This window comes from Capsicum annuum, chromosome 7, assembly GCF_002878395.1.
Source record: "Capsicum annuum cultivar UCD-10X-F1 chromosome 7, UCD10Xv1.1, whole genome shotgun sequence".
NCBI lineage: Eukaryota > Viridiplantae > Streptophyta > Magnoliopsida > Solanales > Solanaceae > Capsicum > Capsicum annuum.
The window spans coordinates 56,048,743-56,112,312 of NC_061117.1; the positions used below are offsets into that span (position 1 = coordinate 56,048,743).

The window sequence follows — 63,570 nt, forward strand, 5'->3', positions numbered from 1 at the left end:
TTGATGTTGTGGAAGATTAAAATGTTTTGATCTAAAATATGCTGAGTTAGGAATCCACAAATTGATATGATTTGATCAATGAGAAAGACATTTGATTTGGTCTTTGTGATAGACCCTTGTGATGTTATGGTGGATTTCCTAACGCGTTCTAAGCTTGTCGAGGAGTAGTACTTAGCATCGAGAGGGAAATTTGATATTTCTCCAAACCTATGTGCCACCATAGGGTTGTTTGATGATGATATTATTGGCCAAAGAGCACCATTGTTATTATTATAGTTTTAAGGTGGTACTCCCTGGCAAAGAGTATGACGCTTCAGCCAATGGGGGTTTCAAACGTTGGTATTCCATGTAGCTCACGTGGGGTTGTCGGTTATAAAAAACTCCCATGTCCATAATATTAAGTTTTTTGAATTACTGAGTCACTCTAAGATTTGAATCAAAGAGTTGAAATGTTTATGATGTTTTATAGTGATTTATGATGATTTATAATTACCTATGATGATTTTTGATGATATGATAATTTATGATGATTTAGGATGATTTATCATAATTTATGATTTATGTTGATTACGAGATTTTATCATATAAATTGTTTATTATGAAAATACGAAAAGTAAAATTTGAATTAACTCAAGCCAAGTGAGTCATCATTGTCTGTATGCATGTTTTCATGAAATTGATTATACTATTTATATTATTGCATGCACCCCCACATACTCAGTACATTTTAAAGTGCTAACCCACATACTTCCATGGGCTACATTCTTACCAAAATATAGGTACAAGTTGTAGCGCACATATCATGTTCAACTGGGTCGCAACTCTCCATCGGCAGGTGATTAGTCCTTTAGATTCAGGGACTTGAGTTGTTCAGATTTGAGGTGTATTGTATTTGTTGTATTCACTCGTATTGAGTAGGGGTAGTTGGGAGTCATGTCCCGGATATCTTTGGTCAATGCTAGTAGAGGCTTCATAGATAGTCACTAGTAGTCAGTGTATTCAGTTTCAAATTTGTATATATATGAGCAAAATTGTGACCATTTAAATTTACTTTCATGTTGGTCAAATTAAGTTATGGGTTGTTTCCACATTATTCCTTCTATTTTATGTATTTTATTCAGTTGCTTTCATTTTTGCCAGATGAAGGGTTAGCTTGGGGTCACTTGTGACCTTAAGCACCGTGTGACGTCTCAGGATCTGATTTTGGGGCGTTACAAGCATGGTATCAGAGTATATAGTTCAAGTGTTCTAGGGTGTCTATGAAGTCGTGTCTCATAGAGTCTTGCAGACTGGTACGGAGACGTCTGTAATTTTCTTCGAAAGGCTATGAGGTATTTAGGAAAATATTCCCTTTCTTTCAAGTCGTAGATCGTGATATGGGAAGGTTCCTTAAGAAATTCATATGGGTTCATATCTTGCATAAATTGGGCCATTTTGTGTTGTTCTAAAATGCCGAATATAGTCAAGCGTAAATCCTTATAGATTGTGCTTTCTTATATAATCTACTCTGATATTATGGTCTTGTAAGTGAGCTAGAAAAAAAAATGATTTCATTAGTGCTCTTGAGTTCCAAAAAATTGAGCTGTCATATGTACGTTCTTGGATGTTGTGCATAAAGCCTATGGCAGAAGTGTTTTTGGATTTCTCCCTAGAATTCCTGATGTGATTTCATATTTTCCTTATCCGTGTACTAATGTTGAGACAGGGTGATTACCTAGTTCCAATTTTCTCTCTTGATTATATTCCTAGGCTTACTAGCAAAGGTTCCATAGCTTTCAAGATGTACCCTCATCCCTCTTGAGTTGTTCAGTTGAGGTAAAGAGAGACACATATTCTTGAATCCTTGATTATGGTGTACCAGGCTTTTATTTCTTGAAAATATTTTCTTATCATTTTTTGATGAAAACTTGAAGTCTTGTGAAGCCGTGTGGGGCTTATTTCGATTCATTCGCATAATTGTTTTGATATTTATTTCCTTTTTCAAAATACAAAACCAAAGTCTAGTGAAGCCGTGTGAGGCCTATTTTGATTCACTAGCAGCTGGCTGTTTACTCTGTTGTTCTTGCATTGGTTGGAATTGGGAGGTTTGAAACATGGTGGAAGGCGGTGTTAATAAATTATTATGGCATAGGCCATGGAATTTTGGATGATTATTGTCGTTATGAGATTTTGGTGGACTAGAATATTTGGGGTGTTTGATAGATGGAAATGGTTTTTGAGATTGTTGTTAATCGTAGTCAGAGTGAGTTTTTAAGTTTGTATAGCAGGTGACGAGAAAAATGAATTTAATGATTGAATTGCTACAATGTTAGTGATAGGAAGGAGATTTAGTAGGTTTGAACCGTATGTACAGGAGCTTAAGTCTATCTTTTTGTGATCAAGTCTGATATTATGTGTTGAGGTAGTATTATGCTCAAGGTGTTATGGGGATTTTCTTAAAGTTTTAAATGTTAAGCAGTTAGTGTTATCCTTAATCGGGTAATTATGAATGATGATATGTGGTATACGATGTAATTGTGAGTTAACTTGGGCATTAGAGGTTGACGAGGGTGTTAGTTTGAGATGTGATGTTAGTAAAGCACGAAGAAGTTAGTATGGTTTAGCGAAGGTTTGATGTATCCATGGTAAGTGCTAGAATCTAAGCTGCGGAGTGCATGAACTATTGTATGATAACTTTTGAAGTTGTCTAAGTTAGTGGGTATTTGAGAGTTATGTTAAGATTGGGGTTTGCGCTCGCGGGTATAGTTATGCGGGTTAAGTTATGGATCTTGTTTATAGGTATATCCGGGGACCCTGGAGTAAAGCGAATGCCATAGACTAGAGTTTGTATGGTGATTCGTTGACTCGGAGTGTTGGCTTAAGTCTAAGGGGGAGATAGTAGCAAAAAAAATAACTAAGTTATGATTGCGGGATTTAGGTAGGCGTATCGGTGGGTTGAAAGTTGGTGGTGAGAAGTAGTGGTGTTGATCCTATTTTACCCCATCCTTTTCAATGACTTTGATATTTTCTCATTCCTTATGTCTCATTCCCCCAATCATAATACATGTTCATGCATATCATGGGAAATCATGTATTCTCCTAACTATCGAAATATGGAGTCCCAATTTTTCTAGCAGGCAAAATCGACATTCCATAAGCTATAAACTCCAAACTCAAGTTGCGCGGTTCATAAAGCATGTGCTTAAGTTTTATTGTATGTTCAAGTTCAGTCCACCGGCAACATCCTTAGTGACCAATAAGATTCAATGGTGTCCTTAATCTATAATCTTGATTCTGGTTGAATTCATGCATTTGATGCCCTAGTTCTCTGGCCTCAATAACCACACCAAGTCATACATAATATCCCTTCATATTCTACCATTTCATGACTTTCCATTTGTCGAGGGAGTATGGATGAACAGTGGTGAAGATAGGAGAGAGTGAGTGGGTTTTTATTGATAAAGATTGTGGCATGTTTATTTTAGCTAAGGTGGCAAGTGTTGAGTAAGCTTGAGGCTAGGCTTTTGATGGATGTCATGGTTATTTGAAGCATTTCATGTTGTGTTTGTGAAAGTGGTTGTGTGATGGTTTATCTAGGTTTGTAGGTGGGGAATTATATAAGTGAAGTCCTGTGCATGGCTTAGTTAATTAGAAAAGTTAGTGAGTGTTTTCTTAAGAATAGTGCCCGAAATTTGTCTTAATAAAGGATTGTAGAATTTGAAAAAGGTGTTTTATGGGTGTTGATTAGGAGTGTATATGTAATTATAAAGATAGGCTTGAACATCATGTGTGTATATATGGACGGAGATTAAAGTTTATATTATCGATAAGTTTAGGTGTCTATGTTGATTTAGAAGTCTAAGCTAAAAGCTCTTGTAAATTGATCTTGCATAGCACTCATGTATTGTGAATATATCTCTTTTCTGAGGATATTAGTTGCAAGCTTTGGCCTTGCTATAAGTTGAATTGCGTATATGCCTATGAATAGTTCCCTAAGCTTCAAGACTTGTTGATATGAATATGATGGTTGAAAATAGTGAGTATTAAGTGGATTAGAGTTGATTGAGAGGTAATAAGAATTATCTGTGAGATGAGGAATTGTAATAATATGGATGTGTGTAAATTTATAATTCGGAATGGTGCTAAGTTATGGTGTTAGGTGGAGGAATTGGTGACTCCAAATTAAGCTTGAAAATGAGTAGAGAGAGTTTGGCTTAGTTAGATTTGAATAGCCAAGATTGCAAATACCTTGTGAGAATTATGAATTGAATCAAGTATGGTATTTGGGGAAAATAGTATTGCGGAGAAAGGGTGTACGAAGTGTATTGATAAGCTTGAAAGTAAGGAGTTGTACTGCATGGGGTGTAGTACTTTTATTTTGATATAAGACTAATCAACCTACGCCTTCTTACTTAAAATTGTGGTCGAGTTATAAATCATTATTTCAATATATATATATATATATATATATATATTGTTCGGACCATATCCCAAACCCAATTACTTCCTAGTAGCATTGAAAGTTCCTTGGAAAGATTTTGAATCATGTCCTAATTGAATGAGAGCGTGCCTTGATTCGGTCCGTGCACCTAGAAATTCAACTTGATAGTTATTCTAACTGATTCATATGTTTCTTCCATCTTCCGATGTGGTCCAATCTCACTACTTGAAGTTTCATGAGCATAACCATTTCAAGAATGATTTATTTACGTCGAAGCAAGTTACAAAATTCTATTTATCTTTTGCTTTTGTTCCCGAATTAAGTATTAAGCCATGGGTCGATCATAAAGTATCCTGTGTATCAATTAGTATTATTCAGGGAGAACCGATCCCAAAAGGGAGATATTGTGATATCCCGAGTTTTCATATCCTAGATCTTTCATCTCTTTCTTTGTGAATGCGGATTTAAATCGAAGTTAATAATTTTTCCTTCATCCAACTCTTTTAGTAATAGACTCAACTATGTCGTTGGGATTATCATGAGCTATGCATTGGAAAGTACTCCAAAGCTTAGAAAAATATAAACTTGTTCATCAAGCTATTTGAGTTGCGTATCCTCAATTTTCCTTGTCTTCTTAACCCAACGAGCGACATTCGAGGATGAATTTTTCCAAGGGGGAGATGATGTGATACCCCGAGTTTTCCCGTTAAATATTTCTCTCCCAAATGTGTCGAGTTGTTAAAGCCTTTTTTATCTTTCCAAGAGTCTGTTAAGATCTCGGACGAAAATATGTTGCATTTTGTACTTTATCGTGATTAATAATTTTTATGTGTGGAATTTTTGGATATGCGACCTGTCATCGCGTAGAGCATCGAATATGATTTCCAATGGTATGTGGATCATCCAAAACGGACACTCGAGCGATGAGTTATGAACATTCCGATCTAACCATGAATAGTGGTGAACAGTAACTGTGCAGGAAAAAAAACTGAGGCCAGGCAAATTTTAGGGTCAACTTCAAACAATCATAACTCTTTGTACATAATGATCTGGGTGAGATACTATATATCAACAGAAATCTCTGAAAGTCCTCTTTCATCCAATTTGGCCATCAGAGCAAAAAGTTATGGTCGATCTACTTCAGCCTATCAAAACAGTCCACCAAAGGACAGGTTTGACATTATTTGAGTTTTAAGGGTATTTTGGTCATTCCCACTCCAATCCATCCGGGTAAACCATGGAATTAAGTCTATTAAGAGCATTCAATAGCTTATTTTTCTCCAAAATTTCCTAAGGCTCAAAACCCAACCCTACTACAAATTTCATCCTTCTATGTCTCTTGATTGAACCATAGAAATTTCAAATTGATTTGGTATTCAAGTTGATCATGTTAAGGGCTTCGAGAAGCACCCTTTATTTTCATGAATAAAGTTCCGGAGTTGGAAGTTCATATTCATCTTCCATTTTTAGATATGTGGGGCTTTGAACAAGAATAATTATTCTGTTCTTGTTCCCGTATTTTTAATTTTTATTATGGATTATTATGAGTTTGGTAAATGAATTTATTTCCAAGATATCCTACCATGAGATTTTGATTATGTATATATGTAAATTGTTCAAGCTTGCAAATTAAGATTATTTAATGGATTCATATGGTTCTGTAAGTTGAATTATGTCTAAATAATTCGATTATGAACTTATAAATATTTGAATTGTAAGTTTTGAATCACATGAGTATTTGACTATTTTCATTCTATGAATTGAGATTTAATATTGGGATTCTCAGTATTTCTATCAAGAATTGATATATTTTGAACATGTATCCACCTTTTAAGTTCAAGAATGAAATATTGGTATTTCCAAGTGTTTTCGAGTGATGTGTCAAATTTTGAGCTTCCTTATGACTATTTGAGTTATTGGGTATATTGATATCGAAGTTACAATGAGTCTTGGTATTTTTCAGATGGTTTTGATGAGTTAAGTTGTTAAAAATATTACGTATTGAGTCTTCATATCCTTGTCCAAATGTTGAGTCGGTTATGGTTCAATGCATTGATACCTTGTTGATGTTGAGAAAGATTAAAATATTTTAAGTTAAAATGTGTTAAGTTAGGAATCCACAAATTGATATGATTTGATAAATGAGAAAGGGATTTAAATTTGTCTTTATGATAGACCCTTGTGATGTTGTGGTGGATTTCCTAATGCATTCTGAGCTTGTCGGGGAGTAGCACCGAGAGGGAAATTTGGTATTTCCCCAAACCTATGTGCCACCGTAGGGTTGTTTGATGATCATATTATTGGCCAGAGAGCCCAATTGTTATTATTGTTGTTTTAAGGTCGTACTCCCTGGCAAAGAGTATGACGCTCTCGTCAAAAGGGGTTTCAGACGTTGGTATTCCAGGTAGCTCACGTGGGGTTGTCGGTTATAGAAAACTCTCGTGTCCATAATATTAAGTCTATTGAATTACTGAGTCACTCTGAGATTTGAGTCAAAGAGTTGAGATGTTTATTGATGTTTTATGATCATTTATGATGATTTATAATTACCTATGATGATTTTTGACAATATGATAATTTATGATAATTTAGGATGATTTATCATAATTTATGATTTATAATGATTTATGTGGATTGCGAGATTTTATCTTTTGAACCGTTTATTATGAAATTACGAAAAGTATTATTTGATATAACTCATGCCAAGTGAGTCATCATTGTTCGTATGCATGTTTTTATGAAATTAATTATACTATTTATATTGTTGCATACAGCCCCACATACTTAGTACATTTTAAAGTGCTGACCTATATACTTCCATGGGCTACATTCTTACCAAAATGGAGGTACAAGTTGTAGCGCACATATCATGTTCAGTCGGGTCGTAGCTCTCGATCGGTAGGTGATTAGTCCTTTTGATTTAGGGACTTTAGTTGTTCAGATTGAGGTATATTATATTTTTTGTATTCAGTCATATTGAGTAGGGGTAGTTGGGAGTCATGACCCGGTTATCTTTGGTCAATGCTAGTAGAGGATTTATAGACAGTCACTAGTAGTCAGTGTATTCTGTTTCAGATTTGTATATATATGAGCAGAATTGTGACCGTCTAAATTTACTTTCATGTTGGTCAGACCAAGTTATGGGTTATTTCTGCATTATTCGTTTTATTTTATGTATTTTATTTAGTTGCTTTGGGTTATGCCAGATGAAGGGTTAGCTTGGGGTCACTTGTGACCTTAACCACCATGTGACGTCTCGGGATCCGATTTTAGGGCGTTACACTAACGTATTAGCATCTTTCAGTGCATCTTGTTGTGGATCCAACTCTGCATCTACCTCCTTATTTTAATTTGGAGGTTTATCATTAAGCTCCTTACCACTCCTTAAATTGATTTCCATAACTTGATTTAGTTGTTCATTATCACTTTGCAAACCACCTTGAGGACTAGTATTTCATGCCTGCGATAATTGCCCTAACTGCTGCTCTAGCGTCTTCTGAACTGCTTGCTAGTTTTTGATTTCAGCAGCCATTTGTTCTTGGTTGGCCAGGATCATTTTTTATTTCTTCATTCTTACTGGCCTATGTATTATGCTATTGCTGCTGAAACTACTACTGCTGGTTGTTACCCCATGAATAATTATGTCACTGAGTATGCCACTTTTGGTTGTTCGCATTTTCATATATTGGCTTGTGTGAACTTCCCAAAAAATTTACGAATTTAAGATTTGCACCGCACATATCTGCAAAGTATTCACTTTTGCCACAAATATCACACCAACCTAGGTTTGCTTCACTGTATTAACTTGAGCTGGAGTTTGATTCATGCCCAATTTGCTGAATTGGGTCATTATCTGATTCTGCTAGCTAACAATTGAGCGACTAAAGCTATGATACTATCAACATTAATCATACCCGTAACCTTTTCACTAAGCTCCTGGACATGTCACTATGCCAATTAGAATTCCTTAGAGCTAAGTGGTTCAACAAAGTATACAACTCATTATAAGTCTTTTCCATAGCTTGGCCACCTGTAGCTGAATGTAGCAAAATTTTCATGTTATGGTCAAGAACTTCAACAAAAGTGTGAGCTAATAACTCATTGGACTGCTAATTATGTGGATAGTCCTAAAGAAGATACATTAATTTCTCCTACGCATGATAAAGACTCTCATCCGTCTTCTATTTAAAGCTCAAAATCTCACTGCATAGTCTCGCATTCTTGACGGATAGAAAGAAATAGATGAAGAACTTCAAAGCTATGTCATTCCATGTTATGATTGAATTTGTTGCCTCTGCGTTCAACCATTTCTTTGCTTCTCCCAAAATGTGAAGGGAAGAGTGTCTTCCCCACGTAATTAGTTGCGCACCCGTCGGGATAAATGTGTCACTAATTTCTAGAATTTCTACAAGTGGACCTGTGGATCTTCAGGTGATAGCACGGTAAACTATCCATTATTGTGCAGCAGCTGCATCATTTTCTACTTTAATTCAAATCTACCTCCAGTAGCAAGTTTGTGAATAACCGAGTTCAGATTAGTCGCAAGTGGGATTGCTACTTTTCTAACTATCCAGCGGGCTGGTGGATCCTTGTCACGACCCAATTTATAAGTCATGATGGCACCTACTCGATCCCTCCAGTAAGTAATCCAAATCATATCATAGAGCTAAATATGATGGGTTAACTTGGTGAAAAATGCCCAATCGTAGAAAGAAATGAACAACAAACTTATAAATATGTAAAGGGTTCTAAATAGATAAAACAGTCATTATAAGATACCATCCCACGACCAGGTAGCTCTAGTAAAAGAAGATCTAATAGTACTACAACTTAAATTCTTAAAATAGTAAACAATATTTGGCTCGATAATTAAAGACTAAATATAAAAAGTTAGAAGGAAATAGGTGACTTTGACTCTAACAGCTCACCCTATCCCTTGAAATATTAACATAACATGATCAATGGTCAACGACGACAACTAGTACTCAGATCTGCACCAAAAAGGTACAGAAGTGTAGTATGAGTACCAAAACAATGGGTACTCAGTAGGCATCATCGGTCGACAGAGGTTAATCATGATATAAATATGATAAAATGCAATATAACATAGCTAAGTTAAGGTAAAGACAAACATGAAATAACTATGACATCGCTGTTCATAGATAAGTAAATGAATTAGAATAATAACCTAACATAAAGCATCAACACATACAGTCATAACTAATAAATTTGCTCTTATATACCAATTAGTGCGGAAAATAAATAACTCAACATAGACTCGTATACACCTAGAGAGTACACTCAAAGATAAAATAAAGAAACTCATCACTTATTAATAACCAACACAGTATTTATGCATTATTTCACAATTTACCAACATATAGAAACCTTATCATCATTTATACACTAGTCTATTAATCAACTATGCATCTCTTATCACTAATCCTATTATCGGCTAGTCATCATATATCTAATAGTCATTATTTATCAATTAACAATCATTTGTCAACTAGTCATTTTACTACTTGAGTATATTTATGTCATGCCACATTATAACTATTTCCTCATTTTTTAACCTAGCCAAATTTCTAAATTCATTCTCACATCCCGATATCGTTAATCATTAGAAGTATGTTATCATAGCATAATATGCATATCCGAAATCAACGCAGTAAGTATAATCAATAGCCAAACTTGAACCGATAAATAATCAATAGTATCATGATCATTCTCCAAACTCATACTAGTTATATACTCAATAGCATAATCATCTTTCGAACTCGAGTCGGGTAAATAATCAATAATATAATCATTTTTTAAACATGAACTAGGTATATGTATATATAATAAACATCATGAATAGCATCATTAATAGCATAAATAATAGCAAAATCAATAGGCGTCAACCCTTATATTAACAAAAATTACCATCAAGTTCAAAGTTTCTCAAGTTTGTCCCAAAAAGGCATTCTCTAGGTATTCAACAACTGTATAAGGATTTCAATAGAAATAACATCGATCTTGGCATAAGGTCGGTCAAAGAGCCCACTTATAAAACCAAAAAATACATTTTAAGACAATTTCTACGTCGGACTAGGATAAGTTATCTAAATCCACTCTTTGATGATAGGCAAGCCACAAATATCCCTAAGGTAAAGATTCTTGTCAAGCACTTTAACTATGTCAAATGGAACTGAACCTTCATTAGTGTAAGCAACTAAGGCCAACCTACCCTAAGTATGAGTCACTAGAGAATTTTTTACTTAATCTCTAGTGATCCAAGTCATTCTCACGCTAAACATGAGAAATAAAGTCCAGTTCACCTAAAGCATAAGAAAATGAGCTAAGTGTTCAACTCTATTATTTCAAAATGGCATAAACGGTCCAACTAACCCAAGTCCTACATTTCATTAAACCAACACCTAAAATCTATCCAAAATAAACACAATATAATAAGAATAATATGAAATAGCTTGGTTTGACAAGGGATAAGCCTAGCCTACCTCAACGCTGAAAAAAGCTCAACGAATCGCTAAACCACCTCTTTTCCCTTTTAAGAAACCTCCACAATACGCCAAGCTATCAAATACACATTCCAATCATCAGTATAAGAACAGTGATACCCATATTGTACTTTTGTACACCATCATACGACACAACACTAAATATCCCTAAAAGTTGAACAAACCCATCTCTAAGTACTAAAAAGAAATAAACTATGATGGAGCCTAGGATGGTCTCTGGCCCACTACTGGCTGGGATAAGATAATCTCTAGATCAGTAGCGGGAATAGGACTTGGGGAAGGTGGGCTATCCTTACCCCTGGATGGGGACACATCTCGCAAATGTCTATGACCTGTAGGTTGTCTATGAATAAAAGTAGGATCCCTAGGCTCGATCTCAGAACCCTTGTCTCGTGTTGCGATAGCACGTGTCCTGGCCTTCTACAAAAGAGTGAAGTCAACGGAATACTCTACATTCCAACTTAGAATTTTAGCACGATATAAGTGAAAGAAGTGATGAACTCTTAAAAATTTCCCATAGCCTGTCGAAGATAAAAAATGGATGCCATCATTCTAATCCACATGACTCTGCTAGACACTTGCTTTTGTATCAACAATATCTGTGTAACCTAGGCTCTGATGCCAATTTATCATGGCCCAATTTACAAATCTTGATGGCACCTACTCTATCCTACTAGGTGGTAAGTAAAACCATAACCCTGTGCTAAATGTAATAGTTTAAGTTGGTGGACAATGCTCAATCATAGAAAGAAATGAACAACATACTTATAAATACGTAAAGGGTTCTAAATTTATAAAACTGTCAATACTTGATACCATCCCATAACCTGGTAGAGCTAGTGCAAGAGAATCTAGTAGTATTACAGCTTTAAGACTTAGAATAGTCAACATCGGTCTTGATAACAAATAATAGAAGGAAATAGGTAACTCTAACTCTAAAAGCTCACCTTATCTCTGGAAATATTAACACAATATGAACACTGATAGACAATAACAACTAGCACTCGGATCTGCACCAAAAAGGTATAGAAGTATAGTATGAGTACCAAAAAATGGGTACTCACTAGGCATATTTGTCTAACTGAGCTAAATCATGATATAAGTTTGATAAAGTTCAAGACAACATAACTAAGTCAAGGTATAGACAAAGCTAAAATAGCTCTAACATCACTGTGCATAAATAAGTAACTTAATTAAAATAATAACACAGCATAAAACGTCAACACATACAGTCATAACAACAAAATTGGCATCCATATGCCAATTGGAGCGGAAAGTAATAACTCAATCGAGACTCCCATATGCCTAGAGAATACACTCAAAGATAGAATAATGCAACCACTTATCTCTTATAAAAAAATAACTTATTATTTAACCATCATTTCACAATTTACCAACATATAGTAATCTTATCATCATTAATACCCTAGTCTGTTAATCAACTATCCATCTTTTATAACTATTTCAATTATTATCTAGTCATTATATATCCAGTAGTCATCAATTATCAATTAACCATCATTTGTCAACTAATCATTTTATTACTAAAGTCCATTTATGTCATACCACTTTATAAACATTTCCTCATTTTCCAACTTAGCCAAAGTGCTACTTTTAATCTCACACCCCGATATCATTAATTATATAAAGTATGTTATCATAGCATAATATGCATATCCAGACAAACTGGTAAGTAGTATAAATAATTGACTTGAATTGTTAAATAATCAATAGTATCATGATCATTCTCCAAACTTGAACTAGGTATATAATCAATAGCATAATCATCTTCTAGACTCGAATTGGGTATACAATAAATAACATAATCATTTTCAAAATTGAACTAGGTATATGTATATATAATCAATATCATAAAAATCATTATCAATAGCATAAATAATAGCATAATCAATAGGCGTCAACCCTCATATTAACCAACAAGTATCAAATTTTCTCAATATTGCCCCAAAAGGGTATTCTTTAGTTATTCAACAAGCGTATAAGAATTTTAATAGAACTATCATCTATCTTGGCTTAAGGTGGGTCAAAGAGCCCACTTCTAAATCCTCAAAATATATTAATTCATCAAAGAGCCCACTTCTAAATCCTCAAAATATATTAATTCAACTTCTACCCCATACTCAGCTAAGGTATCTAAATCCACTCTTAGATGTAGCATGCCACAAATAGCTTTAAGGTAGAGATTATTCTAAAGAACTTTAACTAAATCAAATAAAACTAAGGCAAGCTTCATTAGTGTAAGAAACTAAGGCTAACCTACCTTACGAATGAGTAACTAGAGAATTTTATTTACTTAATATTACATAATGTAAGGCATTCTTATGCTAAACATGAGAAATATAGTCTAATTCACCTAAAGCATAAGGAAACGAGCTAACTATTCAACTCTATGGTTTCAAAATGGCCTAAGCGGTTCAACAAATTGAAGTTTTTCATTTCATTAATCAAATACCTAAAATTTATCCCAAATTAAACAAAATATCATTAAAATATTATGAAATAACTCAATCTGGAAAGGGATAAACCTAGCCTACCTCGACGCCGAAGAAAGCTCAAAGAACCACTAAACCAACATTTTTTACTTTTGAAAAGTATCCTTAGATGCCAAGATATCCAAAAAACATTCTTCTTATCTAAATGATAAAAAAGATACTTATATTACACAATTGTGCTTTGGTTCCAAAATCACATCAAAACTGCATGTGGGTCCTACTTATAAAAATTGAATTTCCAAAACCCAACCAACATTATTAAAAGATCAAGAAATCCTTACCCTAAAAAATAAGTAAAAACCAGGCTACATTGGTTCTACAGTCAACCCTTAAAGGTTTTGGGGTTTTGAGCAAGAAATCACTAAAATCCACCACGAATAGCTTGAATTCTTACCTCAAATCGGAAGATAATCGTGAAAATAAATGTGAATCTAACTTTCAATCACCAACAAGCCAAAATTGTAAGTTCTCAGACTATTTAGAGTTTTTATCTCTTAAGGAAATGATGAATATTTGTCAAAATGGTGGAAATGGGGTCCTTCTATACCCAGTCCAGGTATCTAGGTGTAATTCCCCAAATTTTTGGTCCATACAATTATTCTTGACCTTTGAAATCACTACCTAGATTACAACTCTCTCTACGAGCTGTAGGGTGTATATACGGGTCGTTGGACCCTAATCGTAGCCTGACCAGTGTGGATTGGCCAAGTTTCTATTATGATTATGATTTGCTCCTAATAAGTCATAAAGACTCTATATGAATCATATAGTCCCATCCACAGCCAAACTAGTATGATGCCCAAATATTCTGTCTTGCTTATGATTTGATGAAACTAGTTGTAATATCTAAGTACGTGTCGTATGGTATGAATCATAGATAGAACAGTATGGGTTCCCATGCATGTTGTCAAGACTACAACTGGAGTTTATAGGTCATAAGGTTTCCCTACGAGTCATAAGGTCATTCTTAATAATGGGGCACTAATTTTTTAGTATTTTACTAAGGGTACATTGGATATTCCCCCACTTCCGCAATCGTGACCCCTGAATGAAAAGCCTTTTAGGATATCATTATCACTTTGAAATAAATAAAAATAAATGCTCAAAATTTATTAAATCCCCAAGGTCAATAACACTTAGTGTTTCCAAGAATTTAGTCAATTAGGATTGTCAAAGGTGATTTCATCTAGAATTGTGATACTTTCAGGCATGTTACTCTTCCCCAAACCATATTTTGTGAAAATCATGTGTTTTAAATATTTTAAATATATGGATTTGAATATGGGCTTTTACATGGGTTGAGGGTTTTGGAATAGTTGATCTTTGAATGGATTTCCCATGGTTTTTATGAGTTCTTCATGCATTAAATTGAATGTTTTTGAACTAATAGGATACATGGGTGTGGGAATTAGAATAGGGGTTGAGGTAATCCCCTATTTTTATGTTTTGAACTTTGAAATTGATTTTGAAAAATTGTATCCCCTCAACCCACTGTGTAAATGGCTTTGAAGTATGAAAGTTTCACTTGGTTTGATTTACTCACCTATACTAATACATTGTATAAATTTTAACAAAATGAACATATATTTTGAAAATCTTGTTGACTATGTTTTGATTTAATCAACAAATGGGATTGGGGCATTCCCCTAAGTTAATGAAATTGTACTGGCACAATTATGAGCTTGCAAGCTAAATGGTATAACGATACCATAGTATACCTTAATGTGTAATTCCTTAGTTAATAAATATATTATGTGAAACTTATTTTAATTGGGCTTAATGGGGGTTATGTATCTACATCATAAAGGTGTGGGTCTTGAATGACTTATACTGGAAACTCACGTTTGCCGACGTGAGGGTTGGTCTTGATGATTGTGTCCATGGTTCACACAATTAATGTAATTTGTATCTAAGATTGACATCAGGTTGGGAAATTCTGCTATATAGAGTTTTGATGATGAGCAGTTAACTGCAAGGGACAGGCCCCTGGATGTTCATGGTACAATACAACTGGAACGCGTGACTACACAGTTTTGTCCTCTTGGGTAACAAACTTGCATGTGCTTCTTGTACTGATTTGGACAACTGGTCCAATGATATTTCATCCCTAATCATCACTCATCTATGAAATAAAAAAATATGCTTCTTCATCAATTATTTTTTTGCAAATTACAAAGCATGAAAAGAGGCAGCAAAAACCCTATTTCAACACTGCTCAAGTTCTTAGCTGATTATGTGTTCTTAAATAGAAATTTTTCTTGAGTTAATACATATTTCTAACTAAACTATTCATGCTATAAGAGTACTGTTTTCATTTATTGAGGGAAGTGCTTAGGTGAGTTGCCTAAATTTGATACTGATTAGTGTTAATTAGTGAAGAGAGTCCATTGCAGAGTTGCCAAGATGAGCTTGTAGTAGAGTTATTACAAGCAAAATGAACTTGGAGTTAGGTTCATTGAAGGATGTAATCAAGAGTTTGATTATAGTTGATTTGGAGGTGCTTGTGAGGGAAAGCCGTGGTTTTTCCCTTCTTTGAGCAAGGGGGTTTCTACATTAAATTTTTTATGTTGTTACTTTCCTAAACTTCCTTAATTTTCTAGCACCTCATAGATTCTGTATTGTTCTATTTCTTGTAATTAACATTGAGGGACCTGGTCCCTGACAGTGTGATACAACCCCCAATGGTTCAAACAATTGGTATCAGAGTAAGTTCACTCTAAAACGTTCATAGCTAAAGTGTTCTAGTCATCATGTCTATATAACTGAACTAGGGGTGGAAATAAAGGAAGCAAAAAAAGAAATATTCCTGACCCTGAAGGATTTAGTGTCTGATCCAAGTGAAAAAGACACTGATATTGCACTTTTGGCAATAAGAATTATTAGAGCTATAAAAAGGGGTGGTCAGCTTAGCAAAATAAATGATAAGATTAAAGGTTATCACAAAGATAGAAGCTCTAAGGCATTCATAAGAAAGTACAGAACACAAAAGAATGATCAAAATCTAGAAAATTCAAGAAGAAAGGACGCAACTAACTATATAATAAAGAAGGTGTTTGATGTATGGGAAGATTTTGGAAACAAATTTGGGAAAGACAAGGAGCATGGATATCATTTCATGCTGAAACATGGTGAGAAGAAAATAATTTCCTGTAGCTCTCTAATGTCCATTACTAAAGAAAGAGAAGAAAATATGGTAGAAAAGGGGGATGACAACCAAAACACATAACTGAGAGGGTTGATTATTTTCATTCTCTCAAGGCACATCAAGGGGGAGGTGAGTCTTTTGGAAATGTAAAAAAAGTGTTACATCCAAGGTGTTGGAAAGATTGAGAAATCACCTCATCATGCAATAGAAGATGTGTATTATGTGAATGGGCTAAAGTACAGTATTCTAAGTATATCTCAAATATATGACAAAGGAAATAAGGTGAAATTCTTATCTGATGGATGCACTGTATCAAGCATAAAATCTAGAAAGATTATTCTCAAAGCCAAAATGATCGAGAACATATATATAGTTGATCTGGAGATTGTGGATGATGGGAAATTAACTTGTTTAAGTGAACAAGGTGAAGATGCTAATTTGTGGCATAGAAGATTATGGCATATGAGTTCCTCACTGTTAATCAAGATAATTTCAATGGACTTGGTCCATGGCATGCCAAAACTAAAATTTACAGACAACAAAGTCAGCGATGCTTATGTTAAAGGTAAACATACTAGCTCTTCCTTTAAATTAAAGAAACAAGTAAGTACTTTCATACCTCTTGAATTACAACACATGGATTTATGTGGACCTATTAAAGTCCAAAGTAGAGTAGGGAAAAAATATGTGCTAATTATTGTAGATGATTACTCCAGGTTCACTTGGATAATATTTATCAGAACCAAGGATGAAGCATATGGGGTTCTTGTGGCTTTTTCCAAGAAAATACAAATGAAGCTAAATTACAAAATTATTTAATTTAGGTCTGACCATGGTACAGAATTTGAGAATTATCAAGTGGATGAATTTTGTGCTGAAATGGAATAAGTCATAACTTATTTTATCCCAGAACTCCACAACAAAATAGAGTTTTTGAAAGGAAAAATAGAGCATTGATAAAGATGTCTAGGACAATGCTAATTGATAGTGGACTTCGAAAGAGTTTCTGTGTTGAATTAGTAAATATTACTTCTTATGTGACTAATAGGTGTGTGAGTAGATCACTTCTAAATAAGACTCCATATAAGATGGGATTCAATAGAAATCCTAAGCTATATTATTTCAGACCATTTGAATACAAATGCTTTGTGCTTAACAATGGGAAGTGAGAGTTGGGGAAATTTGATTCCAAGAGTGATGAAGCAGTGTTTGTAGGCTACTCTTTAACAAATAAGGCTTATAGAGTCTTTAATAAAAGAACGTTATGTGTTAAAGAAAGTATTCATATGATCATTGATGATTCTGGAAATCAATTGAACCCAGGTGATTGTGAAGATTCAGAAGTTGAAGAACTTATTCCTGTTCAAAGGGATGATATTGCTGAAGATAATAATCAAGGGATAAATGATGTAAATAAGAGTGATGAAACTGATGGTGATCCAAAAACTCAGGGACAAATCCCAGATCCAGTAGAAGAACAACTAGAGAAAGCTAGTCAAAATTCACAGGGACCTGGTCCCAGTGGTATCAATCTCAAAAGACAAAATTAAAGACACAAGTCCTCTTATCTCCTTGAGAATATGACTACAACCTTGCAAACAGGAGTCCAAACAAGAGCTCAAGCCAAGAATGCTATAAAATTTTTAGCCTTTTTATCCCAAATTGAGCCTAAGAATGTAAAATAGCCCCTTAAAGATGCTTATTGGATTAATGCAATGCAAGAAGAACTTCATCAATTTGAAAGAAGAAAAGTCTGGCATCTAGTCCCTAGGCCTATTGGCATAACAATTTTTTGGACCAAATAGGTGCACAAAAATAAGCAATATGAAAATGGAACTATCAACAGGAATAAGACAAGGTTGGTTGTTTAAGGTTATAACCAGGAAGAAGGGATTTACTATGATGAGAATTTTTCCCCTATAACAAGAATAGAGATAATCAAAATTGTTGTTACATTTGCAGCATATATGGGATTCAAACTATTTCAAATGGATGTCAAAAGTACCTTCTTGAATGGAAACTTGAAAGAAAATGTCTATGTTAAACAACCTCTAGGTTTTGAAGATCCAAATTTTCCTCAATATATGCTTATATTGGGTAAAGATCTTTATGGTTTATAGAAAGTACCAAGAGATTGGTATGAGAGACTCTTAAAGTTCCTCATGGTAAATGGCTTCAAAAGAGGGAAAATAAATAATACTCAATTCTTAAAGACCAGATGTAGCAGCGTATTAATTGTCCAAACATATATTGATGACATAATATTTGGAGCTACTTTTAAATCACTATCTGAAGAATTTTCTAAGATAATGGGGAGTGAATTTGCGATGTGTATGACGGGTGAATTAAGATTTTTCTTAGGCTTGCAGATCAAGCAAACTTCTCAAGGGACAATGATTTTTCAAGAGAAGTACTTCAAGGAGCTACTGAAAAAGTATAATATGGGAGATACGAAGCCAATTGATACTCCAATTAAAACTAGTTCAATAATAAATAATGATGATTTGGTGTAGGAATGTGTGCCATATTTCAAGCATGCACGAAGGAGTCCGATTTGAAAGTCGAAAAAAGAATTCTTAGGTATCTGAAAAGGACAAGGGACCTGGTCTTATACTATCCATCCGTAGATAGTTTTGACTTGGTGGGCTATGCTGATGCTGACTATGCTGGATATTTGGTGGAAAGAAAAAGAACTTCAAGAATGGCTTTTCTTGGCTAATCCTTAATCTCTTGGGGGTATAAGAAGAAAAACTCAATTGCTCTATTTGCTAAATATGTTATTGTGCACAACTGTTATGGATCATGCAACAATTTAAAGATTTTTCTGCATTTTCTCAGACAATATCCTTATAATGTGTGAAAACTAAAGTGCTCTAAACATGGCTAGGAAACTATTGCAACACAATAGGACTAACCATATTGATGTGAGGCATCACTTTCTAAGTAACAATCAAATAACTGATATCTTTACTAAGGAACTTCACAAGGAACAATTTTAAATAGCAGATATATTTACTAAGGCACTTCACAAGGAATAATTTATGAATAACTGGCTGAAGTTAGGCCTAATCAAAATGATCTAACTACCATGTGAATCAGTATCTCTCCATAAAATTGGCTATTATAAGAAGATAGGTATCCTTGGTAAAGTATATATTTATTAGTCTAACTCAGTATCATATCTTTACAGATATACACCTATGGGAAAATGTTTAGAAGAAAATAGATGAAGTATGTACAAATTTAAAAAATTACTTAAATAAAGAGATGGGTTTGGTCCTAGATCTCAGGTTAGTATCATGAATGTCTATGTTTCTGTTCTTGCTCTAATAGAAAAGGCCACATTCTTTCTCTTTATGTTAGTAAACCTGTTTAAGGCTAAATTGAAATCAAATTCACCTTTGGAGTAACTCCATGGACCATGCCCTACTCAACTACCTAATTATCCTAAGACAAATCCTTTCTTCAATTACCGCTCTAACAAAGATCCAGCTCTAAAAATACATTATCCCTTTGACAGTGTGAAAGAAAGTCTAGATAGTCCATGAATCAATTTATTAAGCCTGAAAACAAAATCCATCTAAGTGAATTCTGGAAATCCTATTATAAGGAACCAGATTTTTTAGGGTCCTGATCCAAAAAAAGAGAGAATATATGATGATAAACCAGTAGCACTTTTAACAGAAGTGAAATAAGACTAATGCTTGAAAAATTCAGAACTTTGATGAGTGTTGAAGTAAAATTAGAAAATGTAAAACTTGGGAATTTAGAAATGATGAACTCAAGATGAAGAGTATCATTATAATCAATAAGGCCACTGAGCTTGAATTGTTACACAATCCTATGATGACCTTACTTCTCCAAACCTTCTCCCAAAATCCATTTCATATTTTTCTCCAACTTCTGTGGCTATTTCTAATGGAACTTGAATTGTAATCATTGCGGTGAAATGATATATAATTTGTTGAACATGAATGAGTCCTTTCTTTTGTGTTCTTTATCTGATTTTACTTTTAAAATGTTCTTCATGGTACTGTTGCCCCAGTCGCCATGGGTTAACTAATTTATCCTTATGATAACTCTTAGGTTACTTTGTTAATCCTTTTTAATAATGCAAAAATGGGAAATACATTACTGGACTCTTATGGAGGAAAGGATCTCAAGGGAGTAACTGGAACTGAAAAAGTGCTAGTAAAGTTATTATAGATGTTAAAGATATATAGACATGGTGACAGAGGAAAGTGATGATGTGATGAGGTACAGTATATATATCACATACTGGGGTAAGGAACAAGGCTTAGCATAATCAAGGCACTCACTGGCTATATGGGCACAACTCCCCCCAACTAGAAGGGCCCCAGTATGTGTAGCTGCATGAACCAGAGGATAATCATACGTGGATAGGCCTTATAGGGGATTTAAACCTCCATGCATATATCAAGGTGACTTAAGCACCAAATCATGTGATATGGGGGACTGAAACCTCCAAATCATATAATAAGAGGGACTCAAACCTTCTGATAATTTAGACACCTATGTCGGCAATCACAGTTTCCAGTATTGATCTGTCGAGACCTCTACTTTCATAATCCGATCACACAACCATATTTTAAGACCAATTTATAAAACATTTAGCATATATCCCCATTAATTAAACCAGTTATGCATTAAGGCATCCCGTTGGTATATTCATACCAACCCTACTTGCAAGTACATTATCACGTCGTATCAATCATCCTTCACATGGGGATATTCATGACCCCTTAGGTTTAAATTATCCATTCTAACGGGAAATCCATGTACCTAAAAGTTAAGTGGAATCAATCTATTGTTCATTAACCTTTTAAGCCAATGCAATAGTATAAGTAAGAAAGTCAAACCATATGAAAAAACCGTATTCATTATCAATTTTACAGTTTGAGTTGAGGGAAACATAATATCTGAAACCATATATCAATGCAAAATCAGCAAACTATGAATAACCATGACCATTTAGTTTGTTTACCATTCCCATATACCCAATGAGTGTATATATCAACAATGTAAATAATAATTGTTCAGTAGTGATAAGGAGAAAAAAATCAAACAATTTATATCCAAGACCCTCAACCCAACATCAAAACCATGAATAATAAACCAATTCTCATTATATTAAGAAAATACAAGTATAGCATAAAGAGGTACGGTACCTTAGACATATAACAATTTGAAAGAAATTTATTGATTGAAACCCAAAAGATGAAGGTATAATGAAATCCTTAGGCTACCTAGGGGTTTTTGAGTTTAAGAGTAGAATTGGGGATTTTTAATTTCTTAAAACTGAAAGGAATAGGCTATATGATACTCAAGGGTCTTGTATAGGTGAAAAGACCTGAATACCCCCTCATTCCAAGTAAATAAAAAAATACAATAGATTTTAAATAACGGTGTGGAATAGACCCTATCGCAGAGTCTAACCTTTGTGACTCACTGCTAACTGGGAAGATTATCCTTCGTGTCATGTTTGCCATCACGGAGTGTATCCTTTGTGAAATGGTAATATCGCGGAAGCTCAACTGAGAGTCTGAACAACTACAAGTCTTTCACTGAATACAAAATAAGACAAAATCTAGATAAGATGAGGTGAAATTCAACTCCAAAAGCATAGAGTTGCTACTACCTAGATCGGTACTAAAAAGGCATAGTAGAAATGAGTATGGTCCACTTGTACTCAGTAGGTACCATAGGCCAACTAAGTAAAGTATAAAATAATGTACACAAATACATACTATAAGCACATCACCTACAAATAGAAAATGTCCCAAATGGTAGCTCACACCGTCTCTACTAATATTTCTATAAATAAAACTTTAGTAGGAAATATAGTGGTAAAGAAATGAAAATAGACAATGCAATGGAGGAAATACTTAAACATAATACTAAAGTTGCATAATGATGAGGTTGTATGAGGATAATAATGATGATGATGTGATATGACTGAGGTTATCACATAACCTCCGTATACACTGATAGAGGATCATGCTTCTAGGTAGGACCCATGAGGGGTTTACAACCCATAAATTATCTCAATACTCAATAACAATCTTAATGTCCATATCTCTTATTTGACTCGTGGCTTACGACAGAGGGTTTTGTAAAAATGTCTCATTTTTGTCAAAAACTAGTATTTCACAGTGGTACCAATATTCTTATGAATGTATTTATGATATGAGGATGTTATTCTCACAAAAAACCAGTACAAAGATAATAAATCCAGCTAATCTACTCGCACATGAGCTCAAAATGTATTCAATATGTCAACCATACATGATTCAGTATAAGTTATATACCATTAGATTGAAATATGTGAGTAAGACATCAATAATACAAAAATAACCCCAACTTAGGCATTTCTGACATAATGAAAACAATTTACCGTGTACATAAGGCCAACAATATTAGATAAGAACTCTACACGGTCCACTCATAGTAAATATCATCTCAAATCACCAATAATATCAACTTAAGCCCCCACACATGCACAAAATATTAATAATATTATTTTTATTATTATGACCCGTACCCATAATAGGATTTCTACAAATATTAACTACCCAGCCTAGTCTGAAGAAAGTTAAGACATAACTTACCCCGTGACATCAAAATCCTAGACAAAAGCCATTTACTTAGATCATTTCCCCTCTTGAATGACCCCAACATCAACTAAAACATGCAAATATAGAATATTAGTGTCAAAATAAATCCAACGATTTCTATTTTGTCTATTTTCAAATTGGGGTCAAAATGGACCCCTAAAATGGATTTTAAAAAATAAAGGGGAAAACAAAAATTTTAGGTCATAAACAAATTACTCATGATTAAAGGAAGTCATAAAAGAAAATCAAAGTGGAAAAAGGTTTAAAATGAGGTTTACATTGAAGAAAACCCATTTTTTAGGCTTTCCAAGAAAAAATCCCAAAATTTTACTTTTGAAATCACAAATTAACGTGTTAAGATAGAGAGAATCAAAGAAAAATAATTGAAATAGTAATTTGGAGCTTACAAAAGCTTGAAAATTGTAGGAATAATTGAAAAACTTTAAAACTCATAGCTCTAAGTCTAAAAAATAAAAGAAAATGGAGAAAATTATTTTTTTTATTCGGGAGCCCTACTGTGATCCCTTAAGTAACAAAATGGTAGTGTAAGTGACCATCGCATAAGCGACCATAGGGTCACTTACGCGAATGCTTCAGATAGTGCTGGACTAGCAAACTTGGACCTATTTTTTCCCATATTTTCAATGGGACCATCAAGATTCATTCAGAATCCTGAGAATACAAACAAGATATGATTCTAAAATCAATTCAGTTTTTCAAACTCAAAAGGCTATATCAAATTTTCATAAAAGATGTTGTTTTCATACATTTGACCCTTAAGACCGAATTTCACAATCTTTTAATCTGAGGGTCAAAATGAGATATAAAAGCCATAAAATAAAACCAACCACGCTACTAACAAAAAAATAACATTCTTGATCTATTGGTGTAGTTCATTTTGACATTGGTAAACATTTGTTGTTTTGTGTGTCGGATGGCAAAATGAACTGCACTAGCAGATCCAAAATATAAAACGCAAGGAATAAGGTTGAGGCCTCTATTTTAGCCTTTTTGACCAGATGATAAAATGAAAAAATCCTTCAAAGGAGAAGATAAATGTCAGAAAATAGATATTCAATCTTGGTAGAATTTCCATCTCTACCAAAACCTACCATCCCCTTACCACTAAAAGAATCCATAACTAGTGTACCCAAATTTCAATCATTTAAAAAATATAAAGAAGATTCCTCAACATTATCCAATAAAAATAATTTAATCCAAACAAAATATAGTTATGCGATGAGACCACTAGAGACACTTACAAGAAACCTCTCTAGCTATCCTGCAAAAAAGAAAGATCAGATTATTCCTGATAAAACAAAATTTAAAATAATGGATTTTTAGGTACTGCCAAATCATGGCACTTGATAAAAAATATTAAGGTTTTTGAGTGTCAAAATTATTATAACCATGCGATAAATATTGGCATTATGTGGAGGATCAAAACCCAAAGGTATTATTAGGTTATTTTAATAGATATTGATTTGCTATAAATTATGCATAAATTGGCAGATATAAGTGATCCCAATAGTATCCAATATTCATAGTTTACAACTAAAAGGATATTAATCCCTTTCTGTATAGATATTATACACACAACCATTGCTCTATGAAGACCTCACCGACCTCAGATATTTAAGGGGAACAGATCGAGAAAATTGGAGAAAAATAATTTTAATTAATAGCTAACTTCAAAACTACAAAGAACATTAAACTTTGAAAACTAACTTTAAAAATAGAAAACTAAGAGCAAAGTAAAAGCAAATAAAAATAGAGTAAAGTGGTAGAGAGAAGTAGAGAAATATACTTTAACAAACTAATAGAATAGAAAAATGTAGAGAAGATATAGAGGAAAGATGGGAAATAGGAAAGGGAAATAAGTAGGGGTATTTGGGAATACCCTCAGTTGATACAAGTTGAAAGAATTAAATAGGATTCAAAAGTACTGATAATATATAATATACACTATCTATTTTACATCTGTATTAATACATGTGATTAGATCTTTCTATGTACTAATACATGCTATTTATTTTAAATTTGTCTTTGAGTTGCCAATGAATACATAGTTACTCTGCACGTTTCTTTAAGTAGCTGATTTTTGGAACCTTTTCATCATTATCTTGAACATTTACCTTTTGATGGTTTTGAGAAGATTTTGTTCTTCATAGTTTTTGTGGTTGTCTGTGGGTTCCACCATTTAATGTAGTACCTTTTTAAATTTTAAAGGAATGTTGGCACTTTTCTTTTAATTGAGGAGGTATGCCTGTGATATCCCTTGCTAATTCATCATATCACTGTTGTTAGGTTCACTGCGTGTGAAGACATAGTATTGAATAACTACATTATTTGTTTTGATTTTATCTTATTATCTAGACTTAATAAGGCTTCTTTTAGCCTTCTTCTTAATTTCTCATTGGAAAGGAGTGATCCTTCTCATAAGGATGAACCTCATGTTCTCTTTTCTACTAGGCTTCATCCTTTAATTGATAGTTTTGCTTAAATATTTTATCCTCTCAATTTCTTGAATATCAAAGGACTAATAAATAATATATGAAATTCTTTTTGCAACAAAAATTTTACGCTATTTAACATTTTTGGTAGTGTAGAGATATTCTGCTTTACCTAAAACTTTTCAAATTGGTTCTAAAATTGTGTTGATAATTCATGTTTATTTCCTTCTATAATGACCTGTAATGACCCAATTTGATGAACTGGAGCGCTATATGGTGGTCATGACCCAGAAGGACCACAATCTAACCCATGATTGATATTTGTACCTGTATACAGCATAAGATAATAAAATAATGCGGAAACATGCACTGAAAGGCCATAAGGTTTGATCATGAACATAACTGAATAATGTAACATTTGTGTGGGGGTAATAGAATACCCAAAAAAAACTGAAGTCTAAAATATGATAGTCTGTATATAGTCTGCATCTAGTCTGAAAGCCTCTACTGTCAGAAGAATCTGAATAAGGAGTTGTTGGGACATGTCCCTAACTAACTCCATCTAATAATCTAATCAATGAGATAATAGAAACTCATTATGTCCTTGAAGGATAAGGACTCACTTCTACTCTGACTGATGAATCTGGAATCTAGTGCTGATTTGGAACTCGTATCTCTAAACCTATGGTGTAAGATAAAAAGAAAGAACCATAGCGCAAATACATCAATACATATGTACCGAGTATATATCTGAGGTAGGCTATATGTAATGGTTTGCATGGATGATTAATACTAACTGACTGTCTAACATGAACATGAGAATGCATACACGAATATGCAACTGTAACTGATAATATGATAATATGATACTGATATTGTGGTAGCATGACTACTGAGTCTGGATACTGATAACATGACATAATTGATAACATGAATGACTATATCTAAATATAACTAATAACATGGGTGACTGTAACTGAGTATAACTGATAATATGGGTGACCGTAACTGACAGTCCTAAATCTAATGAAACTATCTAAGTTCCGTACTATATCTGAGTTGATGGTATCTAACAGTCCTGAAATCTGAAGAACTATTTAAGTTCTATTACTGAGACTGATTGACTATATCTGACAATCCTGATTCTGTAGCATGGAACTGTGGGAAGTAGTATCTAACCGACATGCCTTAAATATGCTAGAACAGCTGAGCAGGGGTCCAATCTATGCCCTGATTGAAAGGGTGTCATTACCGTGCCACTGGTAAGGACAACATATGAATAACCCTCATATAATAGGTAACTCTAGGAAGAATGGTGGGAACTCTCACATAATAGGTTAAGCCACCTTATCTACCCTCATATGGCAGGCTATAATGTCTCAACCTATGCTGGATACATAGTTCTGGAGCACAAGGTTTGCTTCTAGGAATCACGCCCTCATATAACATGTGAGTTCCCATCCCTGGGTTTACTCAGTGCTAATTCCTACTCCCATCGAAATAGACACTGAACATGATTTACTGAACTGAACTAAGCATGGACCGAGTTACTGAATTTTCGTGGCTGACAGAATACTACTAATATTCGACAATTGACTGAGTCATGATATCATGGAGATTTTTCCTGAGTCATAGGACTATCTGATGTCTAAGAGTTCATAGCTTAACTAAGAGTATCATGAAAATATGACATGGATCTAGGCATACAGCTAATATTTTGGGTACAAGTACCCCCATGTCTCAATAGAAGTAAACTGATACGACTTGATATTCTTGAATATATGATAATCACCACAATACGTTTATTGAAGCATTTCATCAAAAGTCTAATAATAAGAAGCTTGTACATATATAGGGATTTTCATAATATCATGCTAGTTAGGAAAACTTCCTTCATCTAGGCATTTTATCAAACATATGGCAGGCCTAGTACATGTAAACACATTATACAATAGTTAAACATCATGCTTCAATTCCAATTCCATTATACAAGGTTTTAGTCATGAGATTTTGTAAATCTTTATCTATACTAATCAACCTACATTGAATTTATCATCAAATCATGGAATGGAAATCAATTCATCATTTATCAACTTGAAAGAGAACATACAAAGCATGAACACATGAAGAGAATCCATAACTTGAAGTTAAAGAGGATTCTTGGACATCATGGATGAAAGGAGTCCATGAATGACCACTATGAATACCTTAGATAGTGATTTCGTGAAGATTGATGGTGAAACCTTCTTGAATTTTAATCCCCAACTAGTTTGTTCTTGTATAAACTTAAGAGAAACTAATATGTTTTGGGTGAAAAGTGGATGAATCATGTGTTAAAGGGATTATATAGGGGTAGGAAGTTGACCTTTTTAACCCTGAACATGTCATTAAATTTTCATTAAAATTTTTCGAGTTGGCCCCTTGGTGTGACGCGACATTATCATGCCATATCACTAGAAATTAACGATTGGGAAACTGAACAGTGGCGCGATGCTGAGCTATCGCATTGCCACCTTGTATACGAACTGGATGTTTGGCGTAATCCACTAGTATCACAGAGAAATACTAGAATTTGACAATTGCCATTTGAGCTATCTCTGCAATGCACTGAAGGCTTAGATCAAACACTGTCTCACTAAAAAGGATCTAACAGTTTGCTCGGGTGTTGGATTTAGGCTAATTATATATCAATGGAAAGCTTATTCAATTTCCCACGTGGTACAAAGTAAAAATTATGGAAATACCATGTGTATAAGAATGAATTATTATTTCAAAGCAAGTTCTAACATCCTTGAGATGATTTTCAAGCTAAGAAAAATGCACGGGCATTACAATATCTCCCCCTTGAGAACATTCGTCCTTGAATGAGACTGACTGAGAGGAGAAACAATAAACTGAACATGAACTAAACATGAATAACTGGAACATGATCTTATGATGGATGTGACTGACAAGCTGAACAAAACATGCTGAACATGCATATTTGATACATGCGTAACTGATTCATAAATGCATAACTGAAAGTTCTAAAGAACTAAGTTTTCTCACACTGATAATGCATGTCTGATGGATAACTTTATAACTGATCTGAAACTTGAATGCATGTATGAATATGCGATGGTACCTGATACCAAGATTATCATGGGAACATGAACATGAGACTGAATACTAAGTTAGTAATACACACTAATCATGAAACTGAGTAAGCTTAAGGAGAACTATTACCTTGAGCTTGATCTGAGTTGGCAGGGAAGAGGTAAGGATACTTGGTATGCGTATCTTTTTCTACTTCCCAAGTAGCTCCCTCGAAGTATTGATTTCATCAAAGAACTTTAACTAGAGGGACATCTTTGCTCCTCAATCTTCGAGTATGATAGTCTAGGATTTCGACTAGAATCTCTTTATAAGAGTGGTTTTTCTGAACATCTATGCTCTGAATAGGGACTACGACTGATGGTTCACCTATACACTTCTTGAACAAAGATACATTAAGATGAACTGAGGCTAGATTTGAAGGCAATTCGAGCTCATAAGCTACCTTGCCGAAATGACTAAGAATCTTGAAGGGACCGACATATCGGGGACTGAGCTTTCCCTTCTTGCCGAATCTCTTCACTCTCTTCATAAGAGAGATCTTGAGGTAGATATGATAACCAATCTCAAACTCAAGATCCTATCTACAAACATATGCATAAGACTTATATTGGCTCTGAGCAGCTCAAAGACTTTCTCTAATTAAATGAACTTTATCTAAGGTGTCGAATACTAAGTCAGGACCTATGATTGAGGCCTCACTAACTTTGAACCAACCAATTGGAGATCTACATCTCCTACCATAGAGAGCTTCTAATTGAGCCATTTAAATACTGGACTGATAGTTATTGTTGTATGAAAATTCAATCAAAGGCAAGTGGTCATCCCAACTATCCTTGAAATCAATTATACACTCCCTTAGCATATCTTCCAAAGTTTGAATGGTCCTTTCTGCTTGGCCATCTGTCTGAGGATGAAAGGCTGTGCTGATATGGACTTGGGTGCCAAGACCTTTTTAGAATTCTTTCCAAAAATGAGAGGTGAACTGGGTACCGCTGTCTGAGATAATTGATAATGGAACACCGTGCATTCTGACCGGATCCTTCATGTAGTGCTTGGCATAATCCTTGGATGTTTAAGCGGTATGAACCAGAAGGAAATGAGATGATTTGGTCATCCTATCTAGAATGACCCAAACTGAATCATGCTGATGACGAGTTCGAGGAAAAACTATCATGAAGTCCATGTTCACTTCTTCCCATTTCTAAGTAGGAATATTAGACACCTTCATAGGACCACTAGGCTTCTGACATCTCTTTTCATCCCACTCCACCAATAGATTTCCAGCAAATTGTGCTACATCATACTGGCCCCTGGATGAATAGAGTAACGTGCACCATGCGCTTCTGCGAGAATTCGCTACCTTACGTCATCTACACTTGGAATACATAGAAGACCCTAACAATGAAGGACACCATCTACCCCTTGGGAGAAAACCTCTATTTTTTTTATTCTGAACTGACTTTTTTAGGCTTACAAAGCTAGGATCCTTATCTTGCTTTTATTTTACCTCAAAAACTAGTGATGATTTTGAACTACTCTAAACACATACACCACCCTCTGAAGAATCAACTAAGCGAATGCCTAGTTTGGCAAGCTGGTGTACTTTTTGAGCTAACTTCTTCTAACTATCATCAACATGAGAAATACGACCCATGGACAGTCTACTGAGAGCGTCGTCTACTACATTGGCCTTGCTCGAATGATAGAGGACACTCATGTCATAATCGTTTCAGAGTTTTAACCACCTTCTCTAATGAAGATTGAGATTATTTTGAGAACAAACATACTGAAGGCTCTTATGATTTATGAAGATGTCTACATAAACTCTGTAGAGATAATGCCTCCAAATCTTTAAGAAAAAGACTACAGCTACTAACTCAAGGTTATAAGTAAGATAATTCTTCTCATTGGATTTAAGCTGTCTGGAGGCATAGGCTATCACCTTACCATGATACATGACGACATAACCCAAACCTACTCTGAATGCATCACAATACACCACGAACCCATCTGAACCATCTAGAAGAGTTAAGACTGGGGCTGAGGTAAGTCAAGTGTTCAACTCTTGAAAACTCTTCTCGCAAGGGTCTGACCATTGAAAATTGACTTTTTTCTGAGTTAATCTGGACATAGGAGATGCAATAGAAGAAAATTTCTCAATAAACTATCTGTAATAGCCAGCCAAACCCAAGAAACTCCTGATATCTGATGGAGAAATAAGGCGAGGCCATTTTCTTACTGCTTTGGTCTTTTGAGAATCTATTCTAATGCCATCACCAAAAAAAATATGGCCAAGGAATACTACTGATCTTAGCCAAAATTCATACTTACTTAATTTGACAAATAACTGATGATTTTTGAGAGTCTAGAGTACTATTCTGAGATGGTCTACATGATCTCGCTCAGTATGGGAATAGACTAGAATATCATCTATGAAGACTATGATGAATATGTCCAAGTACACTTGAACACACTATTCATCAAGTCCATGAAAGCTGTTGGGGCATTGGTAAGGCCAAAAGACATAACTAAAAATTCAAAGTGACCATACCGTGTATGAAAAGCTGTCTTCGAGATGTTACATTCTCTAACTCCGAGTTGATGATAGCCGGATCTGAGGTCTATCTTAGAGAAATAAATAGCACCCTTAAGTTTGTCAAACAAGTCATAGATTCTAGGAAGAGGATACTTGTTCTTGACCAAAACCTTATTGAGTTAATGGTAATCTATACATATTCTGAGAGAACCATCTTTCTTACGCACGAATTTATAGAAAAAATTTACTCCTAGTTTCTGAGTAAAAGACAGATACTTCAAATCATAATAGACATCAAGTAGATCTTGATAGACATTCACTACAATTGATATACATTAATATCATAACAAAACTACTCTATTTATTGAGTTTGTCTTTATGTTTTAATAATTTACTAATCGGTAAATTCTCTTAGAAGTTCTCATTATAATATTCTATTTTAGATAAATTACATATTGTTTAATAAAAAAATCAATTGAAAGAATAAAAATTGACTATCTAATAATTCATTTTATGCATTAAATTACTTGTATTTCATGATTTTATTAATGTATCATCCAATAACATTATTTGTACAAAATCTAGAGAATACTTATTCGATGACAAAATTAAAAGAATCTCTAGCATGTTGTTATCTTCAAATAGTTAAAATAATCTTTCAAAAAAAATTAATACTATACACATATTTTTATTTTACGCGCTTTCAAGAATTTATTTTATTTATTACTATTTTTCGACAGACTTTATTTTATGTTTTGTTTTTGTATATTATTAAAATCTACCCTTTTATGAGTTCAGTAAACAAATGTATTAATAAAATATTTAAAAAGATAAGATCTTTTCTATAATAATTAATTTTTATAAAAAAATATATTATGATTGTGGAGAACTTTTTTCCGTCGCATGAACATTTCATAACTTTTCTTCTTTTTCTTACTATTTATATTAAATAATATTTTATGAAAGAAGTTTGTACAAATACTATGGGATGAAGAAGAGGATAAAAAAAAACAGTTAAAATTGTTTTGAACTTTTGTGATTATACAAGTTTATAACATATTTCTGATGAACCAATTATGGTTTACAAGTGATTTTTTTTCTCATTATTTAATGAATTGCATATAATTTTTTGTGGATAATTTTATTCATTTCTTATGAAATATAAAAGACATATTTCAAATAGCGAAATTTAAAATTATTTTTTGTGGATAATTTTATTCGTTGCTAATGAAATATTAATGACATATTTCACATAGTGAAATTTAAAATTATTCATAATATTAAAAATGAAGGTAGTGGTATTAGATATTAGTAAATTAATTTTAAAATATTTTTTTGTTAATTGAAAATTTATATTCTTAAGCATAAATTTTGTAAGAATAACTAATTGATCCTTGTGGTTCATTTCAACAAACTTGATTTTTTTTCTTAATTTTGTATAAAATTATATATAAATCATCACATTTATTTAGAATAAATTTATGTCTTTTTATCAAATTGTAATTATTTTACATATTTTAAATCATATTATTACAAAATATCAAATCTCTTGAGTTTGGACTCGAGCTTACTACGAGCCTTAGAAAAGTAGTATATAGATATATAAGATATAGATATAGATTTTTGGTTTGAAAGAGAGTTGCATGTACACGTATTTTTTAGCTTGGTAAAATGTTTGCGAAATTATACTTTCTTTATTTCAATTTATATGATACACCCTCCTTTTAAATTAGTACCCAAAAGTCATATTTCTATATTTAATAATAGTAATAATAATTTAATATTAAAATATTTATTTTATTCTTAATAAAATAATTAATAGGTACACAGATACCCATCATTTATTTTATATTATAGTTTTTTTTTTTGTTTGTTAAACTTCGTACAAATCAAACTTTGTCTCACATAAACCAAGACTGGACCATCAGTAGCAATTTCCATAAAGAGAGGAAAATGGGAGGGAGGGCGTATTTGGGTAAAAGCTAAGATAACACGAAAATTCCCCAAAACCAAACTTCTATTTTTTCCACCCACACCCACACACCCACACACCCACACACCCACACCCACCACCAACAATAACCGATATCATATCATCCAAAGGCGAGGCGGTGAATACACGCCTTGCACATTTCCTTTCATCTCTGTGATCCATCTGTTTTTCCTAATTTTTCTTCTTGAAAAAACTCACACTATCGCTGACCACTCATTTCATTTCCTCGAAATAAAAACCCTAAAGCACCATCGAACTCAAAATTGGTCAGCATTTGGTTTCGAATTCAACTTCAAATAATCCCGAGTATGGGGTAAATGAGAATATATACAAGGGGCGAATTTCTCGATGGAGTGGGACAGCAACTCGGATTTGAGTGGAGAAGAAGATGAGGTGATTGAGGAAGAACTTGAGGATGAATTAGAGGATGGGGAGAAACTAGGGTTTATGTTGAGTGGTGGTGGTGCGGCGTTGCCTTTTCCTATTGACTCGCTTTTGCAACCGGCGCCTTGTGGTTTTGTTGTTACTGATGCTTTAGAGCCTGACCATCCAATTATATATGTCAATTCTGTCTTTGAGATGGTCACTGGTTACCGTGCTGAAGAAGTCCTTGGCCGAAACTGGTAACTTTTTTCCTCTACAATTATCACTACTTTCATACTTTGTTGTATAGTTTTTTTTATAACCGTTGTGTCCTGGCCTGCTTGCCTTCACCCTCGGCTAATTCCACAGGGTACTTGGAAGAAATCATTTGGTGTTTTGTTTTTGTCATCAGTGGAATTTGAACCTAAGACCTCACGTCTCTCAAGCACTTCATTGACCACCAGGACACACCCTTGGGTGCCATACTTTGTCATATAGTTTTCGTTGCTTTAATGTCTTTTTCTCTTTGAATTTCAGATTTTTGTCGTTAAAATCTTCATTTTAATCAGGCATATTTGGAATTACAGCTGCTAAAAATTATAAATACCTGATAAGTATTCGATATACATATTGGAGGGTGCATCAATGACTTTTTATGTTTGTTGCCCATTGTTGTTAGTTTTTGTTAACTTACGTAATTCAATATAGGTTCAATGCATTAAGGTTCAGATTATTTGCAAATCTTTAGCTTAATCAGTCATATTTTGTTAGCTAGAGCAGGTATCAAGTTGTGGCACTGATAGTTTACAATGGATTTGTTTGGATAAGGATACAATAATGGGCTAGTGTGTAGGGCAGGATGACAAACCAATTTAGGTTGAATGAAGTAATATGTGGCTAATTAACTGATTTTATAGGGATAAATATTAAGATGATGCTCATTTCTATGGCTTGATCTTAAAGCAGAGAAGGATAAGGAGAACGCAATGCGGATTATCTTCATAAAAAATTAATGCAGTGCGGACTATTGTGCTTCATTATTTTTGTAGTAGATAAGTGAAGGTCTACTTATATGCCTAAAAGAGATAACTATAGGTTCCTTGACATTTACCTGCTATTACAGCATGCTCTGACCTGACTTTTAGTTTTTTGATCGAACTCCTTGACTTTTCTGCCATGTGCTAAGTTAACCTCGCTAGTCTTTGGTTTGAGATTGCGACTAATTTTCCAATGCTTTAATCTGTTTCTTTGTTATTATTATTATTATTATAATTTTTTTTTCTTTTTTGTTGGGGTTATACTTTTGTTATGAAGGGAAGAATTTTCTCTCTTACGCTCCTCTCTCTTTCTAACAAAAGTTCTCTTAATCGTCTCCAACGTCTCTTTGACGTGACTACCATCTACGGCGTAGTAGACACCGGCATAGTAATATCGGCGGCGGCAGGTAAGTATTCTACCTTCTCTCTCCCCCTCTCCTCTCCTCTGGTCCCTCCCCCTTCTACTTCCCCACTGCTGCCAGTTCGGTCCTCTCGCCGGCATTTGGGTTCCCACGGTTTCCACTTCGACGAGGCTAGGTAAGAAGCAGATCTATCAACGATTTGGGTCAGGCGACCTGAAGTGATTGCCGCCGGCGACCCTCTGGCGATTTCTCGGCGACGTCATTTTGGCGAACATCAACATGCCGGAATCCAACATAGCAAGCAAGATCTGAGTACTGGATCCACGTTTTTCTGTGACTTCGAACCTCTGAACTTTATTTTACTGAGCTTTACTGTATCGCTCTTTTTAATATCTTCACTATTTATAATTTGTGTCGGTTAATTTGTTGCAGAATATCTGTTCTGTATATTGGTGTCTAGCATCTGTTGTGCTTGAATTTTGGTTGTATTTTGTGTTTTACGTGTGCCTTTTATTGTTATTGCTAATTTAGCCTGTCCTGTTCTTTGGGTTGAGTAGTGGCTTGAGTGGCACATGGTGGAATAGGGTCATGTCCGGGGGGTCATGGGGCCCTATGGGGTTGGGAGCGGGATCGGGGGTTGCGGGTGGGTTAGGTTCGAGATGCAGCGTGCGGGTTATTAAGGGAGGGGATAAGAGAGCTGATAATTTGAGGGTAGGGTCGTGAAACATAGGGACCCTGCAGGGTAAGTCTATAGAACTGATTAAGATTCTTAAGAAGAGAAAGTGGGTAGGGTCCAAGGCTAGGGATATAGATGGGTACACGTTGTGGTATTCAGGTAGTGATAGATGTAGGAATAACGTAGGTATCTTAGTGGACAAGGAGCTTAGGGGGCAGGTGGTGGAGGTTAAAAGGGTTAGTGATAGGGTTATGACTATCAAGTTGGTCTTGGGGGGTTACTTTGAACATCTGTGGTGCGTATGCGCCACAGGTGAGCCTGAACGTGGAGGAGAAGAAAAGATTTTGGCTGAGGTGGTTAGGGGCGTGCCTAGTTCAGAGAAGATTTTCATAGGAGGGGATTTCAATGGGCACATCGGGTCGTTGTCGTTAGGGTACGATGATGTGCATAGAGGCTTTGGGTTCGGGGTTAGGAATGATGAGGGAGCTGCTCTTTTGGAGTTTGCGAGGGCCTTTGGGTTGGTGGTAGTGAATTCCAAATTTTTGAAGAAAAAAGAGCATCTGGTTACTTTCCGTAGTAGGTTAGCCAAGATCCAGATTGACTTTTTGCTGCTTCGGAAGGGGGATAGAACTTTGTGTAAGGATTGTAAGGTTATCTTGAGTGAGAATATTGCGACCCAACATAGACTCCTGGTGATGGACTTGGTTATCAAGAAGGGCAAGTTGAGTTGGGTGGGAAGGGTCGACCTAGAGTTAGGTAGGGCAGTCTGACTCCGGGTAGTGCTTTGGAGATATGGGTGAAGTTGGAGGGGATGGGGGTATGGGATAGTAGGGGGACGTGGATAGTATGTGGGATAAGGCTGCTACTTGTATTAGGGAGTCTGCTAAAGAGGTGTTGGGTGTTTTGAGAGGTGGGTCTGGCTGGTATCGGGGGGATTAGTGGTTGAATGAAGCTGTTAAAAAGAAGATGGAGACGAAGAAGGCGGTTTACGTTAAGTTGGTTGAGAGTAAGGATGAAGAGGAGAAGTGGGTGAGTAGGGAGGAGTACAAGTTAGCTAAGAAGGAGGCTAAATTAGCAGTTACGGCTGCTAAGACAACACCTTTTGAGAGTGTGTATAAGGGGTTAGAGGAGAAGGGCGGGGAGAAGAGGTTGTTTAGGCTTGCCAAGGTTAGTGAGCGGAAGTGTCGGGATCTGGACCTAGTAAAGTGCATTAAGGGAGAGGATGGCAGAGTTTTGGTGGAAGATGTCCTCATTAAGAAAAGATGGCAGTCATATTTCCATAGGCTCTTGAATGATGAGGGGAACAGAGGTGTCGCGTTAGGGGAGTTAGAGCAGTCTAGAGAGTGTTGCGACTTTGGCTTTTGTCGGCGTTTTAAGGTAGAGGAGGTCAGTGAGGCTATTCGCAAGATGCGAAGGGGCAGGGCGAAAGGGCCCGACGAGATTCCAGTGGATTTTTGGAAGTTCTCTGGCCGGACTGGTTTGAGGTGGCTAACCGACTTATTTAACAATATTTTCAAGTCAGCAAAGATGCCCGAGGCATGGAGATGGAGCACGATGATTCCTTTGTATAAGAACAAGGGTGACATTCAGAGTTGCAACAATTATCGGGGTATTAAGTTGTTGAGTAACACGATGAAGATTTGGGAAATGGTGGTGGAGCGGAGGTTGAGGAAGATGTGTCTATTTCAAAAAATTAATTTGGTTTAATGCCTGGTTGCTCCACGATTGAGGCAATTCACCCAGTGCGGAGACTAGTAGAGCAGTACAGAGAGAGGAAGAGGGATCTTGATAACGCTCGAACTACACTTCTCAACGAGAATGTAAGCGATCGTTGTCAATATAAAACCCAACTAGGTTGGAGTTGAATCCCTCAGGGAATATGGTGTGAACGTAAGTCGTTTGCGATTTAATCCATTGATAGTTGGATGTTTCTAGAAAAAGAGGGGTTTTAGTTAACAAGTAATTGTTGGTCAATTTAGTTTAAATGTTTGTAATCAAGAGTTTATGAAAAACCAGAATTATGTTCACTAGGGGTTTTGGTACTTGACAGATGCTACTAGTGGTTCAAGATTCTCACGGTAGGTAGGACAACAAGTTATCTTTGGCGAAGTTATGCTTAAATGTCTCTCGACCTACTTAAACATTTAATTACCTAATCCTCTCGGACTTAGGGAATTTATACACTGCCCAGATTTTACCTCACCTCAGGTTAACCAACTTTGTTACAACGCTGATTATTAAACGGAAGTTTAGTGTTTCCTAGTCCCTGTTGATAATTCACTTCCCACTATATTTGATTTCTTTCTCAAGCAAAATCAAAGCAGGTGTTATCTATCGTTTGCAACCAACAGACAATAATTAAAACACAAGAATTATCAAGAGTCCTACCACCTTTCGAATCTTGAACACTCAGCACTTTATCAAAACCTACCCCTAGATCCCATAATTCAGGTTATAGGAATTTAGCTGCTCATGACGTAATAATCGAAGCAACTCGATGAATTTATGCTTTGAAAGATGAACTTACCAAAAGATGAATAGAAACTAGAGATTCTCAGATTACATCTCCAAAGAAAATCCCAAAATAATAATGATAAACTCTTTAAAGTAATTGCTTTCTCAAGCCAAAAGAAGAGGGAGAAAAATATCAAAGTATCGTGTCTCAAAACTCAAGGTTCAAAACTCTTAAGAAAACCCTAAACAAGGCTTTAAATAATTCACTCTAATTATGGAAACAAAATAATAAAATTCAGAAATTTCTCGGATTAGGTGATGCCATTTGTGATAGCCTATCAGGAGGCTGACGACTTATCACAAATGTCGTCAGCTTCTTTTATGCTTTTGGTACTCGCTGCCTAATGCTGACGACAAACGGTGACGCCCTATTAGCTCCTTGACGACCTATCACAAATGTCGTCAAGGCTTTTCCTCAGCTCTCATGTTCTGCCTTAGGCTGACGGCAATCTTGACGACTTATTAGCTCCTTGACGTCCTATCACAAAATGTCGTCACAGCTTTCAACTTAGGCCAATTCTCTGTCTACTGCTGATGATGAAGCTGATAGCTTATCACAGGGCTGACGACTTATGACAAATGTCGTCAGCCATACTTCGCCTTTATTTAGATTTCAGCTCATTTGCTTCCATTCTTGTTGGTTCTCTAGCATCTTAGCTTCTACTGCAAAATCAATCATAAAGCAATTAAAAACGACAAAAGTTGCTTAAGACTTCGCAATTATTCTTAGTTAAAAGCCTCAAATGTGTTAGCATTAGCTCACACATCAACACCCTCAACTTAAAACAATTGCTTGTCCTCAAGCAACTTAGCACAACCAAGAGAATACAAAGAACATTTGGCAGTCAATCATCCATATCATCTCAAAACACTTTCACCATCTCCAAAGTGAGTCAATTCAAGTACAATGAAGAACACCAATGCAACACACAAGAATCAAGATATGGCATCAATTCAACTATAACAACCATGCATAGACCAGTATTACACTACCCGAACAAGTTAGTAACTAGTAATGTAACTAGTGTGCCATCACAGAAAAGAAATCTCTCTCATCTCATATCAGGAATTATATATGTAACCATGGGGACAATCAAAACACTCACTCTCAGAACGAAGTTCCAATCAGTGTATGCCAAGTACCATAGGCTTGCCCTTATTTTCATTACCCAGATCTTCAAATAGGTCAGCTAGGATCACTATAGGACTTCTCTTAGGCTTGTAATGTAGGCTAGGGGTTGGTATGATACTCGATGGTATTTAAAGTGACTAAGGTTCCTTGACACTACACTAGCTTTTTGGGGTTTCACTCATTAGCCTTTTTCGCTCTTCTCTTTTCTTGATCACAATTATTTAGGATGGGTGCAGTCTTTTCTCAATTACTTATTCTTTTTCACAATTTTTCTTTTTCTTGCTCTTTTCCTCTGCACCCAGCTTTTTATTCATTTCTTTTATGCTACCTTTCTTTATACTCATTCTATATCACGCACCTTTATGGTAGCCACCCTCAACTTAGGCCATTTGCCTAAGTCAAGGTGCACAGTGTCCAAGGAGGACCAGGGCCAAAACAGGTTCATTATGATCTAAATGAGAAGGTGACAGGTGTCATACAAAGAAATAGGCTAGTTAGGCTCAAAGCAGGAATCAAGGGATATGATACACATAGGGAAGGTCATTTAGGCTAAAGTGAGCTAATATTAAAACAGCCTATGATCCTTTCCTAACCCCTATCCTTCAACCTAGGTAAGACTAACCGGGCAAGTTCTGGTTTCAACATAGAGGGGGAACGTAGTAACATCTCACACACACACTTGGCGTACAGGTATATCGCTCTCGACTACTCATTCAATTTGTGCAGCTGTTTAGAATGATTATTATGTTACTAGAACTAATGCCATACAAAGATGCACGGTGGTCACACTTAAATGCAAATCACTCAGTTTAAAGTAGTAGACCACTTGAAGAGGTGTACAAAAGTCACAAAAACAATTCAACTGCCTCAAGTACATGTATTTCTCCTAGTTGATTACAAAATTTTACAACAAATTTACCCTACACCCTCAACTTAAAATCAAAGAAAATCTAAACTAAGGGTTAGAGTATACCTGGAATAGATTAATCCCGGGGGTCATGGGTTCCTGACCCTGCTGCCGCATCTCCATCAGGAGCCTCTCTCTGTTCTGGTGCAGCTGTGAGAGGTTGGCCTTGGAAGGTTTCAAGCGGAGTAGGGGTAGACCGAAGAAATGCTGAAGAGAAGTGATTAAGCGTGACTTGGAGCAGTTACAGCTGACTGAGGACATGGCCCTGGATAGGAAGTTATGGAGGAATAACATTAGGATAGAGGGCTAAGGGTGTGAATGAGTCGCAGTCAGTATTTAGGTTGAACTTAGTGTCCCGTGTTTGGCAATGTACAATATGTTTGTGGATGTCTTACATATGTTATTTTATCCTGTCTATGCTTTTGTTGCTCTTTCATACTGTCTTTTGTCTTGAGCCGGGGGTCTATCGGAAACAGCCTCTTGACCTCTTTCGAGGTATTGGTATGGACTGCGTACACTCTACCCTCCCCAGACCCACTATGTGGGAATATACTGGGTTTGTTGTTGTTGTTGTTGTTATACTTTTGTTATGAAGAATCAACCAAGAAGGTTGGGAGTTTAGATTCAAGGGCGGAACTAACTTTGTTTCTTTTGTTTGTTGGGATTCGGGAAGTAAAATTTAGTTGAAAGGTGTAGTAGATGTCTTATCGTGTAGCAACAGCTGCTACATGAGAAAGGATGGTGGTGGTGGTGGTGGTTGTTGTTGTTGTTATTATTATTATTATTATTATTATTGGCTTAGCAAAATGATGGATGTATTGCAGACCAGGTTTTGTCACATTTGTGAATTTAAGGGAAAGTGTAACCAAAAAAAATGAAGCAATACTGGTCGATGACAAAGGGAAAATGGAAAATACCTTACCTTTTTGGGGATGTTTCAATGCCTGATTCCTATTCTTTCTGTTTGCATATCGTTAAGAATCTGGTCTTAAAAGGTCCCTAGAATTCTAACACAGATGATCCTAGCATAATCTAGGACGTGGAGCGTTTGAGTTTTACGAAAGGTATAGTTGATTCACGACTCTCTGGTTTCGAATCTCTGACCAATATTGAGTTTTACGATAGGTATAGTTGATTCACCACGCATTCCAAACCGATATTGAGTATATGGTCAGTATCTTCTCTACTTTCCTCACACAAGCTACCACCAACTCACTAGAGCTCTCCTCTTTCTTTGATATTCGTTGCATTCCTTATGACACATCACACAAACAAAGAAATTGATTATTGTTGCTGCTATTTTGTGCCACACTTTCTTCTAAACCTTCCCCTTACTTCAATGCTGAATTCATTATTCTTTCTCCCCATTAAACATTCTATTTTCCCCACCATTTCCTCCATTCCTTTGTATAAAGTTTATCCTTCTTGAATTTTGTATGACCCTTCTAAAGATGGAGAAGTCTTTATGATTCTAGATTTAGGAGAAACTAGCAAACTAGGACATACTGGGACATGCAAAACATGATATACTGAGATGAGGGGTAGGAAACAATGGTGTAGTTTCTCGAAGTCTTTTTACGACAAGCTTCTAATAAAGGAGCCATAGTTCCCACACTTCTTTACATATATCCTAGAGTATCGAGAAGCTAAGTTGCTTGGACTCTCCAAAAATGTTGCCGTACCCGTGTCGGGTTCTTAAAAAATACACTATTTTTGGAGGATCCGACACACACCCATAGACATTTTTGAAGAGTCCGAGCAACTTAGTCGAGAAGGGTGTATTTTTCACTTGGCTAGCAACGAGGAGGTGATACTTGACTGTTGGGAACACACTACTTTGTGGGAACACACTGGGTTTGTTGTTGTTGTGTGTTCCCACAAAGTGGGGTCTGGGGAGGGTAAGATGTACGCAGTCCACACCGCTATCTCCGAAGAAGTAGAAAGGCTGTTTCCGATAGACCTCCGGCTCAAGATAAAGAATAGGCAACAAGGTGATGGATTACATAACAAAAAAGGCGTAAGGAATAATAAAAAGTAAATCAGAGCAATAAGAAAATGCGAGAGATACGGCAACACGAAATAAGCAGATAGTGACTGAGAAAATATGAAAGGGACACCCACGTATAAGTAACACATACTCGCCGCCATAGACACCTATAGACACAGACCTAAGGTTACTAACCCGGCTACACAAGATCTCTCCTGGTGGCTTGCTACAACCCACACCCTCCTGCTAGCCTTCTACCCTTATCCGCGACCTCTACACCTTCCTATCTAGGGTCATGTCCTCAAGAGGTAATACTTGACAGTTGGAAAACTGATGTAGAGAGAGAGATCTCATATAAAATCGGTGTTTCACATATGTCGGTGTCTCATGTGCAAAAGTTTGGGTGATAATGTGGATCTTCTTTTACATTGCAAGGTAGACTTACACTTGTCGTGAGAAATCCTGAGATAGTTTGGTCTTCAGTTGTTGAATCCATGCATGGTAGAGGAAGCTATATGTAGTCTGGAGCGTGGGATGTGGCTCATCTAGCACTTATGTGGACCGTTTAGAGGGAGAGAAATAGGATAACTTTTGAAGGAGTATAATTTTTTTTTGTCCAATTGAGGGGCATCCTCTTATCCTTTTTGTAGAAAATGGTGTGAATTGTGAAGGAATTTTTTTCCCCATACCTACAGTATTCCTATTTGTATAGAGGAATATCTTTGGTAAGGTTTTTTATTCTATGGTTCATTTGTTGTATACATTTTTTTGTGTGTGTCCTTCACTAATAAATTTTTCGTTACGTCATAAGAAGACCACATACAGTAGAAGGAAGTATCACTTTGATGCGAAGGATATGAATAGATGGTCAATGAAGTGGAAGAAGAACCCTGAAAATTCAGGTTCAAATTCCAGCAAAGGCAGAAAAAGCTAGTTGATATCTTCCAATCTGCCTAAATCCTGGTGGGTAGAGTTCTCCCGGTTCCTGCACTGGTGAGAGTTAGTAGGTATCTGGTGGAATGGCCTACGCGTATGCAGGTAAGATCAACACCTACCATCAGAAAAGGTCACTTTGATGGAGTAAATGCCCCGTAAGTAGGATCATCCTAAAAAAACAATTAACCAAGCAAATTGCCTACCACCAAGCCTCAGGACCCGCGAGTTTGTATTGATCATGGACTTCATTTTTCTTCTTGGTGGTTGTTGTTCGTTAAGGTGGAGATGGCAGCGCGGAGATCTTGTGATACATTATAAGTGATACCTTGGGCCTCATAGTTCTTCAATGTTACAGATAAGTATTTCGACTTTTGTCTAGATCTAGTTGGTGGCTGAGAACCCAAATGGAAATAATGATGGCGACGCATAAATTTCGATCTTGTCTTTCACATGTAAAGTTTTTGTATGTTGTTTCTGGTGTTAACTCTTGGCAAAAAGTATAGCCGATGATGTTCGATTAATTTAGCATGGATCATGACACAGTTGGATAAGTCAGCGTGGATCATATTTCTGGAAGGAGGGGGTGGGTCTTCTTGTATATTTTGGTACTGCGATCATATTAAATCTCAACAGGATATTTGGATTGGATTAAGGGTTTTATTATTGGAGTGTAAGCAGATTGCACTGAATTCAATGGCACAGATATGCATTGGCGCCTCGGTGAATTTATATGTAATATAGAGATGCTTATGTAGTTTTCAGCTGCTAATAACAGTGGATAGCAGTTGGTTATTTGTTTCATCCCAATTGTGCTCACGGTAAGAAATGAATATGGGATCAAAATCAAATGGTTGAAAGGGAGAAGTGGAGAAAGTGCTACTAGGGTGTTTTGTGATAGAAGGATGCCTTCTAAAGTGAGACTATAATTCAATTGTAAGACCGGTCAATGTTAACTGAAAGTCAATGTTGAGCTGCTGAAATTCGACACATTGCGATATGAGTGTCGTAGATATACGGATGTTGAATGGACACCATATTAGATTTAACAAGATTAAAATTGTATGTTCACTTGAAGGTGCAAGTAGCATAATGGACATAAGGATAAAATGAGAGAACGATCACTTGAGTTGGTTTGGTCATCTCTTGGGTTCGATGCAGACTTAGAGAAAAGTAGGACATAATAACAGAAAATATTTATATGGGCAATAACAATTAATTGGGACTGTGTTAGTATGTTTACTTTAGGTCCTATGCTTTCTAGTAGTCTTTTAGCTTTTGGAATTCTATGCTAATAGAAAATATAGAATGTTTCTTGTACTCTATATTTTATTTTTATTCTACATAATGTTGGCCTGAAATGAATTTAACAGGAGAATCATTGTCAGTATTGACTTATGTAGCTGACCCCAACTTGTCTGGGATTGAGGCGTAACTATAGTATTGTTTTATTGTAATTTATTGGTGTAAGAAACTAAAATTAGTCAAGGATATTTGATTTAACAAAGGCTACCCTACATGTGCTTCTCAAGAATTTCAAAAAGAGGCTCGGTGCCCGTCTTCAGGCTGCAAGCACCTAACATGAAATAGAACAGAGTTGCCATGAAAAGAAACATGTAGATACAGCTAATGAACGTGAGAAACTATACACTTCTGTTTTGGGATTGTATTGTATTAAGTATCAACCATTTATCCAAATATAGGGGTAAATGTTTGTGATTCATATTTTCTTTTGACTTATTGATCTTCCATGTGATCGTCATTGTAGCTAATATAAGCATGGGAATAACTAAATAAAATTTAATCATCACCTTTTGGTTTGGGAAGTACTGAAGATAGCAAACAGTTTCATTTAATCTGTATAATCCAAAGTTTAAATGGGTATATTCTATCCTTGTGTGGAGTCCAACTTGTCTTTCTTCTGATTTGCCTCCATCTTTGATGGTATTTTTAGCCCTCCTCCCCCCTCCCTCTTGCTCTTGTTTTTTTAAATTTAGGTTGCATGTTCTGCAGTTGTATCTTTGTTATCAGTAAAATAGAAGGGAGTTCTGAGGATATTTACTTTCCCTTTTCTAGTTGTATGGGTAAATGTGAATACCATTTGGGCTGAAGGGCTCTGGGCATAGGCAGAGGATGGTGAACAGAAGAGGACTAGAAAGATGAGAATTTGAGTTGATGGGTGATGATGGGGTCTGGGTAGAAGCATTAGGTTTGTTAGTCACTGTAGGTTTAAATGTTTTTCCAGCTTGGATAAACTATGATTAACAACAACAACAAACCCAGTGTATTCCTACATAGTGGGATCTTGGGAGGGTAAAATGTACGCAGTCCATACCGCTACTACCTTCGGAGAAGCAGAAAGGTTGTTTCCTATAGACCCCCGGCTCAAGACAAAGAATAGTAAACAAATTCGTAATAAAGCATGAAACAAGATGGAATAATAGAAATAATACACCCACAAAGTAATACTTTGCACTAACGAACCAAAGGCACCCTCACCCCAATACCCTCCTACTAGCAACTCCAACCTATGGACATATCCCTAAGACTACCAGCGCAGCTACCCCAAAGCTCTCCTTACTACTGGCTATGATCCACCCACATGCACTAGCAACCTAATTCGTGTCCTCTATACCTTCCTAGATCAGTAAGCTGTGACTGCTCTATTTCATATCTAATCACTTCTCTCCAGTATTTCTTCGGCCTACCCCTACCCCGCTTGAAACTATCCAAAGATAGCCTCACCTACGAACTGGGGCATCCGTGCCCCTCCTCATCTCATGCCCAAACCATCTCAACCTAACTTCCTGCATGTTGTCCTCCATCGAAGCCACTCCCACCTTCTCCCAGATAAACTATGATTAAATCAAGAATAACTGGCCTAGTCCCCATAATTTTTTGATTGGGTAAATTGAGATTTCATTAGACATTAATAAATGCATCCTGTAGATGCATGAATTCAGAAGCTGCAGCAAAAAAGAGTTGGCTTCTGATCAGTGCGACCTACTAAATGCTTACCGAGGAGCTAACAAAATAGAAATTACTAAGCAGAATTTTTTATTCGACAATTGACTAACTGAACAAAATTATTTATAGTATGTTGATTACTTCTGCAAGAAAATGTTCGTGAGATACTTATATTTAGGAAGGTGGCTAGGAGATGTAACTGGACCTACACCCGCATCTTGGATTTAGAAGCCAGTAATTATGTAATAACATGAAATGGTAGGTAAGATCCAGTGTTCAGGAATGCGATGATGCACAGCAATGCGAGCCTCTCTTGCTGCATGTGGCTGATGCAAGCCAACCTTATAGTAGTGGCCTCATCACAGGGTTATGCGAGATGCGAGTTGATGCGAGCTTATCATGTTGATTTTATTTTTAGGTCAATTTTAATTTTAAGTTGAGAAAAGAGTCACTTTAGGTTGATTTTATATTTAGGGTCAATTTTAAATTAAAAAAACAGTCCACTGCTGCGATTTTCTAGGGTTAGCTTTGAAGTCCACTGCTGCGACTTCATCTTCTTCTTGATGAAGTAGACGAGCTTTAGAAGAACAAGAATTAGATGTTGAAACATCATTAATTTAGATTTGTTTTTTCTTTTTTTTCCCTGGTTTGTTTTGCTATTTTGTTGAATTGTTTTGTTATTGTGGTCTGTATTGGTCTGTTTCGCAGCAGGTGTTTCGGTGATCAAACCTATGATTTTGGTGTTTAATTTAAACTTCTGCTTATACATATTGTCTTCATTGTTGATTCTGTAATTGTTGTGGTCTTTTCAGTTCTCTTTACTGTTTGGATGTTTTGTTTAGTCTTTTTCTTTTAAATGGCGCTTCACTTAAGTGATGTGCTCGCATCGCTTCGCGTAATGCTTGATGCGGAACCTTGTCACTTTTTTCTTCCCTTGATTTGTTTCTTCCCTTGATTTGTGCAATGCTGATCTTTTCTAAACATGGTAAGAACTTCTAGCATTGATATATCTCAATAAAAGTCAAAAGATTGAAATATATTTTTGTCTTTAATTTTATTTAGCTCCTTTTAGCTAGAAATAGTGTGTAGAGAATCTTTTTTTGATTGTTTATAAGGTGGAGATAATCTTTTCTTGTAATTTGTGATGAGGTTTTGTCTGTTAGTCAGAAGTTACCATATCATTTTGTTAGAGAAGGTTTTACGTAGTCTTATCTTTTTTGTTGGTTATAGAGTTCTAGTACTGTGACTCCTAACTAGTTTAGAACTTTACATTCCATAAAATTGGACCCATTGTGTTGTCTATTTTGAAGACTCCGGTACACATGGTCTTATTTTTATATGGTAGGGCCCTACCCTCGAACCCCTTAAGCTGGCCCAGCCGTTGGTTTTGTCCACTTTGTCCCCCAACCTTATGGTTGGAGGTAAAGAGTCCTTTCCGCTAGGCTATACCTCCTTTGTCTTGAATAACACGCAACTTTTGAATGATACCTTATAACTTTCTCTTTCTTTCTTCTGTCTTATTTCTTTTTGTTCTCTCTTGTTTATTTTGTTCTCTCCATTCTTTTGCATTCCTCCCTTCTTCACTAAATCAGTTTAATATCAAAGCTCAAACCAATTCACTGTTCTGTTACACCCATTACCCGTAAAACTCATATTCTAGTACCAGAAATGATCCAATTTACAGTTCTCAACTGACATCCTGTTAAACTCCTCATATTCTAGTACCAGAAATGATTTTTACAGCTCCCAACTGACATCCTGTCATCATTTAAGTAGAAAGAAGCTATAGTAAGGAGGCTTGATAACAATAAACAATACTAGTAAGGAAGTTTGATTCCTCATTCTTTCGATCTCTCTTGGAAGTTGGAGAGCGTAACTACATTGCATGAGACAACGCTATAAATTTTTGAAATTGAACATTTTTGGGAAATGGAAGACATCACCTATAAATGGAAACTCAATTACTCTAAGTTGGCGGTTCAGAACTTCATCTTCAATGGGAGTATCATTGCTTGATGCTACGGGGACCAGGAGGATCAGTTTGATTCCATTTTCAAATCCTTTATAGCTGGACTAGCAGTCTTAGTTGTTTAGGCTAGTATGCTCCAGCTGAGAGTGAATTATCTGTCTAAATAGACAAATGCAATGTTCTTTTATAGGGTAAATTAGTTTATTACTTTGGAAAACCGTGCATATAAGTTGTAACCCAAAAAGCAGAGAACCTTAACACACACAAAAAAAGTAAATCCAGTGTTATTATGTTATAATATCTTTTTAATATTTTTTAAAAATATTCTTTTTAGTTTAAAAAAATCAGAGATGATCTTACCCGTTTTTTGAAAAAATCCAAGGTGGGCCTAAGAAAAATCAAATGTCTATTCAAATCGGGCCCAAAAGTGACCCGGTTCAGCAAAAGCAAAGCAGACAACAAAGGAAAAATAAAGATAGAAGAGAAAGTTAAAAAGGGAAAATGATCTTTATCTGTTTAGTGAGTAGTCGAGGTGAGGTTGAGACGGATAGTGTCTATTTCGGAAAACCAGTTCGGATTTATGCCCGGCCGCTCGACGACGGAGGCAATCCACCTGGTGCGGAGGTTGGTGGAGCAGTATAGGAAGAGGAAGAAGGATCTACACATGGTGTTTATCGACCTGGAGAAGGCATACGACAAAGTCCCCAGGGAGGTGCTTTGGAGATGCTTGGAGGTGAGTGGAGTACCGCTGGCATATACCAGAGTAATTAAGGATATGTATGATGGAGCGAAAACCCAGGTGAGGACGGCGGGAGGGGACTCAGAGCATTTCACTGTCCTGACAGGATTGCATCAGGGATCTACTCTTAGTCCCTTTTTGTTTGCGTTGGTGATGGATGTGTTGACGCGGCGCATTCAAGGGGAGGTGCCGTGGTGTATGCTTTTTGCAGACGATGTAGTTCTGATAGATGAGACTCGAGGGGGTGTGAATGACAAATTAGAGGTGTGGAGGCAAACTCTTGAGTCTAAAGGGTTCAGGGTGAGCAGAAGCAAGACAGAGTATGTGGAATGCAAGTTTAATGACGTGAGGCGGGAGAATGAGGTAGTAGTGAAGCTGGAAGCACAGGAGGTATGTAAGAGGGATAAGTTCAAGTATCTTGGGTCCGTGATCCAGAGTAACGGTGAGATCGACGAGGATGTCTCGCACCGTATTGGGGCGGGATGAATGAAGTGGAAACTCGCGTCGGGGGTGCTGTGTGATAAGAAGGTGCCGCCCAAGCTTAAAGGCAAATTCTACAGGGTGGTAGTCCGTCCGACCTTGTTGTATGGAGCGGAGTGTTGGCCAGTTAAGAACTCCCACATCCAAAAAATGAAGGTGGCAGAAATGCGGATGTTGCGCTGGATGTGCGGACTGACTAGAGGGGATAGAGTTCGGAATGAGACTATCCGGGAGAAGGTTGGTGTGACTTCAGTGGAGTGCAAGATGCGGGAAGCACGATTGAGATGGTTCGGACACGTGAAGAGGAGGGGCATGGATGCCCCGGTCCGTAGGTGTGAGAGGCTAGCGTTGGATGGTTTTAGGCGGGGTAGGGGTAGGCCGAAGAAGTATTGGGGTGAGGTGATTAGGCGGGACATGGAACAGTTACAGCTCACCGAGGACATGACCCTAGATAGGAAGGTCTGGAGGGCGCGAATTTCGGCAGAGGATTAGGGCCAGTTTGGGTCGCTAGTGTAGGGAATTACTTGGTGGGGGTTTTATTCCTGTTATGATTCCGTGTTCCATGTTTTACTACGAATCTGTGTGCTTTCTTCTGCTTTCCTCTGTTTTATATTACTTATGGGTGCCGTATTTATGTTATCTGCTTCGTTGTTTTACTATGTGTTTGTGTGGTATCTCGTGCCTTGAGCCGAGGGTTTATCGGAAACAGCCTTTCTACTTCATCAGAGGTAGAGGTATGGACTGCGTACATCTTACCCCCCAGACCCCACTAGGTGGGAATACACTGGGTTTGTTGTTGTTGTTGTATCTGTTTAGTCATAATAAGGTTTTATTTGTTAGTTTGAGATGATTATGTCTTCTAGTTTGAGATATTGTTTTATCTGATATTTTCATTTTTTTTGACATATAGTTCTCCTAGTTTTTAAGACTTTTAACTTGTTTGGAATTTACTATCTTATAAATAAAACCATTATGTACTTTGTTTAGAAAACTTGAATAACACTCGACATGAAAATGAAGAATAACCTTACAAATTTATCTCTTGAATGCTCTTCTCATGCCCTATATTATCATACTGGCGTTGTTTTCTACAGCTCAACTTATACTCCTGCGATTCTTTTTGTCATCCTTTACTTTGGTCCTCCTAAATGCCATCTTTTGCCTGCTGTCATGTTTCATATTAGGCAGCATGTCTCATACTAGGTGAACTGATTGTGATGTGGTTGTTAGACTTTACATGAAAGAATAAATTGGAGGTGTTGTTTTGTTTTGAGATGACTCTGTGGAATAGCTAGAAAGCTTAGATGTTGCAGCACTTCAGTTCCAATAATTTCTATAGCTTGAATTTTATGTGTAAGCTTGATATCAGCTCAAACATGGGAAGAGGGGTGGACTGAGATGTTAATGTGGTTGTTAGTCTTGTGGTTAGATGAACTTCTCCACCGTAGGAGGTTAATTGGACCTTGCACAATTTTGGGAGACCTGGAGACAGACATTGCAAAAAGCTAGTGATTAGAGAAACATGGTTTATTATTAAAAATTTTGTTTTTGTGAAGCAAATGAGGGTAGGTATTTGGAGAATGACACTTGTTGAGATTGTAATTGGATGGATAATTTTGATATAGGAGAAACTCGACTCTACACCTTCAAAAGCTCTTCGTATTTCTCTCTCCACACCACCCATATTTACACAAGCAAAATCAGGTTCCAAGCCCTTCGTCTCCTCCTCCTCCTCTCATTCTTTCAGTTGAACATCAATTTTTTCACCGTTTTCGGCACTGTCCAAGGAGTGCCACCTAAGCAAGTCGCACTATAGTCTCATGTGAAGTAAAATACGATCCACGTCCTCACTTGCCTCCTCACGCATGTAACACCAACTCAACTTTCCCTTTTCTAAGGTTTTTCCCCATCAAGATCACCCCTCTAATGGCTAACCAAGTGAAGAAACACACTTTCCTCGGCACCCTTGGAACCCATATTGCATTACATTACATGGGAATTCAACCTCCTCCCTAACTAATAGTTCCTCATAAAAAGTCATGTTTAACACTCAATTGTTTCCCAAGCCCCACTACCAAATGTCTGGATTATCCACTAGATTGAATTGCCTACGCAACTCACTTTCTAATCTTGAAAATTCCTTCTAAATCTCAAGTCCCAAAAAGTCTCCACATTTCCCCCTAGTTTTGTTGAATTTTACCATCTCTTTGACAAGATATTCTGTACAAGTTTTGAAATTCATTTTCAATAGCATATTCCCACACCAACTATGTTCCCAAAAAATAAACATTCCTCCATCTTCGACTTCGAGTGCGGTACTTTTCACCAATACACCTATCTCCTCGTAGTATTCCTCCACAATACACCTAAAAGGCAGAATGGCATGTCTAGTTTTCCAACCCCCCCCCCCCCCCCCCTCGTGATCCCGTATTTATCAACTATCACTCCCTTCCACAAAGCGTATATAACCCCAAACCTCCATAACCATTTGCTTAATAAAGCCTTATTAGAGACTTCTAAATTTTTAATTCCAAGGCCTTCTCATTTCTTAGGAGATTTGATAGCTCCTACCGCACCAAGTGAAACTTTCTTGCCCTATCCGCACATTCCAAAGAAAATCTCTGAAACTTCTCCAACTTCAGTGACCATAGTTGGAGCTTGAAATAAAGACATATAGTTAGTGGGGATGGTCGATAATATGCTCTTGATAAATTGTTAGTGATTTCGGATAGATTGTTCATAGTATTACTCCGTGGGTGTCTTGTTTCTTTTTATCTAGTGGTGGGTTACCCTTTCAGACAACTCACAAAACCCTTTCAGCTCTTTGCCCAAATATCTCCTCAAATCCCTCAAATTCCTCAAATCCATCGACTCCATTGAAGATCTTTGTCCAAATATCACTTTCGAGAATCTTGTTTCTCGTTTCGGAATGCAAATCATGAATTTCCTGAAGCACATCAACTTCTCGCCAAAACTATCTCGCTTAAGAACTGTCTGAAGTAGGGTTTTTATATCGCCTCAGGAATTTTTTGCTTTGTGAATTTCTTCTTAGGTAGGTTCAGTAATTTTGTCAGTTTTATATGAAAATTTTTTTAGGTTCCACCCGTTATCGAAAGTAAAAAAAATTGGTAGTTTTAATCATTAAGAGATTTATCTCCTTATGACTACTTCAACAAGTTCAGATATAGAGAAATTTGTTAATGATAAATTGTTATGGAAGTCTTTTAGGTGCGACACCTTTGGAGAAACATTAAAAGGCATGTTTCTGTCTTTTATTGCTCGAGACTATTGGTTCCTTGAGATTTTAGTCTTATGTACTGGTTTGAGTGCAAGAAGCATGAAATTGGACTTGAACTCCAATTCAGGTACTAGTACTTCCATAAAGCTCTGAGAAGTGGAAAATTTCTAATTTAGAGGTGAACTTATGGGTACATAATTTTTCATGCTTCCTGATTCTTATCTGCAGTTTGGTTGATCTCCGTTCATCAATGGATATGAATATGTTTTTCTAACACTATTATATTCAGATTCTGGGATTAGAATGGGAAAAAGAGCTTTTGGAAACTATCAGTGCTAATCACCATTAATCACCATGGTGATGAGTGTTGGCCAGTCAAGAACTCCCATATTCAAAGATTGAAGGTGGCGGAAATGAGAATGTTGCGTTGAATGTGTGGACTAACTAGAGAGGATAAAGTTAGGAATGAGATTATCCGGGAGAAGGTGGGAGTGGCTTCGGTGGAGGGCAAGATGCGAGAAGGAAGGTTGAGATGGTTTGGACATGTGATGAGGAGGGGCACGGATGCCCCTATTCGGAGGTGTGAGAGGCTAGCTTTGGATGGCTTCAAGAGGAGTAGAGGTAGGCCTAAGAAATACTGGAGGGAGGTGATTAGGCATGACATGGAACTGCTTCAGATTACCGAGGACATGACCCTAGACAGGAAGGTGTGAAGGTCACGGATTAGGATAGACGGCTAGGGTGAGTGTAAAGGTAATCACTAGGTGATAGGGGAGTTTGGGTGTGGTGGGTGTTTTAGGCCTGTGAGGGCATGTTACTACCACATGGGTATTTATGTTATTTCATATTCCGTATTATTCGTATTTCTCTTATTTCCCATTTCTCTGAGACTTAGTGTTCTTATTTTTCTCTCTTATTTTTGTTATGCTATACAGCGTGTTTCATGTCTCATTACGACCTTGGTATACTATTCTCTATCTTGAGCCGAGGGTCTATCGGAAACAGCCTCTCTACTTCCTCGGAGGTAGTGGTATGAACTGCGTACATTTTACCGGCCCCAGACCCACTTTGTGGGAATATATTGGGTCTGTTGTTGTTGTTGGGTTACCCCATTTTGTTATTTATTTTTATTCTCTGCTTGGTATACAGTTATTATCCCTGAGCCGGGGGTCTATTGAAAACAACCTCCTTCATCTGAGGTAGTGGTATATATATGTATAGATGTGTGTGTGTCAAAATTGATTAAATTGCTATTTTTCTTCAGAAATTTATCAAAGGGCGTAAGGTGAAGATTAGTATTTTTTATAAAATATTAAAAATCATGGTAAAATAACTATCTCAATTGTGCAAGTTTAAAAGCTCGTTGGTCCTAGTCTTTTCTTGACCCTCTGAATAGCTGGATTCTGCACCACATGATCCTTGTTCGAAGCACCTAACGTCACTCCCAGGTATGTAGTCAGTAGAGTCCCAACCCTGCAATTCAATACTCGAGCAAGCGATCTAATGTCATTCACCTCCCCAACAGGAAAAATCTCACACTTCCTCAAATTAATTTTAAGACCTGACCCTGCATGAAACCAAGTTAGAATTTGTCCTAAAAAATCCATTTAGGTCTCAACTGCAACACAAAAAACCAAGGTATCATTCACAAACATCAAGTGAGACGCCGATGCTGTCCCCACCCCCCCAACTGCAGCATCAGAACCCTTTAAGTAACGCCCCAAAACACCATTACCATCCTGCTCAAAGTATCCATAACTAGAATAAACAACACCGGTGATAGAGGATCCCCTTCTCAAATCCCTCGAGTTCCTGGAAAAACCAGCAAGGGTTACCATTCACCAACACAGAGAATCCCACTGAAGAGATGCAACAAAAGATCTATTTGCTCCACTTCTCCCCAAATCCCATTTGAAGCATAATGGGATCTAGGTATTTCCAGTTTATATGATCAGTTACCAAAATTGGATATGTTGGCATGAAGTGAATTTAGTCCATATTTCTGCTGTTTGATTGGTTACAAAAGAAAGTAAGAAGTACTTTAACAGTTGACTAGATAGACAATGTCACATGGTTTTTACTTTTTATGTTGCTAGTCTTTATGATTCAGCCTTGGTACATCATAGCATGTTTCTATCTCCCATCTTCGTGGTTGGTGTTCATCTCTTTCTTTTTCCTCTTTTAGGGGTGTGTGTCATTTTCCGGATGATAGGAATGTGGACATATTGTTACTAATAGTAGAAATTAGGATGAAGTTACAGTATTGTTGGGCTGTGATATGATATATGAATGAGTGTCGGGGCCGGGTCATTGCTGATCTAGAGATATTTGAAAAAGTTGTCGTCAGAAACTACACATGCTATATATTCAAAATCTTCTTCTATTTCTTCAAGTGGTCACACGTTATCATTGTAAAAACCAATTATCTGATGCATCTTGCTTCATAATATTTTCTCAGGAACCTGAACCAGGTGAAGCTTTAATCAACCCTATGGTCATTGTTCCCCAAACTGTGTTTCTGCTATGAATAACAATTGAAAGTGGGTTTTCTTGTGTATTGTATGATTTATGTGTTTTCTCCTTCTGTGAAAATACAAGTGCTGCATAAGTACAATTAACTGCAATCCTCCAGACACCACTCCCAGTCGTCCAACAGAAAGTAACAACAACAACAACAAACCCAGTGTATTCCCACATAGTGAGGTTTGGGGAGGGTAAGATGTATGTAGTCCATACCACTACTCCCGGGGAAGTAGCAAAGGCTGTTTCCGATAGACTTCCCGGCTCAAGACAAGGAATAGTAATCAAAGTCATACCAAAAAACCTAAAACAGGACAAAACATAGAACAAAAAGTAAAAGAAAAGAAAAAGAAAGGGAGCTGTCATAAAGAAAACAGGGAAAGGAACATATTTTAGAATTTCAAATGAAAGAAGAGAAAAATGTTAGGAAGACATGTGCTTTGGAAATCAGAAGGGTTGTGTGATTTGGAATCACTTGCATAGTGCTGTCGGTGTACTTCAGAATCAGCTGTTAAGACTCGTGATTCAGATTTCTATTTGGATTTTTTGATCGCATTTACAGTGATTCTTCTTAAATTTGTATGTAGTTATTTCTACTGTTGTCAGTACTTTGTGGTTAGGGATGACAATGGGGCGGTGCAGGTTTTAGGCTATGTGGGTGCGGTGCGGGTGTGGGGCGGGTTTAAGTAATTTTTTTTAAATGGTGCGGGTTGCGGGTATATGCGGGTTTAAACTAAAAATTAATATTTTTCTCGTAAATCTACCTTAAATTATATGTTTTCTCCAATTTTGTGATACTTAAAACATCATGTATAACACTACAAATAAACAATTTTATAACTTTTTAAATTTCTTAATTCATTTTAATGAAAATTTGTTATTTGATCATTACTTGTACACGTGATACTTTTCTAATAATTTCTTAGTGAAGTGATATTAATAGAAATTGGTTGTTACTATTTCCTAGTATTGAAAATATTATGGTTTTTAGTGGAGTTACAAATTTTTCAAAAAAGGATAAAAGCAAAAATGTAGGGAGGTGCGGTGCGGGTATGCATGGGTATGAGTATTGTGGGTTTAAAGGTGATGCGGTGCGGTGCAGGGTGGTTTTAAAATTCGCGGGTTTAGAAAAAACCCTCACCGCACCATTGCCACCCTATTTGTGGTCTCTTCATAGTTGTAGAAAGACTTTATTTTGTGCGTGGTGTATCCTTTATAACCCCACTTCAAAGACTCATTCTTACACTTACTGGTTTTTTGTTGTTTCGCCAGTCGCTTCTTGCAATGTAGGGGCCCATATGCCAAACGAAGACATCCTCTTGTGGACTCAACTGTAGTTGCAGAAATTAGAAGATGCATTGACCAAGGGATAGAATTTCAAGGCGAACTGTTAAATTTTAGAAAAGATGGATCTCCCCTGATGAATAGACTGCGTATGACTCCAATATATGGGGATGATGAAGCGATAACTCATGTTATTGGTATTCAGTTCTTTAAGGAAGTAAATATTGATTTAGGTCCACTTTCAGGATCCTTGGTGAAGGAGCCCACAAGATTATTGGATAGGTATCGTTCTGGTCTTTCTTCTTGTGGACCAGTCTCAGAAGGAAACCGAGCTATCAATCGTGGGGTTTGTGGTGTACTGCAATTGAGTGATGAGGTCTTAGCACTCAAAATTCTTTCACGGTTGACCCCAAGAGATATTGCATCTGTTGGCTCTGTTTCTAGACGACTTTATGAGCTGACTAAAAATGAAGATCTTTGGCGGATGGTCTGTCAAAATGCATGGGGTAGTGAAACAACTCGTGTGTTGGAGGCGGTGCCAGGAGCTAAAAGATTGGGTTGGGGTAGATTGGCTAGAGAATTAACTACTCTAGAAGCAGCAGCTTGGAGGAAGTTGACTGTTGGAGGTGCTGTTGAACCATCACGCTGTAACTTCAGTGCATGTGCAGTAGGGAACCGTGTTGTACTCTTTGGTGGAGAGGGGGTAAACATGCAACCAATGAACGATACTTTTGTATTAGACTTGAATTCCAGCAATCCAGAGTGGAAATATGTCAAAGTCAGCTCTCCTCCTCCTGGCCGTTGGGGGCACACACTCTCTTGTGTGAATGGATCTCATCTTGTTGTGTTTGGAGGATGTGGAAGGCAGGGTCTCTTGAATGATGTCTTTGTGTTGGATTTGGATGCCAAACAACCAGCATGGCGTGAAATCTCTAGTTTGGCACCTCCGCTTCCAAGATCTTGGCACAGCTCCTGTACCTTGGATGGAACCAAGTTGATAGTCTCTGGTGGTTGTGCAGATTCTGGTGTACTTCTCAGTGATACTTTCCTGCTTGATCTGTCTATGGAGAAGCCTGTGTGGCGTGAAATACCAGTGACATGGACTCCACCTTCTCGTTTGGGCCACACACTCTCTGTTTATGGAGGCCGGAAAATACTTATGTTTGGGGGTCTTGCCAAGAGTGGTCCTCTGCGTTTTCGATCAAGTGATGTGTTCACAATGGATCTCAGTGAGGAAGAACCCTGCTGGAGATGTGTTACAGGAAGTGGAATGCCTGGTGCGGGAAATCCCGGAGGCGTTGCTCCTCCCCCAAGGCTTGATCATGTGGCAGTAAGTCTCCCTGGTGGCAGAGTTCTGGTCTTTGGTGGGTCCGTTGCTGGTCTCCACTCAGCCTCACAGCTCTACATTCTGGATCCAACAGAAGAGAAGCCTACATGGAGGTTATTAAATGTGCCTGGTCGGCCTCCAAGATTTGCTTGGGGACATAGTACATGTATTGTTGGTGGAACTAGAGCAATAGTCCTCGGAGGTCAAACTGGGGAAGAATGGATGCTCGGTGAGCTGCACGAACTCTCTTTAGCAAGCTCTGTTGTATGAATAAAAAGAAAGGTAATAATCAAGAGAAGGTGTTGTGCTGAATTCACAATGAAAATTTTGCCTCTAGAATAAAGGGAGTCCTAGTACAAACTATTGTAGTGCGGTTTTTGCCTTGGACCAAATGCACAGTTGATTAGCAAAGTACCTTTTGAGTTGGTGGCTATCTTGTTTATTCTTGTGTGGCTCATAGGCCATGCTGAGCCGATCTTGTTGAACAGTTGGTCTGAATTGAGCTTAATTTTGCAAGGTTTGCATGGAATGATTTCGCTTGATGCACTCGAATTATTCACCCGTTGAAAGCTAGGTGTAGCTTGATAGATCAGTAGATTATTCTGTATTCTTAGGTTAGTGTGTATTGTGTATGGATGTGTGTGTGTTGTTCAAGTCCTGTAATTTGAATCCTGTGGGCCAATATGCAAAAATAGAAGAAGTAAAGTTAAAAAAAAAGGTAAAGATTTGCAGAACCGGATGCATGGGTGTCTGTATTAGATTTATAAATTACCCCTTGCGTTGTTTAATAACAGTTCATTCGACGACATTTTTTTTCCGTTTGAGTATCTCTCACTCAAACAGCTTAACAGCATATGGAAATTGTTTAGGACAGTCTTTCCTGTATAGGGTTTTTTTAGTTTTTGCTCTCTCACAGGTGTGCACATGGATGGTATCTATTTAAGAGTTATTCTTATAATGCTGTGTGGCGGCTTTGCAGTGTGGCAACTTTCAGAGTAAGAAACTTGTTCCCGGATTGTTTTACAAAGTATTTCTGTTCGTGTTTACTGTAATTGTTGTGCTTGTGTACAACTTTGTTTTTGTTGACAAGGGAACCCACAGCCAATACCCTTTGGATTCCTTGAAGAAAATTTTGCTTCATATGTGATAACTCTCAAACTACACTCTAAATTCCGCTTCAGTGTAATAACTCTCAAACTACACTGTAAAGCGACTCAAACTACATTGTAAAGCGGCAGTCATAATTTCTTACTTGGAATAGTATGAACTAGTATTATTCGTCTGTCAAAAAACAAAATAAATAATGTCAGCCAATTGTGGCTCTTATAGTATCATATCCGTTCCTGTTTAAGGTTTTATGGTCACTGACAAGAAAACTGAATACAAACTGTATACCGTTTTCTTGGGGAACGTTCCTGTTTAAGGGTTTATGGTCACTGACAAGAAAACTGAATACAAACTATATACCGTTTTCTTGGGGAACGAATCAGGTAATACATGCGTTTTTTCTAGTTTGTTGAAGCAGATAGAAGAGTTTCTTTGAGTTGCTTCCATCGTTGTTATTGTCAATTGAGTCAAGTAATTTAATAGGCGTTTGTCCATAGATTTAAAATTCACTTTTTTTAAAAAAATTTTTTATGGAGTTAAAAGATGTTTGGTTATATTTTTGGCAAAGAATGTTTTGGAGTTGTGTCCAGAACATACTTAAATACAATTTTGAAAGTGAGAAGTGAGTAGAAACACAAATTATAAATTGTTTTTCAATTTTGAGATACAATTCCAAGTGAAATTATTATGGTTAAATATTGCTTCTCCAATAAAATGAAACTCATTCTGAAAAAAGAGTGATTGTAGTTCAAGACTCTTCACCTGAGTCGTCCATGTTAGAACATGAACAACGGAAGCAATTAGTAAGGATTAATTGAACTTACATAATATCTAGATAATAAAAAAATTGAACTACAGAAAGTTACTTATTTATTGAAGTTTTCACTCAATTCGTTTAACGTCTTATTCGTGTTGCCTGTCAGGTCTACAATCTTTTGCCAAAATTGCATTAGCTTTTTTCAATCAACACCAGGGGATGGATTCAGTCGGCGAAAGTTCCTTGTAGCTTGATTCTTTACTCATTCTATAGGCTTGGAGTCAGAAGTCCTATTCTTCCCAAAGTGACAAGTGATTATTTTTTAGAAAAAGAGGAACTTAATAAAAAATGAGCCCGTATTTATTTTCAATTTCTATTAAAGAAGGGAAGAAAAAGAGGCAAAACGTTTCTTATTACAGGTTTAATGCCAAAAACGTTTTTGGCCTTAATGTAACCATAATGCCAAAAACTGATTTTTAATTCACTCTTTTATTTCTTACCAGTTTAGGTATACGCGCCTCGTGCGTGTACTTCACTTTAATAAATTTAAACATAATACTAAATAAGATATTTTTTTAAATAATAAAGAAGGATACAATAATTAAATTCAACATCTTTTGAACATGTAAAGATGAATGAATTTATTTAATTAAATCTGATATTTACAAAAAAAAAAATAAAAAAAATTTAAAGCCAATCGAAATTTATCTATCATCTATAAATTACAACAAAACAATACAAAGATAGAGATATCAAAACAATATAATTAAATCAAACCTTTGCAAAAAAATTTCCTCAAAGTCGATCGATCATCTACCACCTATCAACTACAACAAAATAATACAATAATAGAGATATCAAAATAATACAACTAAATCTATTTTTTACGCAAAAAGAAAAAAATCTCAAAGTAGAGATATCAAAATAATACAATTAAATCTAACCTTTACCTAAAATTTTTTTCAAAGCTGTCCGACATTTATCTATCATCTGTAAACTAACAATAAAATAATGCGATAACAAAAATATCTAAACAATACAATTAAACCTAATCTTTACATAAAAAAAATCATAACTTATTATTTGATTAGAAACCACTAAGTTGCTCAATAACGAAAGCTAGTTATTCATGACCAACAAATCCAATGTAATGTAAAAGAAAATTTAAAACCTAGAAACAACAAAGTCACAGTGTAGATTCAATAATGAGTTACATATATACAAACATGAAAAGATGTTTTGTTATTCTTGATCGAAAACCAACATAATCAAATTTTTTTTTTGAAACCTGAAAATTAAACCAACACATTATATCAGAGATCCAGTAACAAAACTATTAACAAGCATAACTAGATGATTTGTTACTTTGGTTAATAAAATTAAAACGTAATATAAATAGAAACTTGAAATTCAAAAATTATAAAATAACCCCAAAACAAAGCTACAATCACAAAATTTTATTATGCAAATAAGGTATTCGTATAAATCTAAAAAAGGACTTCTAAAATTGAAAAAAAAAATAAGGACTCCTAAATTAAAATATCATAATAAAAAATAATAGTCCTAACCTAAAAAAAAGACCTTTTTTTTTTCTTGGAAAAATCCACTACCCTTTTTCACGGATTACATTGAGTTTTTGAAAGAAAAATTTTCTTCTTCTTTTAGGATTCTTAACCTATTTTATGTAAAATAGTTTCATCACTTTTTCTAAAATATTTAAAATTTTACCTTATATAGAACTTTTTTTTATATAATAATTTCTTTGAAGTTGAATTTTCTTTAACAAAATATTGATAAATTTAGGAATTCAGTAAAAAGTAGAAAATCTTCTTCATTTATTTTTTTATATATAGTTATTATACTCAATATTCAATATTATAAATTGAAGAAAAATGTGAAAAGACGATTTTGTCTATTACACAGTCTTTTAATGAAGGAAAAAAAAGTTCAAATCACTTTTCTAAGGATCTTCACACTTTTAATATATTATAGATTAATAGATGATCAGTAATTTTTAAAAAATTACTTCTTCTATAAAGTTTCTTTCATTTTTTAAAAATGATTAGTTAATTAGGCGTGGTAGGGACCACAGATTTAATGTTTAAGGCTTCCAATTATGATATTAATTCAGTATTGAATCAAGTATCATATCATAATAAATTATAAATTATTGCATTAAAAATCTATAATTGCACTCCTCGATTTAATTTCAAAATCTATCATTACATCTTATTTAACTCTCCATGTTAGAATTACCAACACCAATCAATTAAATCAAATTTATGAAAAATTTAATTAATTGATTAGTTTAATATTTTATTTATAATACCTAACTTATTTTAAATGACGGATATAAAATTCACCTGCCGGGCTTTCACGAGAAAAATTTATAAGCAACCATAAAGGGGTGTCTTATATCTCAAGTATGAACATGGTTCTATCAACTAATTATTATTTCACTAAGTTATTTATCATCATCTAATCTATTAGGAATATATTGACTCATAAAGAATCTCACATTTTAATAGATTAAAATAATAATTCAAGCCATAGATCATAATAATTATATCAAGATTAAGAGTATAAATACATGTAATAGACTAGAGAAGTTACTTATTAGTATTCAAAACATAAACAAACATCTCTAATTGGTCCGTTCAATATATAGTAAATGTTCTAGCACAAGAAGTTGAAATATTACCACTCCCATAATTAAGATCAAATTATATTTAATTTTATGCTACAATCATCAAGATGTTTGTCCTACCTCATCTTTGATTGTGAACATTAATTTATTACTTATAAGAACCAGCAATTTTAATCTTCTGTGCATGAGTTAAAATAATTCATACAAAAATTGTCTACAATATAAGTAAAAGACACGCATGTTAACACAATAATATATTCAAATAAATATTTTATTAAATAAAATAAAATATAATAAATTATCTTTACATAGGATAAAAATATAATACTATAACATAAATCACATGATTAAAAGTATATCCTAAAAATCTCCCACTTAGACTCATAACCATGTATTCACAATTTTAACACCCAATTCTTTAACATGCTTATCAAAAACCTTTTGGGTTAAGCCCTTTGTAAATGGGTTCATCAAATTATTCTTCGACTCAATCTTCAAAACTCTCACATCACCCTTTTTAGTTATATCCCAAATCAAGTGATATTTCCTCTCAATATGTTTAATTCTTTCATGGCTTTGTGGTTCTTCCGAGTTTGCAACTGCAACACTATTATCACAATAAAGTGGTAGTGGTGTTTGAATCGAAGGACAACTCCAAGTTCTTTGAGAAAGTTATCGAGCCAAACAACCTCCTTAGCAACCTCCTAAAAGGCTGTTTGATCGTCAAGTTGAAATACTTATTATACTTCTTCAATCCTATTACCTTCCTTATAGATAGAGCTAGTTCGTAGCAGGTTTATAATGTAAACTAGATTCCAGGAATTTTCCATTCTTATAAAGGAAATAGTCGTGGTTTATAGATGTATTGGTTCTTATAATCGTATTATTTGAATATTGGTGATGGCATGCATAGATTCGGTACATTCATGACCACTTAGATGGTAAATGGTACAATCCCAAGAAAAATATGATTTTATTACTCTTTTCCTAAAAAGGGATTTAGTCCCACTTTTCACTTTTAAAATGGATTTATTTCTAATGGGAATCGTACCATCTTAATGAATAACTTATGAGTATTCGAGACCAAAAATGACAATTTATAGATTTGACCAAGATAGATTCCGTCTCATGATTTTCTACTACTATTTTCTCCAATCGTGAGATATTTCGACCCTTTCTATATTCCTACGATGATTTAGTCTCGAATTTTACCTTGAGTAATGGTTTTACGGATTTATACTTTTTAGCCATAGTTCTAGTAGTGCAATTATACACTTGCATATATATATATATATATATATATATATAT

General features: G+C 35.8%; 1 protein-coding gene across 1 annotated transcript; it reads left to right on the forward strand.

The window, feature by feature from the left end:
• Positions 1 to 33,240: 33,240 nt before the first annotated feature.
• On the forward strand, positions 33,241 to 58,567 carry LOC107877915 (adagio protein 1). Its single transcript, XM_016724721.2, has 2 exons — positions 33,241 to 33,938; positions 56,412 to 58,567. The coding sequence occupies exons 1-2, from the start codon at positions 33,664 to 33,666 to the stop codon at positions 58,018 to 58,020; spliced, it is 1,884 nt and encodes a 627-aa protein (XP_016580207.1). The 5' UTR covers positions 33,241 to 33,663; the 3' UTR covers positions 58,021 to 58,567.
• The last annotated feature ends 5,003 nt before the right edge of the window (positions 58,568 to 63,570 follow it).

Coding starts and splice junctions, on each gene's coding strand:
- LOC107877915 (XM_016724721.2), top strand. CDS start 33,664: ATGGAGTGGGACAGCAACTCGGATTTGAGTGGAGAAGAAGATGAGGTG. Junction 33,939..56,411: donor GAAGTCCTTGGCCGAAACTG/GTAACTTTTTTC, acceptor TTGTTTCGCCAG/TCGCTTCTTGCAATGTAGGG.